We start from the raw sequence: 72,089 nt of genomic DNA on the forward strand, positions 1-72,089 counted from the left end.
TTCCCATTCTGAAGGTTGCTTTAGTTGTTGTGCCCCTAGCTGTGAAGAAGCTTTCTTAGCTTGATCAAAACCCCATTCATTTATTTTGACAGAAATATTTAAAAGAGGAATTCAATAATATGTGGTAAAGGTGAAAGGATGTATAACTGTGAGTGAAGTTACTCTGTTTCTTTGTATATATTATGTTGTAGGGCATTACAACCTTGTATGCTGTACGTATTATGCTGTAGGATATTCCAGTATTATGGATTTAACAAAGATTTTCTTAGTTAATGGTGAAAGGTGTGGGTCCACTTTCAGTCTTCTATAGGTTGCCAGCCAGTTCACCCAGCACCATTTGTTAAATAGGGAATCTTTTCCCTACTGAATGTTCTTATTGGCTTGTCAAAGATCAAATAATGGTAAGTAGCTGGATTCACCTCTTGGTTCTCTATTCTGTTCCAGACATCTACTTCTCTGTTTTTGAGTCAGTACCACGCTGTTTTAATCACTATTGATTTATATTATAGTTTGAGGTCTGGTAGTGTGATTCCTTCTGCTTTTGTTTTTTTTTTTTGTAGAGACAGAGTCTCACCTTATTGCCCTCGGTAGAGTGCCATGGCGTCACACAGCTCACAGCAACCTCCAAATCCTTGGGCTTAGGCGATTCTCTTGCCTCAGCCTCCCGAGTAGCTGGGACTACAGGCGCCCGCCACAACGCCCGGCTATTTTTTTGTTGCAGTTTGGCCGGGGCTGGGTTTGAACCCGCCACCCTCGGCATATGGGGCCGGCGCCCTACCCGTTGAGCCACAGGCGCCGCCCTGCTTTTGTTTTTATTTCTGAATAATGTCTTGGCTATTAGAGGTTTTTTTCTGATTACATATAAAACGAAGTATTATTTTTTCAAGATCTTTAAAGTATGACAGTGGAGCTTTAATAGAGATTGCATTAAAATTGTATATTGAAAGATGTTTGGAGAACACTTAGAGATCTAAAAATAGATCTGCATTCAATCCTATATTTCCTCTACTAGGTATATACCCAGAAGACCAAAAATCACATTATAACAAAGATATTTGTACCAGAATGTTTATTGCACCCCAATTCATAACTGCTAAGTCATGGAAAAAGTCCAAGTGCCCATCGATCACAAATGGATTAATAAATTGTGGTATATTAATACCATGGAATATTATGCAGCCTTAAAGAAAGATGGAGACTTTGCCTCTTTCATGTTTACATGGATGGAGCTGGAACATATTTTTCTTAGTAAAGTACCTCAAGAATGGAAGAAAAAGTATCCAATGTACTCAGCCCTACTATGAAAGTAATTTATGGCTTTCACAGGAAAGCTATAACTCAGTTATAACCTAAGAATAGGGGGATGGGGGAAAGGGATGGGAGGGAGGGGGGAGGATGGGCAGAGGGAGGCTGATTGGTGGGATTACCCCTGTGGTGCATCTTACAAGGGTACATGTGAAACTTAGTAAATGTAGAATATAAATGTCTTAATACAATAATTAAGAAAATACCAGGAAGGCTATGTTAACCAGTGTGATGAAAATGTGTCAAATGGTCTATAAAACCAGTGTATGGTGCCCCATGATTGCATTAATGTACACAGCTATGATTTAATAATAATAATTATTATAATAAAAGATTTTCTGCTTGAGCAAACTTTAGAACAAATAGAGCAAAGTCACATAACACCATCATTATATTGTTACATGAAAACTGGGAATGGTTATAATTACAATTCTCTGAACTGCTTTTTAGGTCATGTTGTACCTTGAATAAGAAGCCCAGGGGGATCCCCTAATGAACTACGTCTTCCATCCTTCCTCCATCATTGACCTCTGGAGAGTCATGACTGTCCCTAGGATATTTAGAAGAAGAAATCATAGGCTTTAAAATGTCCCTTATATAGTGGAAGAGCCGTGGCCTACTAGATAGTAAGAAAGCTTATATATTGCATAGCAGGAAAGAAACAGAGGAGGAAAGCCTGGGGGACAGGGAACTCATTCTCAGACTTTTAGTTTCCAGCTGGTAAAAAGAGGAGAGAGAGCAACCCAGACAGAGAGACAGACATAGTGTTTTATGAGGCACATGATGGACAAGCATTTCTAGGTAAGTTCTGTTTTAAATAATGAAAACAATTATCCTTGCCCCTCTTCTTTCAGATTGTTTTCCCTAAGTTCTTTTTAAGGGGAGTCCCAACCGATTGTATTTGATTGGTATTGATGTATTTTGTAGACACTCAAGCAACCTCTACCACAGAAACCTGAAAACTTTTTTCTCCTTTCTGAAAGTTGAACAACTTTTCAGAGAACTTAAGGAATTGAAGGAGTAAAAAAAACAAAAATTCATGGCTTTAAAATAATGCAAAGACATTATGAGATATGACAAGTGGAGGTAGTGGCTCCTAATGTATAAACACTAGTTAATGAGAGGAATCACTTAAAAGAAAGAAACTTAGCAGAAGTACCAGGCACAGATATGGGAAAATCCATGATATGAGCGAGAGAGGATATGTGAAAATAAGACTGAGCTTAATACAAGTTTTTCGAAAAACAAAAATAAAGGGGGGGAGGGAGAAGGAAAGAAGGGAAGAAGGAACCATTCCAGGCAAAATGTGCTGTTAGGCAGGGATTCACATCTGACCCTGTCTCCAGGCCTCTGTGACTTGACAGCAAGGTCACACTGAAATTCTCACTATTTCCTCAATATATTTAAATTTTCTGATATTCTGTCATTTCATTTGTTGTTTTCTGTAGCCACAATGCTCTACCCTCATCTCCATTTGACTAATTCTCATCCCATTGTTTCTGGTTATGGCAAATTGTACTTCCTCAATATTTTCCTTGTCCCCTGAACAAGGAAGAGTCTCTTCATGCTCCCTTCAAATTATTTTAGTTCTCAGTCACAATGTGGCTGTCTGTTCATTTGCAAATGTATCTACGGGACAAAGCATAATGAAGACTGAGTAAGAGGACAAGAAAAAGAAGAAAACAGTTTTGTGCCCCTTGCACGCACACTTCCTGACTCAGCTCTTGGACTGCTCATTGTCAGTATGGCTGCAGTGGGAAATATTCCCATGAGCTGTGAAATAGGTTTCTAGGCTCTGATTCCATACATTCTGATTGAATCACTGGAGCCTATGCATCAGGAGTTTTTATATTTCTCAAATGTTTCTAATATGTAACCAGTATTATACTATAAGCTTAAGAAGCAATGATATTTCACAGACCCATATAATAACAGAAAGAAGTCTCCTGAAGGTTTGTGAGGAACTGGAAAAGCATGGACAAGCACCCTGAGGCAGGGACAAACTTAACACGCTCAAAAAGCAAAAGGGCCAAGAGTAAACTCAGCAAGGCAGGAGAGTGGTAGAAGGTGAAGTTTAAAGTAATACCTTGCCTGTCATGAGTGACATGAGTTTTCATGAGCAGAGAACACCCCGGTGCCTTGAATATCCTGGGACATTTTATTTTTCATATAATAAGGGACATTGAGGGTTGTGATAGCATGCTATTTATATTTTTAAATATTTTCCACATACTATGGCTGCAGTACATGCAATAGGCAGGAGGCAAGAGAAAAGCAGAAAGGTTAAGAAGTTAGAGCAAATATCAGATCACATGGGTTGGACTGGTGATGATACAAATGAGTAGTGGGAAGTCTAACTAGGGAAAGGAACATGGATGAGGCAAGAGAAAGGTCATCATGACAGGAAAAAATTTTGAAGGAGGAAAAGGAGCTGTGATTCAGTTCAGAAGCAGACAAGTAAGCTTTAAATCAGACTGCAGTAGGGGAGCCACTGTAATAGGAAAACAGTACCAATGGAAGGAGTGCTAATTCTGTTGCTGGAGAAATGAGAGGATTCTGCTTTGGTTTTTTCTTATTTTCTCATCAAAAAGAAAGAAGGATTTTGAGGTAGAAAGTGGAAGTGTTGGGAGATTGAGGATAGTAAAATTTCTCAGGGACTGGAGGTATGAATAGAGATATGTTGATGGTCTGGTGTGCTGACAACTCATGTGAGGACTGTGGTTAAACTAGAATCAATGCACACTGACGTGTGTTTCCTGTGAGTCACGGCCAGCTGCTCAGGGATACATGCAAAGTAGGTAGTTGAATTGAACAAGGATTTCACTTTTACTATGTTAGTTAATCAAGGGAGAGAAGAACAAGGAATATAAACACAAAGAAGCGATTTTAGCAATGGAATATGTTTTTTAACCTAGTGAAGAGGTAAGATAGCAACAGAGAGAAAAAGGTAGTAGCGTTCATGAATTAGAAATCCTTGTGATGTCAGACAATTGTTGAAGTAAAAGGTTCTGGAAAGAGTGACCTAGAGAAACATGAGCTTAATGTGAGACCCTTCAAAACAAGATGTTAAAGGAGGTGCAGTTATGCTAGTGTATTATTTATGATACTGTGAGTGACTGAAATGAGGTGAAGAAAAACCACTGGGAGTGAGGAGGTCAAGAAATCAAACACCAAGTTCCGTTTTTTTATGGATGACAGAAATTAACTAAAGGCCACAATTATGACAGAAGTAATGACAGAAGGAAAAGGATCAAAAACCTACTTTGATACGCAAGACAGATACCAAAGCCTAACTTGATAAGGAAAGGCGACTGGAGGATAATAGACAACTGCAAAGAAAGTGGGAAGGGGCGTGATCTGACAGTGTAGGTGTCAAAGGGACCTGGGTTTTTTAAAGTGGAAAAAGAAGCAAAGATCTGGGAAGCTTAGTGGGGAGCAAGAAAATATAAAACATACCCCACTTCAGGATCAGCCAGTGAGGCTTAATAAAGAAATTTCCAATTCATGTGACTACAGAAGTGATATGCTCATAGCATAACCTGTTTTCTGTTAGAGGAAGAAGGTAAAGTGAATTTTTTTAAAAAAAGTAATTTTTGACAATAACCTGTGATTTCTTTTGTTTTATTATTGTTTCAGGTTTGTTGAGGGTACAGAGAATTAGGTTACACTCATTGCATTTATTAGGTAAAGTTCCTCTTATTTGTGTCCAGCCCCCAAGAGGTTGCCATACACCATAAGCCCCAACCCCCTTTCTCCTCCCCTCTGGCTGCTTCCTCCTTTTCCTGCCCCCCACCTTGACTTGATCTGAATTTTCCTCTTATGTGGGTGTATATTAGATCATCAACTTGCTTCAGGTTAGAATTAAGTATATTGTATTCTTGCTTCTCCATTCTGGTGATTCTTTACTAAGAATAATGTGTTCCAACTCTATCCAGGTTAATATACAGGATGTAAAGTTTGTTTTTTAATGGCTGAGTAGTATTCCACAGTATACATACATGATAGTTTGTTAATCCATTCCTGCATTGTTGGGCATGTAGATTTTTTCCACATTTTGATGATTATAAATTGAGCTGCGATAAACAGTCTAGTGCAAATGTCCTTATGATAAAGTGATTTTTTTTTTCTTCTAGGTAGATGCCCAGTAATGGGATTGCAGGATCAAATGGGAGCTCTAATTTGAGTTCCTTGAGGATTCTCCACACTTCTTTCCAAAAAGGTTGCATTAGTTTGCAGTCCCACCACCAGTATAAAAGTGTTCTTTTCTCTCCATATCCACACCAGCATCTGCAACCTTGAGACTTTGTGATGTGAGCTATTCTCACTAGGGTTAGCTGATATCTCAGGGTGGTTCTGACTTGCATTTCTCTGATGAGCAGGGATAATGAACGTTTTTTAAAATGTTTGTTAGCCATTCATCTGACTTCATCAGAGAAGGCTTTGTTCATATCTCTTGCCCAGAATTAGATGGGATTGTTTGCTCATTTTCTGTTGATAAACTTGAGTTCCCTATAGATTCTAGTTATCAACCCTCTGTTAGATTCATACTCTACAAATATCTTTTCCCTATCTGCAGGTAGTCTTTTTGCTTTGCTTTTTGTGCCCTTAGCTGTGCAGAAGCTTTTCAACTTCATTAAGTCCCATTTGTTGATTTTTTTATTGTTACAATGGCCTCTGAAGTCTTCGTCAGAAAAATCTTTCCCCATCCAACATCATCAAGAGTTTTTCCCCACACTTTCTTCTAAGATTTTTATCATTTTGTGTCTTAGATTTAAATCTTTTCTCCATCTTGTGTCAATTTTTGCCAGTGGTAAAAGATGTGGGTCCAGTTTCAGTCTTTCACATGTGGTTATCCAGTTCCCTCAGCACCATTGGCTGAATAGGTATTCTTTTTCCCACTGTATGTTTTTCAAAGATCAGATGGCAAGTAGAGGCTGGTTTCATCTCTTGGTTTTCTATTCAGCTCCATTTGTCTATGTCTGTATTTGTGCCAGTATCATGCTATTTTGATTACTGTAGACTTATATTATAGCCTGAAGTCTGGTAGGGTGATGCCTCAGGCTTTGTTTTAAGGAATAGCCTTGGCTATATGCATTCTTTCCTGGTTTTATACAAAATGAAGTACTAATGTTTTCCAGTTCTTCAAAATATGATGTTGCTATTTTAATGAGGATTGCATTAAATAAGCATTTGGGAAGTATAGACATTTTGAGTATGTTGATTCTTCCCTGTCAAGAGCATGGTATGTTCTTCCATTTGTTAATGTCTGCACTATTTCTTTTCTTAGGATTTCATAATTCTCTTTGTAAAGATCCTTCACCTCTTTTTCAGGTATATTCCTAAGTATTTCATTTTCTTTGAAGCTACTATGTGGAGAATTGTGTCCTTGATTCACTTCTCAACTTGGATGTTATTGGAGCATACAAAGGCTACTGATTTAATGATTTCTAAGGAGTACAGTACAAAGATTTTAGCAGTGATGGGTAGGTAGGAAATTGAATAATCCATATAATTAGGAGATTCCAAAACTATTCAATGAAAAAGAAATACAAAGCATGACTACGAAGACTGAGATTCCTTCAAGTGGCAACACTAAATAAGGATGTAAGACCTGGTGAGATTTATTCTGAAGGCATCTGAGAAAGGGATGTGTCTTCAGATCTAACCAATTTTTTTCCTTTTAGATCTGAATACTATTTTTCTGAGCTATGGCTCACAGATAGATGGTGGTGGCAAAGAGACCAGAGGGTGTTGTGTGTTGATGACGGAGGATGGGTAGTTTGGGGATTGAGTATTGGTTTTCCAAAAGCATAAAAATACCTGCAGTCCTCTAACTCCTTTCATGAACTGTATTTGGCTTGAGGGAACTATCATTCTTATTAGGAACACACCTCCTCTAAATGCTACAGAGGCTGGTGTCAAGGTGATGGAATAAAGGCAATCTTCCCAGGAGATATTATATTTTCTACTTATTTTTTAGCCAACAATTCAACTTCTGATGTATTTTTCAAAAGCTGAAATGCTGTATCCTCTGTGGCAAATGGAAAATGTTAGCTGAGAGCACCAATAAATGAATGGTGAGGCAACAGCTATTGGCCTTTCTGAAAGTAATGCCTTTTGAAATAAATTGTACACAAAAAGCAACTATTGACAATTGAGGGCCTGGCTCAGAATTAAACTCTACAAATTAATGAGGGATCTATTAGAACTGTGTAACATTTTGTTTATATTGCAATAATTAGTGCACTGAGAGGGGACAAGAGTCATGAGGATAAAAGGAAAGAGATCTTGATGCCAGAAAAAAAGATCAGTTTAGTGAGAAAAAGAGTTAGAAAATTGGAAGGATATAAATGTGGCAAGGATGGTGATAGATACTGAAATTTCAATCAGTGTAACTACATAAATATTTACTATACCAGGAAATCAGGCAGGAGTGAAGATTGAGCAGAAGAATATGACCTACGGTCCCTAAATGGTACCCCCCACATTGCTCTCTATCCATAATGTCATTCCCATTCTGTCTTATGTCTTGTTAGCTTCAGAATTAATTAAAAAAGCCTAGTTAATGTACCATCAATTATTTTCTTCTTTGACTGTTTAGACTAAACCTAGTCAAGATGTTCTATCAAAGTAGACTGGTTTTTTTGTTTGTTTGTTTTTAACAGAGACTCACTGTGTCACCCTAGGTAGAGTGCTATAGCATCACAGCTCACAGCAACCTGCAACTCTTGGGCTTAAGCGATTCTCTTGCCTCAGACTCCCAAGTTGCTGGGACTTTAGGCACCCAACACAACGCCTGGCTATTTTTCTGTTGCAGTTATCATTGTTGCTTAGCTTCCCCAGACTGTGTGCGAACCCATCAGCCTCAGTGTGTGTGGCTGGCACTGTAACCACTGTGCTATGGGCACCGAATGCAAAGGAGACCAGTTTAAGGATGTGGAAGAATCTGGTAGCTTAAACTCTGTGTAATTTATTGTAGCAATTTTAAACTACGCATTGATTTTTATGAGTCCCATATTTTAACTGATTTAAGCAATGCTAAGAAAGTAACCTATAAGGAGTGCTATACACCAAGCAGTGAAGATCAGCTATCTCTAAGGAAAGCAAAGAGGATCGTTGACTGGGGTCTGCATAAAAACAAGCATGATAATTAACAATGATTCTAGAGTGTATCTGGAATGAGGTGAGAATAATTTTTTAAAGATCGAAGAATATGCAAAATATACTTAGTACAGGCAAATCATATTTACATTTCTACAACATGAAAAAAAATCCCAAGGATCTTGGTATGTTGTACAGTTGGTTTAAATGCAAAATTTCATAGTACTACAGATAATCTGAAATGAATATTTTGGAGTCATTAAGTTCTATAGGAATAACTCAAATATTCAAAATTTTCCCTGATTTTATTATGGAAATTATATCCTGTGAAAGTGTTAATGAATTTAATCATAGACGAAATCATGTCACACAATCATGAAAATGTCATGTGTGTTCTACAGTGGGCTTCTAATATAAGTAAGGAGATCTTAGCCATACAACTGGATAAATATCTCTGTCTCATCTTAAGCTTGTTTTCTTGTGTTGCACAGGATCTACAGATTTCAGCAAACTCCATCTAGCATGTCACTAGCTTCTATCGGAACTAACACTTGTTCTCAGTGTCTGCTCAGGCAAATACAGAGTGCAAAGTGCCTTTCAACTCTATCCTGTATTACTATTTTCCAAGGATGATTGTTTCCTTTCAAGATGTTCTTCAGAACGCTAATGACAGTGTTATTTTATTTATTTGGGTACAGATTTTTCTCTGTGCATTTTTGGTCCTTTCTGCCATACCAGGCACTCTATTATAGATTAGTTTTCTATTAGAAGTCCATGTTCAAAACTGTTTCCTCATTATGCAGATATATGTACACCAGCTTTCTGTAAGAAACATCTATCATCTCCACGCCTACAAAATCTCAGAGGATTTCTAAGTACCATCTCATATCACAATGTTTGTTAAATTTGTTCTCTAACACATGAAACTATGAACAAAACATCTATGACCTAAAAAAATATATAGATGGAATGAACAGTGTATGACAAAGGGAAGACAGCAGGTGCCACAGAGGTGGAAAGAGGTCTTGATTTAATTACTGCCTAGACTGTCTGTAGATCCTGGAAGGAGAGACAAATTAAATTCTGTTCAATTCATGATAAGAACTGAAAATCAATGAGTACTCTTCCATAGCTTAGTGGACTAATTTGAGGTAAATACCTTATAATTAAAGGTAATAAAATTTACAGCTGAAGGCCAGCTGTAGTGTGTGAGAGAGCAATGTATGAACCAAGTCAAAAGCCTCCAAGGACTGTTTAGCAAGTGCAAATGTGCGTACCCTGGGAGAAAGTGGAAAGCAGTCAACTTATACACTGTATAATGTGACTATAGAATTATATAAGCTACATATATATTATTTCAGTGCAAATAATCCTTATTTGGACATTATACCTTTTCTATTTTGTCCAAAAATAAAAATCCAAAAAGCCCCAGGAGGAGAAAAGGAATCACTACCCAAGACTGGACCTTTCCCAGAGCATAAAGAATAAAATTAAAGGAATTCAAAGATTTCCTCTAACAGGTCTGCACACTTGGAATGAGGGGTAAGAAAGTATATTTTCTCTCCTTATATATATTTTGGAAGCTCCTCAATGAGAAGGATATGGCTCTGCTGTCACGCTCTTCCATTCTTTCTGAGATAAAGACAGTTTCTCCTGCTTCAGTTACTCACACTTCACAAAAATTTATTGAAGTACAGAATTGTTGAACTGGGAAGGGTGAGAGTACAGGTTCGCTACAACTTCCCTTATATAGAAAAGAAGAAAAAGATTCACAAAGCAATAATTGTGGAAACAAAGTAGTTACTTAGAGGTAGACTTTAAACCAGATTGTGGATTTGATAATCCTACGGAGTCATTCTGCCATCTTTCTCTAGGCCAGTGATTCTCAATCTTCCTAATGCCATGAACCTTTAATACAGTCCAAAGGGGTCACGACCTACAGGTTAAGAACTACTGCTCTAGGCCCTGACTCAGCAAGTCATTATAACTCAAACATGTTAAAAGAACCCACTACCCATGTCTTATTGGCAGGTGCCTAAGCAATCACCACGTTTCTACCATGCTAATCTTCAACCATTCCAGCTCCATGACCTTCACGCTGATGGGCATACCTGGCTTAGAGTCACAGCACTTATGGCTATCCATTACTTTCTCTTCCATGTTTTTGGCTATCCTCATTGGCAATGGTGCCATCCTCTTCCTGGTGGCCATAGAGCCCACACTTCGCACTCCCATGTACCTCCTCCTGGCTCTGCTATTGGTGGCTGACCTCATATCCACCCTGGCTTTGGTGCCCAAGCTCCTCTTCCTCTTCTGGTTCAATGATCGGGACATAACTGTCAATGCCTGTTTCACCCAGATGTTTTTCATCCATGGAGCATCCGTGGTGCGATCAGCCCTACTTGTTGCAATGGCCTTTGACCGCTTTGTGGCCGTGTGTTTGCCATTACGCTACAACACAATTTTGAGCTATTCCCTAGTTGGACGCCTGGGACTGCTGGCTCTAGCTAAGGGTGTGATTCTAGTCTTCCCTGTGCCTTTTCTCGTTCAAAGATTGACCTTCTGCCATACAGTTATTCCTCATACCTACTGTGATCACATGGCTGTGGTGAAAATGGCCTGTAACCACACCAAACCTAATCGTATATATGGGCTCTTTGTGATCCTGCTTGTGGTGGGACTTGATCTGCTGCTCATTGGCTTCTCTTATGCCCTCATCCTGCAGGCTGTAGTGCGTCTCAACTCTCGAGATGCCATCTTCAAGGCCCTCAACACCTGCTCAGCCCATCTCTTTGTCATCCTTATCTCTTATGGCCCTGGACTCTTTTCTGGTATCATTCATCGCTTCAGTGGCAATATCCCACCTCATGCCCATATTCTCCTTGCCAATCTCTACCTTCTCATACCCTCACTGTTTAACCCCATCATCTATGGTATAAAGATGAAGGAAATACGGGAAAAGGTGAGCAAATGCCTGCGCAGAGGAACTTCATAAGCTGTGAATCTCAGGAATAAACTTATTAGCAAATGAGTAATAAGGACAACTGATGCCTTTGCCCAAGCATCTAAGTCCCAGATGCATATCCAAATGACCTATGGGAAGAACAGACCATGGAGTGTTTTTCTTTTGGCTTATATGAAGGACCAATGTCTTTGTACACAATTCATTGAGTATGAACATTAAAAGGGAAAGCCTAAGATATCTCTTTCTATGTCTATTTAACAGAGGCAGCATAATGGCACATACCTTCAGATGTCACTCACGTCTATGTTCATGTTCATCAACTACCCCAACAAAATTGCTCTGTAAAGGCTCCAAGGTCATATTTACTTGTCTCAATGGACACCCTATATTTTCCTCAGTCTTCTTTCTATTTTCTATTTCTCAACAATCCTACGTGTTTCTTTCTTTCTAAACTATCGGCTTACTGAAACGAATGTGGAATATCTGTTATCTTTGTGTGCCACCTTAACATTTATTAACTCTTCAGGCAATTGGCCTTGTCATCAACAATTTTCTTAATACAATGGCAATGGGACATGTTTCCAATACTAATAGAGTGATTATGATGATCTGAGTGCATATGACAGAAATGATGGAATCTGAGAACGAGATGTGTAGACAGGATTCGGGGACTGCTGAAATACACAGTACAAAAGGTTTTATTGCAAAGAGAAACTATATTAGATATCTAATTCAAAAGACCTCTATGATAAGGAACTTTATCATAAAAAAGCATATGTGAGTAGGTAGCTATTTGTTCCTGAAGTGATATTCTAAGGTGAATCAGTTTATATACAAAATTTACTGATATTGGTGTGATGAAGCATTGCTTTGCTGATATGATTTAAATCAGTGTAAGTAGTGAAATGTGTTTAATTATGTATATTATTTGTAAACATATAATTATCAATAAATTGATTACACAATGTAATAAAACATACAAAATTAGCTAGTTAGATGAAAGTTAAAGAAAATAAAGAAAAGTTAAAAAATAAAAAAGGTGGGCAACAATATACAATGGAGAAAAGAAGCCCTATTTAACAAATGGTGCTGGGAATATGAGGTAGCCATATGCAGAGTAATACAGCAGGATCCATCTCTCTCACCACTAACAAAAAATTAATTCAAGGGCTCTCCCCGCGGCCTCGCCCCGGCGGCCATCTTGTTCAGCCCGCTAGGTGAGGCAGGCGAAGCTGGGAGTTGGGGGAGAAAAGAGGCTCCGTCCACAGGCACAAGAACTTAAAGAGCAAGAGGAAGTGAAAGGAAAATTAGGGCAAGGAAACAGATAAAAGAAATCACTCATGAGGAAGAATCAGCAGAAAACTCCAGGCAACATGAAGAACCAGTCCAGAACAACCCCGCCAAGGGACCATGAGGTAGCTACTGCAGAGGATTCCACCTATACAGAAATGTTAGGAATGACAGAAAGGGAATTTAGAATACACATGTTGAAAACAATGAAAGAAATGATGGAAACAATGAAGGAAACTGCTAATAAAGTGGAAAATAACCAAAAGGAAATCCAAAAACAGAATCAAATCAGAGATGAACGATATGAAGAATATAAAAAGGATATAGCAGAGCTGAAGGAAATGAAACAGTCAATCAGGGAACTTAAAGATGCAATGGAAAGTATCAGCAACAGGTTAGACCATGCAGAAGAAAGAATTTCAGAGGTAGAAGACAAAGTTTTTGAGATAACTCAGATAGTAAAAGAGGCAGAAAAGAAGAGAGAGAAAGCAGAACGTTCACTGTCAGAATTATGGGACTTTATGAAACGTTCCAACATACGAGTTATAGGAATTCCAGAAGGGGAAGAAGAATGCCCCAGAGGAATGGAAGCCATACTAGAGAATATTATAAAAGAAAATTTCCCAAACATCACCAAAGATTCTGACACACTGCTTTCAGAGGGCTATCGGACCCCAGGTCGCCTCAACTCTAACCGAGCTTCTCCAAGACACATTGTAATGAACCTGTCCAAAGTCAAGACAAAAGAAAAGATTCTGCAAGCTGCCAGGAGTAAGCGCCAGTTGACCTACAGGGGCAAATCCATCAGAGTGACCTCAGACTTCTCTAATGAAACTTTCCAAGCAAGAAGACAATGGTCATCTACCTTTAATCTACTTAAACAGAACAATTTTCAGCCCAGAATTCTGTACCCTGCTAAGCTAAGCTTCAAAATTGATGGAGAAATCAAATCATTTACGGATATACAAACATTGAGGAAATTCACCACAACAAGACCAGCTCTACAGGGAATACTTCAACCTGTTCTGCACACTGACCACCACAATGGATCAGCAGCAAAGTAAGAACTCAGAAATCAAAGGACAGAACCTAACCTCCACACTGATGCAAAAGATAAAACTAAGCGATGGACTCTCACCAAATAAGACGAATAGAATACTACCACACTTATCAATTATCTCCATAAATGTTAATGGCTTGAATTCCCCACTGAAGAGACATAGATTGGCTGACTGGATTAAAAAACACAAGCCATCCATTTGCTGTCTGCAAGAAACACACCTGGCTTCAAAAGACAAATTAAAGCTCCGAGTCAAGGGTTGGAAGACAATATTTCAGGCAAATGGAATTCAGAAGAAAAGAGGAGTTGCAATCTTATTTTCAGATACATGTGGATTTAAAGCAACTAAAGTCAAAAAAGACAAAGATGGTCACTTTATATTGGTCAAGGGAAAACTACAACAAGAAGACATTTCAATTCTAAATATCTATGCACCAAATTTAAATGCTCCCAGATTCTTGAAACAGACCTTACTCAGTCTGAGCAATATGATATCTGATAATACCATCATAACAGGGGACTTTAACACACCTCTTACAGAGCTGGACAGATCCTCTAATCAGAAATTAAACAAAGATATAAGAGATTTAAATGAGACCCTAGAACAATTATGCTTGATAGACGCATATAGAACACTCCACCCCAAAGATAAAGAATATACATTCTTCTCATCACCCCATGGAACATTCTCCAAAATTGATCATATCCTGGGACACAAAACAAATATCAACAGAATCAAAAGAATTGAAATTTTACCTTGTATCTTTTCAGACCATAAGGCACTAAAGGTGGAACTCAACTCTAACAAAAATGCTCGACCCCATCCAAAGGCATGGAAATTAAACAATCTTCTGTTGAATAACAGATGGGTGAAGGAAGAAATCAAACAGGAAATCACTAACTTCCTTAAGCATAACAACAATGAAGACACAAGCTACCAAAACCTGTGGGATACTGCAAAAGCAGTTTTGAGAGGAAAATTCATCGCTTTAGATGCCTACATTCGAAAAACAGACAGAGAGCACATCAACAATCTCACAAGAGACCTTATGGAATTGGAAAAAGAAGAACAATCTAAGCCTAAACTCAGTAGAAGAAAAGAAATCTCCAAAATCAAATCAGAGATCAATGAAATTGAAAACAAAAGAATCATTCAGAAAATTAATGAAACAAGGAGTTGGTTTTTTGAAAAAATAAATAAAATAGATAAACCATTGGCCAGACTAACTAGAAATAGAAAAGTAAAATCTCTAGTAACCTCAATCAGAAATGATAAAGGGGAAATAACAACTGATCCCACAGAGATACAAGAGATCATCTCTGAATACTACCAGAAACTGTATGCCCAGAAATTTGACAATGTGAAGGAAATGGATCAATATTTGGAATCACACCCTCTCCCTAGACTTGGCCAGGAAGAAATAGACCTCCTGAACAGACCAATTTCAAGCACTGAGATCAAAGAAACAATAAAAAAGCTTCCAACTAAAAAATGCCCTGGTCCAGATGGCTTCACTCCAGAATTCTATCAAACCTTCAAGGAAGAGCTTATTCCTGTACTGCAGAAATTATTCCAAAAAATTGAGGAAGAAGGAATCTTCCCCAACACATTCTATGAAGCAAACATCACCCTGATACCAAAACCAGGAAAAGACCCAAACAAAAAGGAGAATTTCAGACCAATCTCACTCATGAATATAGATGGAAAAATTCTCAACAAAATCCTAGCCAATAGATTACAGCTTATCATCAAAAAAGTCATTCATCATGATCAAGCAGGCTTCATCCCAGGGATGCAAGGCTGGTTCAACATACGCAAGTCCATAAACGTTATCCACCATATTAACAGAGGCAAAAATAAAGATCACATGATCCTCTCAATAGATGCAGAAAAAGCATTTGATAAAATCCAGCATCCTTTTCTAATTAGAACACTGAAGAGTATAGGCATAGGTGGCACATTTCTAAAACTGATTGAAGCTATCTATGACAAACCCACAGCCAATATTTTACTGAATGGAGTAAAACTGAAAGCTTTTCCTCTTAGAACTGGAACCAGACAAGGTTGTCCTCTGTCACCTTTACTATTCAACATAGTGCTGGAAGTTCTAGCCAATACAATTAGGCAAGACAAGGAAATAAAGGGAATCCAAATGGGAGCAGAGGAGGTCAAACTCTCCCTCTTTGCTGACGACATGATCTTATACTTAGAGAACCACAAAGACTCAACCACAAGACTCCTAGAAGTCATCAAAAAATACAGTAATGTTTCAGGATATAAAATCAATGTCCACAAGTCAGTAGCCTTTGTATACACCAATAACAGTCAAGAGGAGAAGCTAATTAAGGACACAACTCCCTTCACCATAGTTTCAAAGAAAATGAAATACCTAGGAATATACCTAACGAAGGAGGTGAAGGACCTCTATAAAGAAAACTATGAACTCCTCAGAAAGGAAATAGCAGAGGATATTAACAAATGGAAGAACATACCATGCTCATGGATGGGAAGAATCAACATTGTTAAAATGTCTATACTTCCCAAAGCAATCTACCTATTCAATGCCATTCCTATCAAAGTACCTACATTGTACTTTCAAGATTTGGAAAAAATGATTCTGCGTTTTGTATGGAACCGGAAAAAACCCCGTATAGCTAAGGCAGTTCTTAGTAACAAAAATAAAGCTGGGGGCATCAGCATACCAGATTTTAGTCTGTACTACAAAGCCATAGTGCTCAAGACAGCTTGGTACTGGCACAAAAACAGAGACATAGACACTTGGAATCGAATTGAACACCAAGAAATGAAACTAACATCTTACAACCACCTAATCTTCGATAAACCAAACAAGAACTTACCTTGGGGGAAAGACTCCCTATTCAATAAATGGTGTTGGGAGAATTGGATGTCTGCGTGTAAAAGACTGAAACTGGACCCACACCTTTCCCCACTCACAAAAATTGATTCAAGATGGATAAAGGACTTAAACTTAAGGCACGAAACAATAAAAATCCTCAAAGAAAGCATAGGAAAAACACTGGAAGATATTGGCCTGGGGGAAGACTTCATGAAGAAGACTGCCATGGCAATTGCAACAACAACAAAAATAAACAAATGGGACTTCATTAAACTGAAAAGCTTCTGTACAGCTAAGGTGACGATAACCAAAGCAAAGAGACAACCCACACAATGGGAAAGGATATTTGCATATTTTCAATCAGACAAAAGCTTGATAACCAGGATCTATAGAGAACTCAAATTAATCCACATGAAAAAAGCCAACAATCCCTTATATCAATGGGCAAGAGACATGAATAGAACTTTCTCTAAAGACGACAGACGAATGGCTAACAAACACATGAAAAAATGTTCATCATCTCTATATATTAGAGAAATGCAAATCAAAACATCCCTGAGATATCATCTAACCCCAGAGAGAATGGCCCACATCACAAAATCTCAAAACTGCAGATGCTGGCGTGGATGTGGAGAGAAGGGAACACTTTTACACTGCTGGTGGGACTGCAAACTAGTACAACCTTTCTGGAAGGAAGTATGGAGAAACCTCAAAGCACTCAACCTAGACCTCCCATTCGATCCTGCAATCCCATTGCTGGGCATCTACCCAGAAGGAAAAAAATCCTTTTATCATAAGGACACTTGTACTAGACTGTTTATTGCAGCTCAATTTACAATCGCCAAAATGTAGAAACAGCCTAAATGCCCACCAACCCAGGAATGGATTAACAAGCTGTGGTATATGTATACCATGGAATACTATTCAGCCATTAAAAAAAATGGAGACTTTACATCCTTCGTATTAACCTGGATGGAAGTGGAAGACATTATTCTTAGTAAAGCATCACAAGAATGGAGAAGCATGAATCCTATGTACTCAATCTTGATATGAGGACAATTAATGACAATTAAGGTTATGGGGGGGGAAGCAGAAAGAGAGAGGGAGGGAGTGGGGTGGGGCCTTAGTGTGTGTCACACTTTATGGGGGCAGGACATGATTGCAAGAGGGACTTTACCTAGCAATTGCAATCAGTGTAACTGGCTTATTGTACCCTCAATGAATCCCCAACAATAAAAAAAAAAAGAAAAGAAAAAAAAAAAATTAATTCAAGACTTAAAAGACTTAAATGTAAGGCATGAAACTATAAGAATCCTAGAAGAAGATGTAGGAAAATCCTAGAAGAAGACATAAGATGTAAAGAGACCTAGTTTTTGGTCTAGGCAAAGAATTTATGATAAATACCCTAATGGCGATCACATCAGCAACAAAAACAAATAAATTGGGCTTGATTAAATTAAAAGGATTTTTTTTTCACACTTAAGGAAATAATCAACACCCCAAATAGACAATCTACAGAATGAGAAAAATATTCACAAATTATACATCTGGTAAAGTGCTAATGAACAGAATTGACAAAGAACTCAAGAAAATCAGCAAGGAAAAAACAAACAAGTCCATTAAAAAAGTGGGCTCTAGGACATGCCCAGTAGCAAGCCCTCTCTGCTATCATTCACTTTTTAAATTGAAATAGAGCAAATGCATTTTACAAATCAATGACTACATACTATGTCCAAATGTCTTTATATGCATTGTTCTAGTTGTGATGCCACATCTGGCACTCTACTTGCAATCAGAGCTGCTTTTTAAGTCGAACATAACCTATACTCATTCTTCAGAGTTCATCTAGTTTTTGCAAAAATATCACAGGAGTACACATGTTTTTGTTTACATGGTTCACTAGTTCAAAGCTAGTGAAAAAAGAGGAGTCTAAGGTTTAATGGGTGATAAACCTTACATCCTACAGAGGAAGAAAGCATTTTTCCATTGTTGCTACTTAAGAATGTGGCAGAAATGTAGGCTGAGCTAGCCCAATTCTTTGTCTTTCCTTCTTTTCTTTCTTTCTTTCTTTTTCTTTCTTTCTTTCTTTCTTTCTTTCTTTCTTTCTTTCTTTCTTTCTTTCTTTCTTTCTTTCTTTCTTTCTTTCTTTCTTTCTTTCTTTCTTTCTTTTTCTTTCTTTCTTTCTTTCTTTCTCTCTCTCTCTCTCTCTCTTTCCCTCCCTCCCTCCCTCCCTTCCTTCCTCCCTTTCTTCCTTCTCTCCTTTCTTCCTCCCTTCTCTTTATCCTTCCCTCCCTTCTCTCTATCCCTCCTTTCCCTCCCTTCCTTCCTTCCTTCCTTCGTTTCTCCTCTCCTCTCCTCTCTTCTTTCTTCCTTCTTTCTTTCTTTCTTTCTTTCTTTCTTTCTTTCTTTCTTTCTTTCTTTTTGTAAATTTAGTATTACGATATTTCTGGAAGGGTGACATTTAGAAGAAGCCACTGTTGGGACTGGCTACCATTGCAGTCTCTAATGCCAGGCACCTGGCTATTCTCTTCTGTGGCTTTATCCAGGTACTGATTACTACTGTTCACATGCTGCAGGTTAATTTAATTGGGTCATAATCCTCAGATACATGACTTTGATTTTGTTGGGCTCAAACTTAGGTGGCATGGTGGAGGCGTCATGGTGGAGGCAGCTGGTGTCGTCTGAATCCAGATTCAGGATGACTGAAGAAAGTTGCACCTCAGCCTCCTCTGAGCCAAAAGCTGACAAGCACACATCTGGATCTTAATGGCTTTTCCCTAGTTGTCAAGACCTGCCTACCAGAAGCACTTTAGTTGAATGTTCACATGTTTACTAGAGCCGTGATTCTCATAAGGACGGCTTCAGCCTGCCACCCAGTTGTGTCTGCCCTTCCCCTATAGGTGATGCCATTACACATATTCCCACCGCTCAGGTGTTCTGGTCCTCACAATTAGTTACTCAATGTCTGTTAATGTCTCTGAGTCTATTATCCTTTTACATAGAATCAAGCAAGATCTCATAACTGATAAACTTCACTATTTTTGTAGGCACTTTTTCCTTCATACTCTTCAAATGCCTGTATCATTACACTTACCACAACATTTACTTTCTCTGATAAAAGTAGTTAACAATCGACCCACAACTTCTTTTCAGGTACTGTCCTTCCCCCACATGCCAATCAGAAGAACATACTCTGCCTGCCATGTAGGAAGTCCCAGGTCCTTATCTTACCATCTGCAGCACTCCCAGGATCATTTGTATTAGTTGGGTGTTCTATACATAAGATGTCAAGATGGGATTTAACATATAAGGATTTTATTCAGGGAAATACCCTGTGAAAAACCAAGGAAGAGAATCATCAGAGGTTGAGACAGCAGTCAGATCCCAAAACAAGTCCAATCCCAAGTTAAGGAGAAAAAGAAAAAGGGAGAGTCAAAATACCTAGATTTCAATGCAAAGTCCAAGTTAGCTGAACAAGGAACCCTCCAAGATGTCCCATATCTCCCAGCAACCAGTCTCCTTTGGCATCCTTGCCACACTCACTGATTGGAGGGGAGTAGTCAGTGGAACACATCACTTCAGTGCAAATTTAATGAGAGTTTCAAACTGCAGAAGTTAGACACTTCAGTCAATTAAGTTTCCTGTTGTAGGAGACCTATGTACCACATTCACACAGCCATCATTGGACACTGAGGAGAATTTGAAGGACAAGAAAAAAGGAGAATATGAGTAATTGTTCCTCATTCTGTCATACTCTTTCTCTCTGACCCTGTACTTTTTTAAGGCTAGGGTTGGCAAAAGTTTTTCTATGAAGTTTCAGATAATAAACATTTTTGGTTTTGTAGGGGTCTTTATGACAACTAATCAATACTACCACCATCATTCAAAAGCAGCTGTGCGATGATAGCTTTGATGGTCATTCTAAAATAAAGAGTTCCAAAATTGCTTTGAAGCATGGATTAGGCACTGGTGGCAATCCATAGCTTCCCAAGGGGAATACTTTGTAGGTGACTGTAGTTATAATCATCACAAAGGATATGTAGCACATTTTCTAGAATGAGTTCACAAACTTAATGTCAGACCTGATATCATGTGTAAATATGATTTTATTTTATAGGAATAATACTTGTAGAAGTTTGATTACATAAGAAATAGGTATGAGCACACATGAGCCATCTCAAAAGTTGTTTATGTTGATTTTCTAGAAGGAGATATGGAATGTCATGCTAGATTTAAAACTCCTGAGGATGCCCAAGCAGTAATAAGTGCACATATGAACATTAAAAGGAAACACTGCTGGAAAATTGAGATCCTTTCTGGTGATCACAACAAAGGAACTGGCAGAAGATTTATGCTGATAGGCCAAACTTAATCAGCCTCGGGAAAAGAAAAGAGGCACTGAAAAGTTAATCACCAAAGCAGAAAAGATTTGACTGGCAAAGACTAAACAAGCAAGTAAACACATAAGATTTTTTGAATATGATTAAAAAAAAAATTCAGTTCACCTCTCAATATTTCACTGAATACTTGAGCTGTTCTTAAGTTCATTTGTATTGTGATAGTACTGCATAATGAATGTTTTTTAAAATTCTATGTTTAATTAAAAGAAATACCTTTGTAACAAAAAACATTGTATCCCCTAAAGCTATTGAAATAAATAAAAAGTAATTAAAAAAGTCTTATCTGTTACCATTGTGGGTATTTATATTTTACACTTATATTTTAGTGTTCATGTTTCATGTTGTATATTTGGATGACCAGGCAAAAAGTGCTATAATAAGTAAAATATGCACATACCCTTTGCTCTAATAATCTCATTTCTACCTATTTATTCTTCAGTAATACTTTGTGCAAAAGAAAAAAGAAACAATCACTATAACAAAATGCTCATATAATTTTTCTAACAAGCATCCATCCAGATGTCAATGGCCTCTGACCCTTTTTTAGAATTTTTAGTTGTTTAATAGAAAGTCTGAATGTGTTAGAGTGGGCAAGTGTCATGATACTCTGTGTTATTAAAATACAATAAATAATCTTTTAAAAACATCTAAAAAACAAAATTGAATGGTTTTTATTATTAATGGTTTATTTAAGTAAATGGCAGACAATTCAAATAAAATGAGATGGAAGGAGATCTGATACAAATTGAAATCTTTTTCATTTATCATTTCCCAACAATTGCCTAAACTTTCTACAATTGAATTTTAGGTAAACTGCAGTAATCCAAAGTGGAAATTCTCTGAAATTATTCTGTTTTTGACATAATTTTGCTACATTACAACAGATAAGTACAGGGCACAGTTTATATCAAAATCCCCTGTACTCCCATGAAGTTTTCTCTCCTACAGTGAGTAGTGTTTTATATGACCTGCTTGACTATACTGTCCACTTTTCTGATAAAATATTCAAATTCAGTCCTCTGTCCTGTTTATGTTTACAAAGAATCAAATTTGTAGTTTTTTTCCATGGAACTACAAAATATAGCTAAGTGAAACATTGTGTATATTATTGCATTTGATTGTTTTACCACATATACATATTTAACGATGAAAAAATGGACAGCAAAATGACAATGATAACAAAATTTTTCTTTAGTTCTGTCTGAAAAATAAGTCTTAGAACATAGTAAGGGTTGAAGAGAACTCTGCACATCTGTAGAAGCTCTCTTCTAGAACAATTTTAATATTTTTTAAAGACTACCTTGTAAGGTTACCTGAATTAGCTGTAAATGTTTGTGAAAATTGAATTCTTTAAATAAAGAAATATTATTTTGATGATTTTGGTACTACTAGTTAGCAAATTAAAAAATAAATAATTCGATGGAACGGTCTCCAATGAAAATCTAGAATGTACTGTAAGGCTTCAGTCACACAGATTTTTATATTACCTTATATTTCAAAACATTGCCTAGAATAAACAATAGCCCATAAACTCATTGGATTAACTTGGCATGACATCTGAGCTCCACATGTTACCCCAAGTACTTGTTCATGGCTTCTTCTAAGACTCCACATAAATGGCCTTGTAGAGATCTATAACCAAGATTTACAACATAAAATTGAGTTTTAAAACATCATCTTTGATAGAATATTCTTTTAAGTCTTTGAAAGTGATTTCTCACATATGCTAGATTTAGTTGAGACAAGCAGAAGAGTTGACTGTAGGAGTTTTCACAAATGTGAAATTAGTTAAAGTGCATTTCAACTTTATAAGCCTAGGAGTTTCGCATTTTTCCCTTTTCTTTGAAGTTTCTCTAGGGATTGGAGATTCCTGTACATGTTTCATAGGCCAGCAAGGAAACAAGTCCTATTGCCCAAATGTCAGGCTTCTGTAATGAGGATAATAACATAGTGATTCTGAATTAAACTTGGAACTTTCACTGTCCCTTCTCAGTCCCCACAAAAGTCTTCGGGCCCTACCCTCCTCTTGAATACACAAATACATATACATACACACGCCTATATCTACACACATCTTAGCCTTGTCTTGTTAAACTAAATAGTATTCTGAATCTCATAGATGTTGGGCAAGTTATTGTTTGCTCTTATGTTCTTTTCATATGGAAACATTCCTCCTCAGCTTACGTGCATTCCAGGTGTGTTGTTCAAAGTGCTTTACATACATTATCATATAACATTTGCATAACCACTCTGTGAGGTATGGCGAGCAGATGTCATCATTGCTATTTCACAGGGAATAATTTTTTTGCTTTAGTTACTGAGATCAAGAAGGTTTCCTGTGTCTTAGATTCTCTGAGCAAGGATAAATATCTTAGCAGCTAATCTACCAACATGGCATATTTCTACCACTAGCCAATTCTCCAAGGAGCTACATCCACTTAACATTTCTTCTTCATATGCACAACTGTTGGATTATCAGACAAGTTTCTGACCACGGGTGATGGTTATGGGCTCTTTCCTCCAGCAACCATGTTTAGTCACTTTGTCCCGAAACTCCTTGGTTTTCACTCCATAAATCATAGGATTGAGCATTGGAGGCACAAGGAAGTAGAGATTGCCAAGAATAGTGTGGACATGTGCCGGAATGCCTTGACCAAAGCGGTGAGTGAGGAAAGAGAAGAGTGAGGGAGTATAGGAGATAAGCATGACACAGATGTGTGTGGTGCAGGTGTTGACTGCTTTGTGGTGGGCTTCCTTAGAAGAGAGACGCATTATGGCCCGGATGATCAGCACATAAGATGAAGCAATAGCTGAGAGGTCCAGCCCAACAACCAGCAAGGCCACTACCAGACCATATATCCGGTTGACTGTGGTGTCCACACAAACCATTTTCACCACAGCCATGTGCTCACAGTAGGTAGTAGGGATGATGCGATTGGCATGATAGGGCATATGCTGGAGGAGGATCGGCATGGGGAGAATAAAGAGAATGGCTCTCGCCAAACTCACTACGCCAATGAGCCCAACACGACGATTGGAAAGGATGGTGGCATAATGTAGGGGCTCACAGATGGCCACATAGCGGTCAAAGGCCATGGTCATCAGGACAGCTGACTGCATGGCAGAGATAGAGTGGATGAAGAACAGCTGGACCAGGCAGCCCTGATAGCTGATCTCACTCTGGGAAAACCAGAAAATGCATAGCACCTTGGGGATGGTAGTTGTGGACATGCCCAGGTCTGTGAGAGCCAACATACAAAGCAACAGAAACATGGGCTTGTGCAGGGAGCGTTCTGTGCAGATAGTGAAGAGAATTATGCAGTTCCCAAGTACAGTGATGAAGTACATGGAGAAGAAGGGGATAGACATCCATCTGTGTTTGTCCTCCATCCCAGGAATGCCTTGAAGCATGAAGAAAGAAGGATGGCCCTGTGTGGCATTGCAAGTAGTCATGGTGGCACCCTGATGAAGTACCTGAGGGAAGCAATAAAGACACTGCTCAGCTTCAATTAAGAAAAAATTTTCAAAATGGAAAACAAAGACTGGAATGTTAAGATGTACAAAAGTTATTCTGAAATCATGATAGTGTATGTTATAAAGCATAGCAGTGTACTGTTAAGATTACAGTAGTGGTAATAAAAATTTCTGCCTCTTGATATATCAAGTCCTGTGCAATCCCTTCTGGTGCATAAGGGCTGGAGATAGCAGTTAGCTTTTACTAATATTAGACAACTGATTTTGGGTGGTGCCCATAGCTCAATGGGTAGGGCGCCAGCCACATACACTGGGGCTGGTGGGTTCGAACCCTGGCCTGCTAAAACAACAACAACTGCAATAACAACAACAAGAAAATGGCCTGTTATTGTGGCAGACCCCTGTAGTCCCAGCTACTTGGGAAGCTGAGGCAAGAGAATCACTTAAGCCCAAGAGTCTGAGGTTGCTGTGCACTGTGATGCCACAACACTCTATCTAGGGTGCAGCTTAAGACTCTGTCTCAAAAAAAGAAAACAAGACAACTGATGTTTAACTCCTTGACTAGGTCATAAAAGGCAGTGTGGTATCTTGACTCACTCACTCTTTCTCTCTCTCCCTCTCTCTGTTTTCATTACTTGCTCTGGGGCTGAGTAGCTGTATGAAAAGTCTCACATGTTGAGGAACCGAGACCTCTGACAAAAAGCCACATGAATGTCTATAGAATGCGATCACTTAGCTCAAATCACATCTTCAATTCATTACAGCCAACACCCTTACATCTGCAACCTCTAGAACAGTGGTTCTCAACCTTCCTAATGCTGCAGCCCTTTAATACAGTTCCTGTGGGTCGCGACCCACAGGTTGAGAACCTCTGCTCTAGAAGACCCTAAGCAGTATGATCATAGAGGACATACATTACGTTAAACGTGTTTATTCAGGAAAAATGGGCTCATTATTTATTAACAAAATATCTTATTAAATATATATGCATTAAGAAATAAATTTCTGTTCATTGAATTAACATAACTTGAAGTATGAAATTGGGACAGAAATACAAAGAGAAACTGACAAAATATATACCCCTCTCAGAAGCCAAAAGATGAAATCTATCATCAAATGTTTTATTTTTAAAAAATTTAAGATAACTTAAAAGCTTACATTAGAATCCTGTATCCAAAAATTAAGGAATAAACATTTCCAGCAGATATGGGATCAGAAGGAATAGGAAACTTTTTGATGAGAACTGTGCAATGATGATGAAAAGTAAAGTAGGGCCTGGGGTGTCACCCAGCTGATGCTCAGAGAGAACAGTGGAATGTGAACACACATAAAGGCAGCCCTCACCTAGAACCACTTACCTGAAAGTGGGGCAATGAGAGAGTGGGCAGCTAGTCCCAGACACCTTCTGTAAATGTATGTGTGTGAGCACATGCATCTGCATGCAGGCATATTTTAGCAAATATCCATATGGCTCGTGAAGAGTACACCCACGGCCCATCATCTCTCCACTCCTCACTTTTGGGCACCCAGAATCCACAGTGTGGTCCTTTAAGTAACTTAAGCAAAGGTCCCCAAGGTGCCTAGAATTAGCTTTTTGCTACCCACCTCCCCCACCCACAGATACACATAAACACAAGTCACCACTACCGATATGTGTAAAGATGACCCTGGAGGTTACCTGAGCTCCCAGGAGATGAGGTTAATTACTCTTAGACATTCTGGGAATATTCTGGTCTTTGCCAGTCTTGAAGAAGTTCAACAAAAGAGGGTGAATTAAAGCTGGATCAAAAACAAATGTAAAGAAATTGGGGTATATGCATGCAATTAAATATTATTCAGTCTTCAAATAGGAGGATAGCCTTCAATTTGCCATGGCATGAATGAAATTCTAGGACATTATGCAAAGTTAAATAAACCAGACACAGAGAGACAAACACTACATGATCTAACTTACAAGTGGAATAAAAAAAAAAAACTGTTAACTATATAGAGAATAAAACAGTGCTTACTAGGGTTGGGGCTAGAGTGCAGGAAACAGAGAAATACTATGTATAGACCAATGGGTACAAAGCAGCATATGTGTAGGATGAACGTGTCAAAAGATCTAACTTACTTGTGGGCTACAGTTAATAATATTGTGTTGTGCTCAGGAATTTTGTTAAATGGGTATAGCTACTCTTGCTACAGGGGGGAAATGGATAACTATGTGAAATGATGGCTAGCTATTTGTTCCACTATCATAACCATTGTACTACATCTACGTGCATCTTATAACATCATTTTGTATAGCTTAAATATACACAATAAAATTTATTTATTTAAAAAAGTTAAATCTGGCTCTAGATTAGGTACAAGCAGTTTGGACATTCCAACAGCCCTCGTTCCCAAGCATGGCTAGGTATGGGAGCCAGAGAGACACTTACTCCGAGTAATCACATCCCTGGAAGCATCAGAGGTACAACTGCTAGTGGATATCATGGCAAAATAGTGGTAGCACCCTCCAAAACTGTCTGGCTCTGGTCTTTTTCTCTGTGTTATTCTCTAAACTTTGTCCAAGGCTGATGACTTTGTCCTAGACACTCCCTAGCACATCTTCGGCAGTTCTTTCCTTTCCCTTCCCATCCTTACAGCCTCTTTGGCCCCAGCATACCCACATTTGTTCAGATGCAGACAAATTTCATTGCTAATTAGTTCAGAGAAAGTAAGTTACTAACATTTGTCAAGAAGATTTGTTAACCGGTTTGATGAAAATATTTCAAATTGTATAAAACCTGTGCATGGTGTCCCATGATTGCATTAATGTACACAGCTATGATTTAATAAAAAATTTTTAAAAAATTTAAAAATATATTTTTGCCAAGACCTTTGAAAAATGTACAAAACAAAAACCAGTTACAAAATCATGATAAACAACACAGAAAAGGGACTCAGAGAGCCAGATTCTAAATCCTGATGTAGTGCAAGTACTGCTTATAGACTGGTTCTTTAGAGAGACTTTGTCCAGGCAGGCGTCAGTAAGAAGGAAGCAAAGGCAGAGAAAAGTGGACCACAAATCAAGTGGCCTGGAACAGTCAATACATCGATGGAAAGGTCTATAAATAGACAAATGCAGATGCTCTTGGTTATAGGAGCATATCCAGAGCTTTTCCTTACTCAAAGCCCTGACTCTAATAGCATCCAGAAATCCTATCCTCCATCATCATTGCTCTCTCAGCCCCAGGGTGGCAGTGGTGGGCAAGAACAGAATCCTTTTCTCCATGTTCTGTCACTTTTACATCCATGGTTTTATTAAATCCCTAAATATAGCTTCTTAAAAAAAACTTCTCTTACAGAATATCCCCCCCCATTGACCTATCACATGCCCTCTGCTACCACCCAGAAAGCTCTTAGCACTCCAGTCAAAATTTTTAACCTTGTCATTTGGATGATCACACCAATCTTGGATAATAGCATAGGTCTAATTTCCGCCCAAATCCTGTATCTCTAGAATTAGCATCATGTTTCTCACATATAGTAAGTATCAAATAAGTCAATAAATGAATGAATAAATATATAAACTCGTTAAAAAACATCTAAAAATGTATCTCAGTTCATGAGCTCTTACTTGTTTTCTTTTATATATATATAAAAAAAAATACACAAGTGTGGAGGCTATTCCTTCTCCTTAAATGAACTTGTAAATTGACAAGTCCAAATAAATGTCAATAAATCATTTGTCTTGGAGTCCTGAAAAAGTAATTGTGTTCAAATGTAAGAATAAACATCTGAAGATAATGGTATAACATAGGGGTGCTTATCCTATTAGCAATGCAAATTTATTATAAAACTTTTGTACATTAAATAATGAGGCTAATACAGCAATAGACAGATTATTTGAACAGAATAGCATTAATACAAATACCCAAGTATATGTGCAATATATAATATAATAAAGATAATACCAGAAAATTGCAGAAAAAGATTATAGAAATATATTTAGAAATACATTCATGTGCTGCATAATGATGATTTGGTCAATGCTAGACCAAGTATATGGCTATGGTCTCATTGAGATTATAATGTTATATTTGTACTGTACTTTTTCCATATTTAGATACACAAATATTTACCATGTATTACAGTTGCCTGCAGCATTTAGTATAGTAGAATGCTATACAGGTTTGTAGTCCAGGAGCAATAGGTTATACCATGTGGCCTAGGTGTATAGCAGGCTTTGCCGTCTGGGTTTGTATGAGTACACTGTATGATGTCATACAATAACGAGGTCACTTAACAAAACATTTCTCTAAAGACATCCTTGTCTCTAAGCAATGCATGACTATAATTAAGTAAAGCTAAATTTTTCATATCATTCATATTTTCATGTCCACCAATGTCAAATCAGGTTGCTTCGATTTTAACATATTTTGTACACACAAAAGCAATAAGGAATAATATAGTTTAAATCCAGGAATACATGATGTAGATTAAGAAACAAAATGTTACAAAAGCAGTAAGAGCCTCCTGTCTAGCTCCCATCCATGCAGCGCTTATTTTGTTGTTTTTAATTCTTTAGAAATGAATTGTATCATTACCATTTCCATAACATTTTATACTTATTTATATGTTTACTACCATATACCGATGGTGCAAAAAAATGTATACACATTTTAAGAAAGAATAAAACTGTATTTAAATTGTAATATTCAATATATACCAATAACAAAATATAAATATAAGTCATGTTGAGCTCCTCTTGAAAATTGCAGAAGTCAAATGTGACCTGAGTAATACAAATTTCATACATATTTTCCCTTTCTTAAAATATATATACATTTTGGCACCCTCTCTACATGAATTCCAAAATAACGTGCAATATTATAGAGAATCATTTCAAGCTTTGTATAAATGATGTTATATCCTGTCATTTTTCTGCATCTTGAGTTTTACTCAAAATATTTGTGAGACACATTCATGTTGATCCATGAGGGGTTGCTTAGGTATTTATTACTACTATAAAGTGCAATTATTACTACTACATAGGAGATGCTATGGTATTACATAGTGACGATACTATGTTTAATTAATTTATTTATTTAAATGAGGACACTGGCCTAATGCTTGGCTCATACTTGTAAACCCAGAAATTTGGGAAGCCAAAGGGGAAGAATTGCTTGAGGCCAGAAGTTCAGTACAAGCCTGGATGAGATTTAGAAACTCTATCTCCTCAAAAATTAAAAAGTTAGCTGGGCTTGGTGGCACACACCTGTAGTCCTAGTACTTGAGAGGGAGGATCCTCTGAGCCCAGGAGTTGCAGATCCCAACGAGCTATGATCAGGACATTGCACTTCAGCCTGGGTGACAGATGAGACCCTGTCTCTAAAAAAGAAAGAAGGAAAAAGTGATGACACCACACCACATTGAATTCATTCTTTGATGTGTGCCTAGGTTTACAATTAATTGTAATTATATTATTATTAATATTCTTACCTAAGACTAAATTGTTTACTTGTAAAATATATTTCTAAGGCATATATTTGGGAGTGAAATGTCTGGGTCTGTATATATAGAGCAAAGATATATTTATATAAGCTACATTGCTAATATATATATATTTATATCTATTATATACATGGATATACATATATCTTTGCTAAATATTAATAGGTGTTGTGGCAGGCACCTGTAGTCACAGCTACTTGGGAGACTGAGGCAAGAGAATTGCTTAAGCTCAACAGTTTGAGGGTGCTGTGAGCTATGATGCCACAGCACCCTACCCAGGGCGACAGCTTGAGACTCTTGTCTCTAAAATAAAATAAAATAAAATAATAAAATAGAACAAAATAGAATAAAAATCATCAAGCACAAGCTCACCTTGTATAGGAATCCATCCCCCCAACTCTCTAAGTTATCCAGTAGTTCTTCTGGAATGCTTTCTTTGCTTGCTACATCAATATTAATAAGCCCAACTTTTTTTTTTTTTTTTTTTTAGAGACAGAGTCTCACTTTGTTGCCCTCGGTGGAGTGCTGTGACATCACAGCTCACAGTAACCTCCAACTCCTGGGTTTAGGCAGTTCTCTTGCCTCAGCTTCCCTAGTAGCTGGGACCACAGGCGGCACCGGGCACAATGACTGGCAATTTTTTGTTGCAGTTTGGCTGGGGCCAGGTTTGAACCCATCACTCTCAGTAGATGGGGCCAGTGTCCTACTCACTGAGCCAATAAGCCTAACTTTTTGAGTATAAATATATTCCTTGTGCTTTTAAGTTAGTGAGTTTTAATAATTTCCAACAGAGGAGATAATCTTCACAGTTGTTTAATTTTCCTTCTTCTAACGTATAGGAAGCACATTTTCACAATTAAGGTTTGTTAGGATTTTCCCATAGAAATGGCTTATTCAACATGAAAATCATGAGAAGATCAAAAATATTCTTTCAAGTTATATACAGGTTGCACGTTTTTGCCTCTACCCAATGGAAAGAGGTCCGATAATCAAGGTGGTTCATCAAAAGCTATAACTATGTCAGTGTACAAAAAAGATAGAATTATCTTAATATGTGCATACTTTCTTCTTTGTTCCTATACTATCTTTCATATTGTGTCATTGCAGTGTCAAATTTTGTTGTAATTTCATCATTTTCTCTCTTCTTAGATTGTGAATTTCCTAAAGTCTTACATTGTGCTTTATTTACTAGTGAAATTATATTATACCTGGTACATAGCTGATCCTCAATAAATATCTTTAAATGGATGTTCAACTGTAAGAATAATAAATGATGGCTCGGCGCTTGTAGCTCAAGTGGCTAAGGCACCAGCCACATACGCTGGAGCTGGCGGGTTCAAATCCAGCCCAGGCCCGCCAAACAACAATGACAATTACAACCAAAAAATAGTCAGGCGTTGTGGTGGGTGCGTGTAGTCCCGGCTATATGGGAGGCTGAGGCAAGAGAATCACTTAGGCCCAAGAGCTGGAGGTTGTTGTCAGCTGTGATGCCACGGCATTCTACCCAGGGTGATAACTTGAGACTCTGTCTCAAAAAAAAAAAAAAAAAAAGAAGAAGAAGAAGAAGAAGAATAAATGAACAATGTTTTCTAAAGTTCTTGCAAGAATTTTGCTGTCTTCAGAAAGTATTAACAGATTTTAAAATACATTTTTAGGCCTGAATAGATGAAGTAATGGGGAGTTATTGCTTAATGATCATAGAGTTTCTGTTCAAGGTAATACAGTTTTGGAAATAGTGGTAGTGGTTGCACAATATTGTACATTATTGTAGTAATTAATGCTACTGAATTACTACATTATTGTAGTAATTAATGCTACTAAATTGTATGCTTAAAATGGTTAAAATGATAATATTTGTGTTATATATATTTTATAGTAAAGTAAAAAAAAAACCCTGTAGTCACTTTTTATATGGTCCTTATTCAACAAACATCACATTACAAACTAAGTCAACAAGGGGTAGGCTAAATCTCAGACCCTCAGAGAAGAAAAAGATAAGGATACTGAAGCAGTAAAATAACAAGAGTTTCTAGTAATAAACAATATATGAAGAAAAATTGAGTCTGGAGAACATTATTATATCATGAAAAGTGAATAGACTGGCTAATTGTATTCATTTTTTTTAAAGGAGTGAAAAACCAAAAAAAAAACAAAAACAGCAATTACTATGGAAGGTAAGTCTGTGCTAAAAAGCATGAAGGTTAACAGTTTGGGGTAGGATTCTTAACACCCTATCAGCCTAAATAGCAACTCTGCATTCTGAGAATTCTTGTATACCCAACAGCTGTTTGCTAATTGAGGTAAGTACAAAGTCAGGTCACATTCACAGGAATCCTCCACAGAATTTGCATGTTAAACCCATCGCTCTTAGAATATCAGGAAAAAGGCGGCGCCTGTGGCTCAGTGAGTAGGGCGCCGGCCCCATATGCCGAGGGTGGCGGGTTCAGGCCCAGCCCCGGCCAAACTGTAACAAAAAAATAGCCGGGCGTTGTGGCGGGCGCCTGTAGTCCCAGCTGCTCAGGAGGCTGAGGCAAGAGAATCGCGTAAGCCCAGGAGTTGGAGGTTGCTGTGAGCCGTGTGACGCCACGGCACTCTACCGAGGGCGGTACAGTGAGACTCTGTCTCTACAAAAAAAAAAAAAAAAAAAAGAATATCAGGAAAAATGCAAAAGTCATCAGTCATGAGTATACTCACTACAAAGTGATATCTTTTCAAGTAATTCTTAAAAAAAACTTGTGGTATAGATTTCCTGTGGAATTGTGTGCTTTTAAACTTCTCATAATAAATCACCCAGAAGTCATCTATTTTAAATCTAATCTCAGATCCAGAGGATCTGGGGTTCTCACAACTGGCACGGTTATTGAAGACTTTCCTGGCTTAAGAAAGTGCTGACCCTAACTAATTAATTAGTGAATACATGTGCATTCTGAATTCTTGACTCTACCTCTAGCACATGGAAAGAATAACTCCCAGGCTCTTATTTTTCAGGGTACTACATTGCCTCTTCACCTTTCCCTAGAACTATTCAAGACCCACAGGCCTGTCAATAGGCTACATGATAATTTTACAGGAAAACATTATTCTATGGTATTCCATAGATACAGCAGGTATAAACATATTGTTCTAAATACTTCAAAAGCTCTGAGATAATACATGATCCTGGTATGCTAGGATTAGCAGAAGCAGCAACTTCTAATCCAAATAAAAGAGGGACTGAAGAAAGAAAATGATCAATTATAACTTCTATTAGACCTTGGGGTATATAGCAAGTATGGTTACTCCCTTCCCATAAAAAAGCCAAATATTCTCAGGCGAATCTGTTTAGTATTAATGCCATACACCAGGGGGTTGAGAACAGGAGGCACAAGGAGATAGAGATTTGCAAGTACAATGTGGATCTTAGGCGGTACTTGGTGGCCAAAGCGATGTGTAAAAAAGGAAAAAAAGGCAGGTATATAGAAGACAAGAATCACACAGATATGGGCTCCACAAGTGCTGAATGCTCGGAACTGGGCGTCCTTGGATGGTAGGCGCAGCACGGCCCGTAGGATCAGGACATAGGAGGTGGCAATGAGGATCACATCCATGCCAGTGATTGACAGTGCCACAGTGAGACCATAAATGGTGTTAGGCTTGATGCTGGTACAGGCCAGCTTGGCTATGCCCATGTGCTCACAGTAGGTATGAGGGATGATGTGATGTCCACAGAAGGTTAAGCGTTCAATGAGGATGACAAAGGGGAAAACAAAGAAAAGGCCACGAACCACACATGCCAGACCAATCCTCCCAATCATGGTGGCATTGAGGATGGCTGTATAATGAAGCGGACGGCAGATAGCCACATAGCGGTCAAAAGCCATGGCCAGAAGCACAGCTGACTCTGTAGCAAAGACTGCATGAACAAAGAACATCTGGGTGAGGCATCCATGGTAGGAAATTGTGTGATACCTAAGCCAGAAGATTAATAGCATTTTGGGCAATGTAGTTGAACAGAGTACCAGGTCCGTGATGGAAAGTAGACACAGGAAAAGGTACATTGGCTCATACAGAGCTCTGTCTGTCATGATGATGTAAAGAATGGTGCCATTGCCCAACAGAGCAAGGACGTACATGGAGCAGAAGGGGATGGCAACCCAAATATGCTGGTCTTGCATCCCAGGGATTCCAAGCAGAATAAATGTAGAAGGGTGAGGGGCAGTGTCATTGGGCACAGATATAGAGAGCATAATGATGCAGAGAATGGAAGGCTTTGTTTTCCTAAAAGTGGCTAAAAACATGAAACGATGTCACCTTAAATGACATTTACTCCTCATTCAATTTCTTGCCTTTCTTCATTCCAGTCAATTCTACTGAAATTTGTGCCTTCCTCTCTTCTTGTCAGTGCTATGGAAATAGCTTTGTTACTAATTTGTCCACCTTCCAGTGAAGCTTCCAAATTGCTGCTATAATAAACTAACATGTGAATATAATCAATTGTAAAGTAAATATAACCTTTCTAAATGTATGCTATACAGAATACCTTGCATTAACCTCAACCTTTCTACCCTCCACAACTTTCTGTCATGTTCTGAGGCCTGACCTCTATGGACTACATTGAGACTTGCTGGTCTTCTCACTTCTGCTTGAATTTGGCAATAGGAAATACCAGAAGGAGATGGAGGGCAGGGTAAGAGTTAGGGTCAGTGTTCATTCCTTCAGCCCTCTTCCAGGAGGGTTTTTGCAAGCTTGCTGCACCCTTGTCTACACAGTATTCTCTGGCCCTGATTTCCTCAGGTAACTATATCTTCTTCTTGTCCCCAGAGTCCAATGACTATAACAATATTTACTGTTACTTACCCCAGGAGCTTCACCTGCACCTGTGATTTTCCTACGCACCCTAACACTTTTGTAAATGATTTCTACATTACATTCTCCTCAGGTTACCTAAATTGAATGTGCAATCTCTCTTTCCGGGATCCTGATACAATGGCATGCAAAGTTCTCCTTTATCTTGCTCTTGCCTACCTGTCGAGCATTATTTACCACTGTATTCCACCACATACTTTATGTTCCTATCATACGTAAGTGTTGCGAAATGTCTAAGAGCATGCTTTCTCACACGAGCATGCATTGTTATTTGGTGCTTTTTCAGTACAGAATGTTTCCATTGGTCATCTGGAAAATGCCTTGTAGTCACTCAAAAATCAGCTGAGTATATCCTCCTCCATAAAGTTCTTCTATCATGCCTTCTCCTATGGAGAGAAAACCATACATTTTCAACATGCCTCCCTTTGAGAATATAAAATTGTTTAGTAATTATGTATATGACTCTCTCCCATTACACTGTGAAACTTCTGAGTCCTTTTATTTTCTTTGTATCTACCATCTATACCTTATACACATTGAGACAACCAGTAAAAGTTTAATGATTAAGAAAATATAAAACACAGTAATTAAATATTTTTTAACAGACTTGGGTAAGGCTGTTAGATGGAAAAATGCTATTTCCTCTTGAGAGCCATGTTTACAAATCAGATAAAAATCTTCTTTTGCTAGATCTATAATTCCCAATGTGTCCTTTTTACACTGTATGTTCCAGGAGGTGGTTCTTACCACTTCTTCTTTAATAACTTTATAATTTAATCTAAAATAGCTTAAGTAATAAATTTGTCTGCTTTCTTGATTAATCATATGCATAAATTGCATTATAAAACATAACTGCCTTAGTGTGCTTTTCCAGAAGTAGAATGTAACATTTTAGAGTAGTGATACTTTGGGGCCAGTTAGTCTAGAATCTACACAGGTGTGTGCTCTAGGAAATACCAAGGAGATAAAGCATAGAATGGGAAGACAAGAAGGAAGGGAGAAATCTGGAGACTATAGGTAAATTATATCAGTCAATATTTCTCAGAGCACCTGATCCATGGTTTGAGGTTATGCCAACAGCAAAGGAAAAAGGGAAAAAATTTTGGAGCCATCCAGCCTTAGGAGACTACTATAGATTTCATTCTTACCCTTATGAAGCTAAGTCTTTGGGAGTCAAAAATTCTTGTCTTCAGAGGGAACATTAAGTTTATCCAGTCATTCTCACCTAAAATGAATTTTAGAAAGTGGAAGAACTTAACGTAGGATTAAAAAATTCTATAATAATTATGAAGAATATTTTTCCTTTAGTCCCTTGCTCACCTGATATTTCATAACCAAAGGCCAACTAATAGTCCGTTATGAACTTCGATTATTTTAGGAATTATAATATGTATTTCTCATATGCAACTCCTAGTTTATACTAACTTTATACTAATAGTCACTGTAAATTATGTGAGTAATAATGCTCTGGCAGCTTTTAATAACTAATAAAATTATTTTGTTTATATTTTAAAATAAGAAAAATTGCTTAATAACAATTTTACTATAATTTTATACATCCTTAAGAATTTAGTTATAACTTTCAAAAAGGTGATTGTAAAAATGTTGGTGTCTATCTTAGAAAAAATATATTTTTTGCCTCTATCCTGGTAATACCTAAGACTTTTAAATAATAGATAAATGAATGGAGTATAATCTTGTCATCTAGTTGGGAAATAAATTACAAAGCATGTATAAAGCTTGACTTTCAGATGTAACATACTAATAACTGATCACATGCCACTTGCTTGTACATATCTAGTAACAGGGGATTTTTGCTTTCTTGAGGCAGACATTCTCAACTTCAGAGCTTCTAAATGTTTGAGAATGTTTATGTTTTCATTGAGTCAACATCTATAACCACAACCCACATTAAAAAGTATGATTTCTTTTTAATATCTTAGGCTTCCAATTTCTTAGGCTTTCCAATTTTTAGGCTCTTTTATTTCATTCTTTTGTGAAAATTTTTATTGTCAGACTATTATCTACCAGTTATTCTTTCAGGTATTTGAAATGCATTGAAGAGTGAGAATATGCATGGGTAGTGATATAATAAGCTTATTGTATAATAAGACTAATCAAATCATCTCCAATCTATGCATAAAATGCTTCATTGATGCATTCTATAAAAAAACAAAAGTTACGTGAGCCAGTTCCTAGTCAGGTAAAACTTCCCTGAAAAAATGAAATTTAGTCTCCAAAAAATGAGTCTTCCTCACATGCTTCAAGCATCTCTTGTATGACTCATATGACTCAACTTCTGGTGTTGTTACCCTCCTGACGCTCTCTATCTTTTGTCTACACTGAAAAATAAGAGATCAGGACCTAGATTCAGACTTCCTGGGCTCAGGAAGTAACTGCAGTTACTTGCTAATTGTATTACCTGAGAATTTTTCTTATTCCCCTCGGTCCTTTTTCTTTATATAAAATTCAGGTAATAATACTTCGTGAGATGTGTAAAAACATGTGACACATCCAATCCAGTCTCTATAACAGTTGCTTCTTGTGATTTAAAAATCTCTGAGTCAACTGCTCTGTATACTAACTTCTCAAAAAAGGAAACTTTATTTAGCTCCTCAAATTGAAAAACATATTGACTTTCTTGAGTCTGTAATACAAGGATGGGAGCACTGTTTTCACCTTCTTCTAAATCAAAGACTCTTTTCAAAGATTCAAAACTGATCCTCAGTTAGCTTGGTTTGGTGACTTCTCACAAGATATGAAATGGGATGGCTCCCCAGTATTTCCAGTCCCATAAATATGTTACAGCATTGAAATCCCTTCATTGACTTCTTATGAGGTCAAGAAACTACAGACTGTCTCTCAGTTACAAACATCCAACTTACACACAACTTACACTTATGAACAGAGGATATTATCTGTAATGGGTAAAGGTACTTGTTCCAGCTTACATATCAATTCAATTTAAGAACAAACCTACGGAACCTCCTACCTTTTTCAGAACCTAGGAACTGCTTGTATTGTGACGTTTGAGATCCTTATATCCAAAAGGAGCACGTGTTCTAAGCTGCCATTAAGAGCCAAGTAAGGAAGAAGGAATGTTTATCTCATTTCTGTTAAGGAAAGAACCTCTACAAGGGTGTTTAGAGGCAGTCACCTGACTTTGCCCTGGATAAAACCAGACCTGAGATGCCATTGCAGGATTTCTAGCTTAGTATGTAGCTAAGGTTTCTGTACACAAAATTCTAGGATTATTTACATGAAGGAAATTAGACCCTGAGGGTACTAGCTGTACTGGTATAACAAGGAGTCAGGAAATCAGATGGGATTAAAGACTCATTAGACTTTCTGAGGACACTGTGATGGTTCTAGTTACTCAGGAACAAAGTTGTTCACTAAATGTATAGCTTCACCCCTACCTGGTTAGCATGACTGATATAGGTTAGATCAAGACACACCTGCTGTGCTCCGCTGTAGTAACCATTTCATTATCTATATGTATCTCATAACATTGTGTTATGTACCTTAAATATATACAATAAAATGTGTTTTAAAAAATAGATTCTGCCCTCATTGTTTTAAGAAAGGTTTCTCTTAGAGGTCCATCTGACTGGCTTGACTTAAGCCCACAAGGCAAGCATTAGGATACAAATAATACCTAACTGCAAATGGAAGAATTCACGTGCAAAGCAAAGAGAGCTATTCTTGGCCATATTTTCTATCTATCTCATCCATTTAATACTCACCCCAGCCTCAGTAATCAGCAGTAGTGAATAAGATTTTTACTAGCACAATTAGCAAATTTCCTGGATTTGAGGTTTGGTCTTATTTATTCCTACCCAGTGAAAGCTTTTTGGCCCACAGAGGCTAAAGCATGGCTCAGAGCACCAATGATCTCAGCTGCTAAAAGTAGCAAAAAAAATGTAATATAATCTCTAGGGAGACAAACCATAAGCAATATCATTATCTTCTTTGAAAATCTAAACATACTTTAAGGCAGGATAAGTGGTCATCCTGACCTAACGGATTAATAGCTGCTCATCTTTAGATAAAATTGTGCTAGATTTTTGGGATGAGCAATTCAGGGACAAGGGAAAAAAATAGGAAATGAGGATAGAATGGAAAGCGATGCATCTTGACTTATAACTTGTATAGCTTCTTTTGTGACCTAATCCAGTACACATATTACCTATTTTCTTTTGTAGGATATAAAAATTTATTATACATAAAGAATATTACCACTAATGAATGCAGACAGAGTAGGACACCATGGTTTTGAATGGAGGATGGCTAGTTCTTTGGAAAGTGAACAGGTTTAGGTGGCATGGGGCCATACTGATTGATCACTCAGAAAACACTACAGGGCACCAGGGCATCAAGTGACTGCTCCGTGTGCCCACGCTGCCTTCCCTGCCTGGTTTGGAGCTTTGAAGAATGGCACCCAGAAGCAAGCAACTGAGCTGAAAGGGGTCCCTAGCTGGCTCAGGCTTGACTCTGGAGTCACAGTAACACCATTTTAAGCAACATGTTTAAATGGATGATTTCCACAAATGATATGTGAATTCAGTCTGGGTGAGTATTTTATGAGGAGGACCCCCCAGGCAATTGAAGCAGCTTCAAAAATACATTACTGGGACCTGATCAAATTAAAAAGCTTCTGCACAGCCAAGAACACAGTAAGTAAAGCACGCAAACAGCCCTCAGAATGAGAGAAGATATTTGCAGTTTATGTCTCCGACAAAGGTTTAATAACCAGAATCCACAGAAAACTCAAACGTATAAGCAAGCAAAGAACTGCCCCGGCCTGCGAGGCTAATTCAACAGGGACCTAGGGTAGGGGGCAAGGGAGTGAAAAGGACAAGAGACACAAGGAACGAGAGCAAGACAGGATTCTGATCAAGCTCTGAAAACTTTATTTTTTAACAGCTATTTAAGCACAAGCAAAGGAGGAAGTCTGCTCGGGGGGTGTGAGATATGAGTGGGTGGGGAATTCCCAGTAGCAGGTGTGGTAATCTTATTTCCTGGAGCCAACGGTCAGAACGTTCTTATCACCTGCAAATGTTTTCGGGCTGTAACTTGCATTGTACCTAACTTGATTGCAGTAATTTTTCATAGGGGGTTCATTAAATTTTTGGCTCCTGGCAAAGAACAAGTGATCTCATTGCAGGCTGGGCAATGGACTTGAAGAGAAACTTCTCTGAAGAAGACAGGCGCAGAGCCTACAGACATATGAAAAAATGCTCATCATCTTTAATCGTCAGAGAAATGCAAATTAAAACTACTTTGAGATATCATCTAACTCCAGTAAGATTATCCCATATCACAAAATCCCAAGACCAGAGATGTTGGCATGGATGTGGAGAAAAGGGAACACTTCTACACTGCTGTTGGGAATGCAAATTAATACATTCCTTTTGGAAAGAGATATGGAGAACACTTAGAGATCTAAAAATAGATCTGCCATTCAATCCTATAATTCCTGTACTAGGTATATACCCAGAAGACCAAAAATCACATCCTAACAAAGATATTTCTACCAGAATGTTTATTGCAGCCCAATTCATAATTGCTAAGTCATGGAAAATGCCCAAGTGCCCATCAATCCATGAATAGATTAATAAATTGTGGTATATGTACACCATGGAATATTATGCAGCCTTAAAGAAAGATGGAAACTTTGCCTCTTTCATGTTTACATGGATGGAGCTGGAACATATTCTTCTTAGTAAAGTATCTCAAGGAATGGAAGAAAAAGTATCCAATATACTCAGCCCTACTATGAAACTAATTTATGGCTTTCACATGAAAACTATAACCCAGTTATAACCTAAGAATAAGGGGAAGAGGAGAGGGAGGGGAGGGAGGGGGGAGGATAGGCGGAGGAAGAGTGATTGGTGGGATTACACCTGCGCTGCATCTTACAAGGGTACATGTCAAACTTACTAAATGTAGAATATAAATGTCTTAACACAATAACTAAGAAAATGCCAGGAAGGCTATGTTAATCAGTGTAATGAAAATGTGTCAAATGGTCTATAAAACCAGTGTATGGTGCCCAGTGATCACATTAATGTACACAGCTATGATTTTATAATTAAAAAAAAAAAGAAAAATGGGATCTCACTATGTTGCCCAACCTGCTTTAGCACTCCTGAAATCAAACAATTCTCCAATAATTCTGCCAGCTCAGCCTCCCAAGTAGCTGGAATCACAGGCAAATTTTCCTGTAAGAATCTTTTATTTTTGAGACAGAGTCTCACTTTGTTGCCCCTTTGTAAAGTGCTGTGGCATCATAGTTCACAGCAACCTCAAACTCTTGGGTCCAAGCATTTCTCTTGCCTCAGCCTCGTGGCTGGCACTCCAGGTGCCTGCCACAATGCCCGGCTATTTTTAGAGATGAGGTCTCGTTCTGGCTCAGGCTGGTCTGGAACTTGTGAGCTCAGGCTATCCACCCACCTCAGCCTCCAAAGTGCTAAGACTACAGGCATGAGCCACTGTGCCCAGCCCGTCCTGGAGAATTCTTTAAAAAGGTAATAATTTAGTTTTACTATGACTGTTACCTGGAAAGTGTCCCACAAAGGTACAGGTAGTTCCCAGTTTATAAATAAGATAGGTTCTGTAGGTTGCTCTTAAACTGAATTTGTATGTAAGTTAAAACAGGTATATTTATCTACTACCTATAATCACCTCTGTTTATAACTGCAAGTTGGATGTCAGTTGGATGTTTGTTACCCAGGGATTTATCAAATAGTCTCCATTCATAAGTGCAAGTTGTATATAACTAATATGTCTATAATTTGGGTACAGTCTGTACCCCAAATTGTGAGGACTTTACTCATCTCTTTTAATCTTCTTCTAAGAATCGTCTGCTTATGTTACTTATGATCAGCATGTTATCCTATATATCTTTGAACTCTTATCTCAAAATGATATATAAATACCCCATCTGGTCTTTCTTTTCATACAAACTTGTCTTCTTCAACTTTTATTCAATTATCTTGACTGCTCATCTTGTTTTGCTGATTGCTACAACAGGATAGATTGTTAGGATATTATAAAATTTAAGCCAAAATTATTAGAATTCCAGCTTAAAAAATAAAAGTTGATAAGCTCTCAACTAATGGGCACAATGTGAAAATATACAGCATACCCCCTAATTAAGGGCTCAACTACAACTTAAACTTTACCTAACAAACACAAACAATGTAACATAATCATTTATACCCTTATATTAATTTGAAATTTAAAAAAAATTAAAATTAAAATATGATCTAAAAAAAGAAAAGTCCATGGTTCTATAATAATAAGTTTGTTGGAAAAAAAAAAAGTGCTTCAAAATCAATAAGATTACCTGTTCTTTTCCCCATGCTTTCAGCTTCATGTCACTGGTTACCTTTAGGGAGGAAAATGAGGATGAATTTGTTCCTAATCTTCTTGGTTGTCACCCCATAGATGATCAGATGAAGTGCAGGAGGGATGGCTACATAGATGTCAGCAAACAGTATGTGGAAGGACTGAGGAATGTTGTGACCAAAATGGTGGGTGATGACAGAGAATATGGCTGGTGTATAGAATACAAGTATGACACAAATATGGGAACCACATGTGCTGACAGCTTTCTGCCGGGCATTCCAGGATGGAAGGTTAAAGATAGCACGAAGAATGAGAGTGTAGGAGATGCCAGTGAGAATCAGGTCTGACATGACAGTCATTAGAGGCACATGTGTGAGGAATAATGTGTGTTTGGCAAAAAGGCAATCGCTTTAATAGAAACATATATGGGAAGATAATACAAAAGCTCCTGATAATGATTCCCATCACAATCTTAGAAATAATTTGATGGGTGAGAATAATGTTGTACTTTAGGGGGAAGCAAATTGCAACATAGCGATCAAATGCCATGGCCAGCAGGATGGCAGAATCCATGACACAACTGTAGTGATGAAAAAACATCTGAGTAAGGCATCCAGGAAAGGTAATTTCCTGAGGACCCATCCAGAAGATGCTGAATGTTTTGGGTAAACATGTATTAGACAGGATGAGATCTGTAGCAGCCAGCATGAAGAGGAAAAAGAACAGGGGCTCATGCAGGCTGCACTCCATGGAAATGAGGTAGAGAAGGACACTATTGCCTACAAGGGCAACAAGGTAGCTAATAAAGAAAGGAATCCCAATCCAGATGTGAAACCGCTGCAGACCTGGGATTCCCAGCAGGATGAATGGGCCTGGAGCTGCTCAAGTTGAATGTGGCCATGATAGTCATGGATTAGATGTGTCTCATGAACTGAAAATAAAAATTTCGTCACTCATGATTGCAATAAACTACAAGCATCTGCCTCTGAACCATCTCCAATATCATCCTCTCTCTTTCAACTCTAGGAAATAATAAATTATCCCAGTTCCCTTCTTTTTACTTAAAAATCTGCCAAAATTATAGACACAATTTTCAGTTATAATAGAAGTGCTTCTGAAGTAATATTCTCCCAAAATACAAGTCATGTAACTCCCTACCTGTCAGCAACCCAAGAAGTTTTCTAAGAAAATGTATGCATAAAATAATACTAAGTGAAATGCTTAATTACCAATCAGGGGTTTCAAGTAAAATTTAGTATGAAATCCCAGCCCTAGGGAACTGGAATACCAACTGTACAGAATGACTAACAGAATCACTGTGAGAATCACAGACTTAACAAAGGCAAGAGTAACGTCTAAAACCTAAGCAGACCACACAGTCTCTTTTCTTCCTTGATTGTCCCACACACTAAAACAGCTGTCTTTGTTCTCATTACTATTACAGAAAAGTCCACCAACATATATAGGAGGCAAAGACCATTCCTACATGAAATTTAAGATTTAGGCGATCTAATCTGACCCTTCAGACATTCTTAAGTTGGAGATATTTCCAAGCAAATACAATTCTCAATAAGTAACTCTGTCAGATTTGTCTTATGAAAGGAATATAGAACCCTCCTCCCAATTCTCAAAAAAGGCAAACCATAAGAGAGGAAGCTCAGTCTCCTGCAAATTATGCAAGGACATCCTTACTGCTGTCTATCCATTTAATGACTCATTCTTATGCAGCATCACTGAAATAGCTGAACACTTCTTCACAAACTCTTCTATTTCATGACATGATAGACAATTCTTTTTATCCAACCTCTGTAGTTGGTTATTTTTTTCCTATCTACTTCTTGAATGTCAGAATTCTGTAACATGCACACATGCTCGAGGCTTTTTTGGCAGAGAAAGAACTCATTTGTGTGATCTCCACCAATGCCATGGCTTTAACTGTGATGCCAATATCGAAGATTCTGAACTTTATGATTTGAAAGATATTCTTCTCTCCTCAGATTTAGAATTAGTTATCTAATTAATAGTTAGATAAAAACTATCCAATTATTAGTTTTTCACTTATAAATCCCACAGGTGCATCAAATTTGGCATGTTCCAAAGAAACCCATTATCTTTCTACTGCCCTGAACCTGTAACAGCATTGTCTCAAAGAAGAAATTTATACTCTGTCTATCCCAATATAGACTGGGTGAATGGGTCAAAGAAATGAGACCCAAAGATTTCCTGACTATAAGAAATTTACTTCACTTATAAAAACAAACATAAATTGAAAATACAAGAATGGAGAAAGGTATTTTTTTCTAAAAAAAAAAAAAAAACAAAATCAAGTAAGGGTAGATAGATCAGAAAAAAAGGGGCTGGGCATGGTGGCTCATGCCTGTAATCCTAGCACTCTGGGAGGCTGAGGTGGGTGGATTGAGTGACCTCATGGGTTCAAAACCAGCCTAAGCAAGGGTGAGAGCCACTCCCCTTCTCTAAACAAACAAACAAAAAATAGCCGGGCACTGCAATGGGCACCTGTAGTCCCAGCTACTGGAAGGCTGAGGCAAAAGAATCGCTGGAGCCCAGGAGTTTGAGGTTGCTGTGAGCTATGATAAAGCCACAGCACTGTAATAAGGGCTACAAAGTGAGACTCTGTCTCAAAAAATAAATAAATAAATATAAGTAAATTTTTTAAAAAGAAAAATTGACTTCATGTCAAAATATAAAAATAAAGGAGGTCATTATACAATAATGAAGGTATTAATTCATTGAGAGGATATAACAATAATATATATGCACACACCACCAGAGCACCCAGATATATAAAACAGATATTGCTAGAGCTAAAGAGAAATTTTGACTTCAGTACAATAGTTAATGATGTCAAGACCCCGCTTTCAGCACTGAACAGATCATCTAGATTCAAAACAAAGAATGAAACATCTGATTTAAACTGACCTAACAGATATTTACAGAACATTTCAAACAACAGCTATAAAATAGATAATCTCATCTTTTAGAGCATGGAACATTCTTCAGGATATACATTATATTAGGTCACAAATCAGGTCTCAACAAATGAAAAGAATCAAAATCATTCTCAGAAATAAATGGAATAAAACTAGTTATCAGTAGTAAGAGTAATCTTCGTAACTCTAAAAATACATTAGAATCAAACAATTACCCCTGAACAACCATGGATAAATGAAATTAAGAAAGAAATATAAACATTTCTTGAAACAAAATTAATATATAACATACCAAACCCAAAGGATACCAAAAAAGTAGCAATAAGAGGGAATTTTATAGCAATAAGCACCTACATCCAAAAAAAAGAACAAGAAAAGAAGAGAGGGGGAAAAAAGCAAGAAAGAGTTCAAATAAATAACTCCAAAATGCATCTTAAGGAAGTAGAAACACAGGAACAAACATAACCTGAAATTAGTATGGAAAAAAAAGACATAATAAAGATCAAAACAGACTTAAAGAAATAGAGATAAAAAAATACAAAAGACCAACAAAATGAAAATTGTTTTGAAAAGATAAAGAAAATTGATAAACCTTTAATAGACTAAGAAAAAAATAGAAGACTCAAATAAAATCAGAAACAAAAAAGGAGACATTACAACTAATCCCACAGAAATGTAAAGTAATTTGAGATTACTATGAATTACGATAGGCCAAACAAAATGGAGAACCTAAGGAAAAGGGATAAATCCCTAGACACATATAAACTACCATGATTGAACCAGCAAGAAATAGAAAATCTGCACCACAGGTGCATCTTACAGGGGTATCTGCGAAACTTGGTAAATGTAGAATGTAAATGTTTTGGCACAGTAACTGAGATAATGCCAGGAAGGCTATGTTAACCATTGTGATGAAAATGTGTCAAATGGTCTATGAAGCGAATGTATGATGCCCCATGATCATATCAATGTATACAGTTATGATTTAATAAAAAAAATAAATAAATAAAATAAAAAATTCAAAAAAAAAAGAAATAGAAAATCTGAACAGTAATAACACGTACCAAGATTTAAAAAGTAATAAAAAGTCTCCTAACAAGGAAAAGTCTAGATGAGGATGGTTTCATTGGTAAAGTCTACCAAACTTTTAATGAAGAACTAATACCAATTCTTCTCAAATTACTACAAAAACTTGAAGAAAGAAATTCTTCCTAAGTCCTTCTACAAGGTATCATCACCCCATATCAAAACCAGACAAAGACACAGCAGCACTGGCAAAAAGAGAGCTACAGGCCAATATTTCTATGAACACTCAACAAAATATTAGCAAACCCAACCCAACAGTATATCAAAAGAATAATATAACACGATGAAGTGGGATTTATCTCAGGGACAGAAGGATGGTTAAACATAGGCAAATCAATAGATGTGATAAATCACATTAAGAGAATGATGGACAAAGGCCATATTACCATCTCAACAATCCCAGAAAAGCATTTGACACAATTCCAGGATTACTTGACTTTCAAAATCTCTCAACAAATTAGGTCTACAAGACACATACCTCAACAAGATAAAAGGCATGTATAACAAACTCATAGCTAACATCATACTGTAAAACCAAAAGTATTTTCTCTAAGAACAGGATTAAGAAAAGGGTGCCTAAATTCTATGCTCTTATTCAGCATAGTACTAGAAATCCCACCCAGAAAAATTAGGCAAGAGAAAAAAATAAAGGGCATCTAAATTGGAAAAGAGAAAGTCAAATGCTCCTTCTTTGCAGATGATATGATCTTCTGTAGAGAAAATCCAAATGCCCCACCAAAATATTCTTACAACTGATAAACAAATTCAGTAAAATTGCACGATACAAAATCAATATACAAATGTCAGTATCATTCATATACACCAATAACAAACTAGCTGCAAAAGAAATCAATTTACAATAACTATAAAAGAATAGGAACAAATTTCAATAAGAAAGTGAAAAATCTCTATGTTGAAAACCACAAAACATTGATAAAGGAAATTGTAACAAGACACACAACAAATGAAAACACAACTCATACTCATGGATTGGAAGAATTAATATTGTAAAACTGAACATACTATCCAAAGTAATTACAGATTCAGTGTGCTCCTTATCAAAATACTAATGACATTCTTCACAGAAATAGAAAACACCATCCTAAAATTAGTATTGAACTACTAAAGAGAATAAATAACCAAAGAAATTCTGAGAGCAAAAAGACCAAATATGAAGGCATCACACCACGTGACTTCAAAATATTCTACAAAGCTATAGTAACCAAATCAGCATAGTACTGGTATACAAACAGGTATGTGGACCAATGGAACTGAATGGAACTCAGAAGTAAGTGCACACATTTACAGCTGACTTTCAGTAACGGTACCAAGAACACATATTGGGGAAAGGATACCCTCTTCAATAAATGGTGTTGGGAAAACTGGATATCATGTGTCGAAGGATGAAACTAGATATGTATTGCTCACTATAAATGAAAATCAACTCAAAATAAACTTAATATTTAAATGTAACATCTGAAACTATAAAAATACTGGAAGAAAACATAGGGGAATTGCTTCAGAACACTGTTCTAAGGCAAAGATATTATGAGTTTGATTACAAAAGCACAGACAACACAAACAAAAATAGGCAAATGAGACTGTATCAAAGTAGAAAACTACTGCCCATCAAAGAAAATAATGGCATGAAGATTCAACCTGTAAAATGGGATAAAATATTTGCAAACTATTCATTTGACAAGGGACGGAATGCAAGGAACACAAAAAAAATTTAAGTCTTATTTAAAAACAGAAAAGAATTTGAACAGACATTTCTCAAAAGAAAACATGAATAGACAAAAAGTATTTGGAAAAAATACTCAACATCACTATCAGGGAAATGGAAATCAAAAGCATCATAAGATCTTATTTCACACCAGTTAAAATACCTATTTGCAAATAGGCAAAAAATAACAAACACTGGTGAGGATGTGGAGGGAAGAGACTCTTATATACTCCTGGGGGGGACGCAAATAAGTACAGCTATTATGGAAAACAGTGTGGAGATTTCACAAAAAAATCAAAAATAGAGCTACTGTATGATCCAACAATCATACTACTGGGCATTTATCCAAAGGAAAGGAAATCAGTATATTGAAGTGATATCTGCAACCCCATGTTTATTGCAGGAATAGTCAACCTAAATGTTCATTCATCAACAGACAAACAGGTAAAATGTGATTTGTGTCCACAATGGAATATTATCCAGCCATTAAAAAGAATGAAATTCTTTCATTTGTGGCAACATGAGTGGACCTGGAGGACATTATTTATGTTAAGTAAAATAAATCAGGTATTAAAAGAGAAATATCGCATATTCTCACTCCAATGTGGCAACTGAAAAAAAGGAGAGAGCACACAGAATTAAAGAAGAGAATTATGGTTATTAGAGACTGAGAATGGTAGAAGGAGAGGAGGATAGGGAAGGTTGATTAATGGGCACTAAGTTACAGCTAAGTGACAGGAATAAATTCTAGTATTCTATATCTCTGTAGGGTGAATATAGTTCTCCACAGAGTATTTTATTTTAATGTTCAAAAAGCTAGAAGAGAGGATTTTTTTTTTTTTTTTTTTTTGCAGTTTTTGGCCGGGGCCGGTTTGAACCCACCACCTTCAGTATATGGAGCCTGTGCCCTACTCCTTTGAGCCACAGGTGCCTCCCATAACAGAGAGGATTTTTAACATTTTCAACACAAAGAAATGCTAAATATTTAAGGCAATGACTATCCTATTTATCCTGATTAAATCATTACACATTGTATACATGTGTCAAAATACCACTCTATATCCCATAAATATATACAAGTATTTAATTAAATATGCACAACTAAAAATAAAAGAACAAACCACCATGATATACATCTTAAATATATATAATAAGAATGTTACTACTGTGTACCAAGTGAATGAAACAGTAGTTTATAATAGTAGATTTAATAAGGAGAATAAAAAATTCATGTTAAAATTCAGGAAAAAACTCTGGAAGATTATTAAAATTTTTAATTGCCATGGGCGGCAGTTGTGGCTTAGTTGGTAGGGCACTGGCCCCATATACCAAGAATGGCAGGTTTGAACCTGGCCCCGGCCAAACTGCAACAAAAAATAGCTGGGTGTCGTGGTGGGCGCCTGTAGTCCCAGCTACTCGGGAGGCTGAGGCAAGAGAATCCTCTAAGCCCAGGAGTTGGAGTTTGCTGTGAGCTGTGATGCCCCAGCACTGTACTGAGGGCAATAAAGTGACACTCTGTCTCTAAAAATACATAGATATAGATATAGATATAGATAATAATTGCCAGACATCATCAGTAAAGAAACGAAAGCCACATATTAATTGAAGAGGGCTAAATGTGGGGAGAAAAATAAATATTCCCAAAGAGCAAAATGTATAGCTAAAAAATCAGCTGTAATTTTGTAATACAAAATATACAATTGAAGAAATCAAAATCACTGAAAAAATATTGGATTATTCTACAAATAGCTTGGAAGTAATTTGTAATTTATTATAGAAAATGTAGCTAGGATCTACAATTCATACTAAGTAAAATTAAATTAGGAAATCTCAGGAATCTGAGATAAATGTAAATTAACTTAGAAGAAAATCTTCCAATTGTATTATAAAGATTATCTGTCTGAAATTTACATGAGGGTTAAGTTTTTAAGAAATACATTTAGGTAGACAACCAACTAAGTTAGGCAGAAAAACAAAACTGCAAATATAGACTAGAAAATAGTACGGGGGAATTGAACTAAGTGGCAAAACTTCATAAAGTAATGGAAGCTCCTTAAGAAGCAATAATTTTCACTTTAATCATACTGTTGATTAAATAAGAATTAATTAATATAAATGTACTAAATATCAAAAAAATGGAAATCAGGTGGCACCCGTAGCTCAGTGGGAAGGGTGCCAGCCATATACACCGAGGCTGAGGGGTTCAAACCCTGCTCAGGCCTGCTAAACAACAATGACAACAGTAACAACAACAAAAAATAGCCGAGTGTTGTGGCAGGCGCCTGTAGTCCCAGCTGCTTGGGAGGCTGAGGCAAGAGAAATACTTAAGCCCAAGAGTTTGAGGTTGCGGTGAGCTGTGTTGCCAGTGCACTAGAGCCAGGGTGACAACTTGAGACTCTGTCTCAAAGAAAAAAAAAAAATGGAAATCAGTTATTTTAAAAAGAAAAAATCATGGCCAGTGTAAACATAAGAATTGCATTTCTAAAGTAATTAGTAAATTATATAATTATATAATTCACTTCTATAATAAGTGAATTTAAGATAAAAGGACAAAAATAAAATTCCTAATAATAAATAAAATATATAACATTTTATAAATTAGTTTGGAGGTGAGAATACAAAAAAGAAAAATAAAAATATTTTATAAATCAATCCTAAGGTAACAATTGCAATGAAATTATGTATATTATCAATAAATAAAAATTAATAAATATGATTCATGACTAATTCAGGAAAACTAAATAGATTGATTTAAATAAAATGAAGAGCTTTTTAGAGACTACTTTCCTCCAAATGATGCCTACACAAGACAGTTTAATTGATTACTGTCTATAATTTTATTTTTAAAGAGCAGATAATTCATGTAGGATACAATTAATGTCTGGGCATAAAGGAATCTTTTTTTTTTTTTTTTGTAGAGACAGAGTTTCACTGTACCGCCCTCGGTAGAGTGCCGTGGCGTCACACGGCTCACAGCAACCTCTAACTCTTGGGCTTACGCAATTCTCTTGCCTCAGCCTCCCGAGCAGCTGGGACTACAGGCGCCCGCCACAACCCCGGCTATTTTTTTTTTTTTTGGTTGCAGTTTGGCCGGGGCTGGGTTTGAACCCGCCACCCTCGGCATATGGGGCCGGTGCCTTACTCACTGAGCCACAGGCGCCACCCGGAATCCTAAAATTCTTAAAGGGTTTTAACTTTAAGGCTACTATCACTATTTTGTAAAAATTAAATGCATGCATTTATTCATTCAAACAAGAAATTTGGGGGCGGCACCTGTGGCTCAAGGAGTAGGGCACTGGTCCCATATGCCGGAGGTGGCGGGTTCAAACACAGGCCCGGCCAAAAAAAAAACACACACACAAAAAAAATAAAATAAATTAAAAAAAAAAAAAGTAATTTTTTAAGTTCTAACATGTGCCCCGATGGAATATACAATCGAGTATAATTGCTGTAGTGAGGTAGAAAATGGCAGCCTAAAATCATGTGACAGAAGATATTAAGTTGATTTCTGAGATATAACAGACACAATTTGTAGGACTTGTCAATTTATGGAAGCACTCTGAAAAGAGTAGTCAAAGGTGGAGAAAGATCAGCAAACTTTTCCATCTCTGTAAAATTTAAAGCATTTTGTTGTGTTTGTTTCTTTTGTTTGTTTTTTTCTGAGCTTCCACTTTGTCTCGTGATTTTAAACAATAATTCGAAGGGTTATTCAAAATATGCTTATTTGTTTACTAACTGCCACAGAAAGCAAATGTACATTAACTTGAAAGCACATTACCTGACTGTGTGAATAGTGTTCAGATCCTTAAATCTGTTGCTGGCATCATAACTGGAAAACATACCTCAGCAACTGAAGAGTATGCATACTCATCATGAATCTGTACTTAGACCTGTAGCTTTATTCACACTACTGAAGGCATGGCATTCCTAGGTGACACTTTAAAGACCTGCGATAATTTTGTTTGTCCAGTCTTAAACAAATATTATAATCGCTAACACTAGATCTCATATAAGAACATCAAAGTGGAAGAGATCACCCTGCCCTCTCTCATGTCAAAAGTGAGATAAGTTTAGTCCACAACTCTGTCACCACCAATTTAACTTTTAACTCTTGTTTTATTATTATTTTTTTTTAGAGACAGAGTCTCATTTTGTTGCTCTTCATAGAGGACTGTGGCGTCACAGCTCACAGCTAACTCTAGGTCTTGGGCTTAGGCGATTCTCTTGCCTAAGCCTCCAGAGTAGCTGGGATTATAGGCACCCACCACAAGACCTGGCTATTTTTTTGTTGCAATTTGGCCAGGGCTGGATTCGAACCCACCACCCCCTGTACATGGGGCCGGTGCCCCACCCACTGAGCCACAGGCACCACCCATTAAGTTTTAATTCTTAAGAGTATTATTGTCTGAGGAGGCGGAGCAAGATGGAGGCCGAGTAACAGCTTCCGCACATCTGGATACCGTGAGTCTGGGGAGATAGGACCCCAGGCATCTCTGGCTGGTGGGATCTGCCTATCATCACCCCAGTGAAGATACAGGGAGTCAGCGAGAGACTTCTGGACCCCAAGAGGAGGACTACAACAGTGGAAAAACGGCAAGTGATCGCATGTGTTCAATCCATCTAAACCCTCCTGCAACTGTAAGTTCAGTAGCAGTGAGACTGCAAACCAGAAAGGCCTTACCTGTGAACTGTTTTGGTGTCTTTGGACTTGGCACTCAAGTGAACTGCCTTGGGAAGAACCTGAGCGGGAGTGCGGAGAACTTTGGCCATTGTCTAGGGCCCCAGTCTGATCTGCTGAGCCAGACGGAGCTAATAGTGTTTGGCTGTGGGTCATAGGGAGCCATTGTGAGCGATCTGCCCCGGCAAGCTCTGAACTCAGGGTCACAGAGCTAGAATCGGGTGGGAGCTGCTAACCCAGCAACCAAGTAGCCTAAGGGTGGGGTCTGAGCCACCTTGCAGTCCTAACCCTCAGGGGCAGAGTGAGACCGGTTTTGGCACACTGGGTAAGTGGATAGCCGCTTCAGCAGTGATTCCAGCAACAAGCAGTTTCCTGGGAAAGCTTCTGCTCAGCAAGTTTACAAGTTCAAAGTCCCTTTTAAGTAGTCAGAAGAGACACCCTTTTAGGGTGTCTACCTGCTGTGGTTTGAGAAATCAGTAGCCTCCAAATCAGTAGCCTCCAGTCGTATCACAACTGTGATTAACATCTCATACCTCAGAAGACCACGTGTTGCCCAGAAAATATTCAATAACATATACATACTGCTTTGTTTTTGGTTGTGGTTTTTTTTTGTTTGTTTTTTTTTTGGTTTGGTTGTTTTTTTGGTTTATTTTGATGTTATTGATATTGTTTTGTTTCTTAATTTCAACCTTTTCCATACAGATCCTTTTTCTTTCTCAATTTTTCTAGTTTAATTATAATTTCCCATTGCTGCCTTTTTTAATAACTAGAACTTCCTTTTTGATAGTGTTTCTACCGCTATTATTTGGTTTTTCACCCAATTTTATCCCATAAAGTTTTCTGTTTTCTTCTTTTTGTTTGATTTATAGCATTTTTGTCTTTCCTCTCTACTTGGTGGAGGTGGGGTACTGTGTCTGATCACGTTAGCCAAGACCTGCTGACCTCAAGGGAACCACCCAACTGGGCACCCCCAGAAGGTGGGGTTTTTTTTAAGGTTGTGTCAAAGTACCCTACTATACACCTATATTGCTCTGCCTCCCTCTTTCTGTGCCTCTCTTCTTTTTGTCAATATTCCTTTTACCCACCCACTCTCCTATCTCTATTTTTCTTTTTTTTTCTTATCACCCGGTCCTCCTTTCTTTCATTCCTTTTTTGCTCTTCATCCTTGTCACACTTCTGGTCCTGTAACCCTTAGTCCACAGGAATGAAAACTTAAAGAGCAAGAGGAAGTGAAAGGAAAACTAGGGCAAGGAAACAGATAAAAGAAATCACTCATGAGGAAGAATCAGCAGAAAACTCCAGGCAACATGAAGAACCACTCCAGAACAACCCCGCCAAGGGACCATGAGCTAGCTACTGCAGATGACTCCACCTATAAAGAAATGTTAGGAATAACAGAAAGGCAATTTAGAATACACATGTTGAAAACAATGAAAGAAATGGTGGAAACAATGAAGGAAACTGCTAATAAAGTGGAAAATAACCAAAAGAAAATCCAAAAACAGAATCAAATAAGAGATGAATGATATGAAGAATATAAAAAGGTTATAGCAGAGCTGAAGAAACTGTAACAGTCAATTAGGGAACTTAAAGTTGCAATGGAAAGTATCAGCAAAAGGATAGACCACGCAGAAGAAAGAATTTCAGAGATAGAAGACAAAGTTCTTGAGATAACTCAGATAGTAAAAGAGGCAGAAAAGAAGAGAGAGAAAGCAGAACGTTCACTGTCAGAATTATGGGACTTTATGAAGCGTTCCAATGTATGAGTTATAGGAATTCCAGAAGGGGAAGAAGAATACCCAGAGGAACGGAAGCCATACTAGAGAATATTATAAAAGAAAATTTCCCAAATATCACCAAAGATTCTGACACACTGCTTTCAGAGGTCTATCGGACCCCAGGTCGCCTCAACTCTAACCGAGCTTCTCCAAGACACATTGTGATGAACCTGTCCAAAGTCAAGACAAAAGAAAAGATTCTGCAAGCTGCCAGGAGTAAGCGCCAGTTGACCTACAGGGGCAAATCCATCAGAGTGACCGCAGACTTCTCTAATGAAACATTCCAAGCAGAAGACAATGGTCATCTACCTTTAATCTACTTAAACAGAACAATTTCCAGCCCAGAATTCTGTACCCTGATAAGCTAAGCTTCAAAATTGACGGAGAAATAAAATCATTTACGGATATACAAACATTGAGGAAATTCGCCACAACAAGACCAGCTCTACAGGAAATACTTCAACCTGTTCTGCACCCTGACCACCACAATGGATCAGCAGCAAAGTAAGAACTCAGAAATTAAAGGACAGAACCTAACCTCCACACTGATGCAAAAGATAAAACTAAACAATGGACTCTCACAAAATAAGACGAATAGAATACTACCACACTTATCAATTATCTCAATAAATGTTAATGGCTTGAATTCCCCACTGAAGAGACGTAGACTGGCTGGCTGGATTAAAAAACATAAGCCATCCATTTGCTGTCTGCAAGAAACACACCTGGCTTCAAAAGACAAATTCAAGCTCTGAGTCAAGGGTTGGAAGACAATTTTTCAGGCAAATGGAATTCAGAAGAAAAGAGGAGTTGCAATCTTATTTTCAGATACATGTGGATTTAAAGCAACTAAAGTCAAAAAAGACAAAGATGGTCACTTTATATTGGTCAAGGGAAAAATACAACAAGAAGACATTTCAATTCTAAATATCTATGCACCCAATTTAAATGCTCCCAGATTCTTGAAACAGACCTTACTCAGTCTGAGCAATATGATATCTGATAATACCATAAGAACAGGGGACCTTAACACTCCTCTTACAGAGCTGGACAGATCCTCTAAACAGAAATTAAACAAGGATATAAGAGATTTAAATGAGACCCTAGAACAACTGTGCTTGATAGACGCATATAGAACACTCCACCCCAAAGATAAAGAATATACATTCTTCTCATCACCCCATGGAACATTCTCCAAAATTGATCATATCCTGGAACACAAAACAAATATCAACAGAACCAAAGGAATTGAAATTTTACCTTGTATCTTCTCAGACCATAAGGCACTAAGGTGGAACTCAACTCTAGCAAAAACGCTCGACCGCACCCAAAGGCATGGAAATTAAACAATCTTCTGTTGAATAACAGATGGGTGCAGGAAGAAATAAAACAGGAAATCATTAACTTCCTTGAGCATAACAACAATGAAGACACAAGCTACCAAAACCTGTGGGATACTGCAAAAGCAGTTTTCAGAGGAAAATTTATCACTTTAGATGACTACATTCAAAAAACAGAAAGAGAGCGCATCAACCATCTAACAAGAGATCTTACGGAATTGGAAAAAGAAGAACAATCTAAGCCTAAACTCAGTAGAAGAAAAGAAATATCCAAAATCAAATCAGAGATCAATGTAATTGAAAACAAAAGAATCATTCAGAAATAATGAAACAAGGAGTTGGTTTTTTGAAAAAATAAATAAAACACATAAACCATTGGCCAGACTAACGAGGAATAGAAAAGTAAAATCTCTAGTAACCTCAATCAGAAATGATGAAGGGGAAATAACAACTGATCCCACAGAGCTACAAGAGATCATCTCTGAATACTACCAGAAACTCTATGCCCAGAAATTTGACCATGTGAAGGAAATGGATCAATATTTGGAATCACACCCTCTCCCTAGACTCAGCGGGAAGAAATAGAGCTCCTGAACGGACCAATTTCAAGCACTGAGATCAAAGAAACAATAAAAAATCTTCCAACCAAAAAATGCCCTGGTCCAGATTGCTTCACTCCAGAATTCTATCAAACCTTCTAGGAAGAGCTTATTCCTGTACGGCAGAAATTATTCCAAAAAATTGAGGAAGAAGGAATCTTCCCCAACACATTCTATGAAGCAAACATCACCCTGATACCAAAACCAGGAAAAGACCCAAACAAAAAGAATTTCAGACCAATCTCACTCATGAATATAGATGCAAAAATTCTCAACAAAATCCTAGCCAATAGATTACAACTTATCATCAAAAAAGTCATCCATGATGATCAAGTAGGCTTCATCCTAGGGATACAAGGCTGCTTTAACATACGCAAGTCCATAAACATTATCCACCATATTAACAGAGGCAAAAATAAAGATCACATGATCCTCTCAATAGATGCAGAAAAAGCATTTGATAAAATCCAGCATCCTTTTCTAATTAGAACACTGAAGAGTATAGGCATAGGTGGCACATTTTTAAACTGATTGAAGCTATCTATGACAAACCCACAGCCAATATTTTACTGAATGGAGTAAAACTGAAAGCTTTTCCTCTTAGAACTGGAACCAGACAAGGTTGTCCTCTGTCACCTTTACTATTCAACGTAGTGCTGGAAGTTCTAGCCAATACTATTAGGCAAGAAAAGGAAATAAAGGGAATCCAAATGGGAGCAGAGGAGGTCAAACTCTCCCTCTTTGCTGACGACATGATCTTATACTTAGAGAACCCCAAAGACTCAACCACAAGACTCCTAGAAGTCATCAAAAAATACAGTAATGTTTCAGGATATAAAATCAATGTCCACAAGTCAGTAGCCTTTGTGTACACCAATAACAGTCAAGATGAGAAGCTAATTAAGGACACAACTCCCTTCACCATAGTTTCACAGAAAATGAAATACCTAGGAATATACCTAACGAAAGAGGTGAAGGACCTCTATAAAGAAAACTATGAAATCCTCAGAAAGGAAATAGCAGAGGATATTAACAAATGGAAGAACATACCATGCTCATGGATGGGAAGAATCAACATTGTTAAAACGTCTATACTTCCCAAAGCAATCTACCTATTCAATGCCATTCCTATCAAAATACCAACATCGTACTTTCAAGAATTGGAAAAAATGATTCTGCATTTTGTATGGAACCGGAAAAAACCCTGTATAGCTAAGGCACTTCTTAGTAATAAAAATAAAGCTGGGGGCAGCAGCATACCAGATCTTAGTCTGTACTACAAAGCCATAGTGGTCAAGACAGCATGGTACTGGCACAAAAACAAAGACAGACACTTGGAATCAAATTGAAAACCAAGAAATGAAACTAACATCTTACAACCACCTAATCTTCAATAAACCAAACAAGAACATATGTTAGGGGAAAAAGTCCCTATTCAATAAATGGTGTTGGGAGAACTGGATGTCTACATGTAAAAGACTGAAACTGCACCCACACCTTTCCCCACTCACAAAAATTGACTCAAGATGGATAAAGGACTTAAATTTAAGGCATGAAACAATAAAAATCCTCCAAGAAAGCATAGGAAAAACACTGGAAGATATTGGCCTGGGGAAAGACTTCATGAAGAAGACTGCCATGCAATTGCAACAACAAGAAAAATAAACAAATGGGACTTCATTAAACTGAAAAGCTTCTGTACAGCTAAGGAGACAACAACCAAAGCAAAGAGACAACCTACACAATGGGAAAGGATATTTGCATATTTTCAATCAGACAAAAGCTTGATAACTATGATCTATAGAGAACTCAAATTAATCCACATGAAAAAAGCCAACAATCCCATATATCAATGGGCAAGAGACATGAATAGAACCTCCTCTAAAGATGGCAGACGAATGGCTAACAAACACATGAAAAAATGTTCATCATCTCTATATATTAGAGAAATGCAAATCAAAACAACCCTGAGATATCATCTAACCCCAGTGAGAATGGCCCATATCACAAAATCTCAAAACTGCAGATGCTGGCATGGATGTGGAGAGAAAGGAACACTTTTACTCTGTTGGTGGGACTGCAAACTAGTACAACCTTTTTGGAAGGAAGTATGGAGAAACCTCAAAGCACTCAAGCTAGACCTTCCATTTGATCCCGCAATCCCATTACTGGGCATCTACCCAGAAGGAAAAAAATCCTTTTATCATAAGGACACTTGTACTAGACTGTTTATTGCAGCTCAATTTACAATTGCCAAAATGTGGAAACAGCCTGAATGCCCACCAACCCAGGAATGGATTAACAAGCCGTGGTATATGTATACCATGGAATACTATTCAGCCATTAAAAAAAATGGAGACTTTACATCCTTCGTATTAACCTGGATGGAAGTGGAAGACATTATTCTTAGTAAAGCATCACAAGAATGGAGAAGCATGAATCCTATGTACTCAATCTTGATATGAGGACAATTAATGACAATTAAGGTTATGGGGGAAGCAGAAAAAGGGATGGAGGGAGGGGGGTGGGGCCTTGGTGTGTGTCACACTTTATGGGGGCAAGACATGATTGCAAGAGGGACTTTACCTAACAATTGCAATCAGTGTTACCTGGCTTATTGTACCCTCAATGAATCCCCAACAATAAAAAAAAAGAGTATTATTGTCTGAAATTTTCCTCCACCTTTATTTGATCCTGAATATTTTTTAGTTTAGTCCATTTTCTTTCTTCCCCTAACTCCCTCATCTACTATCCCCAGCAAGCTTTCCTGACCAATATCCAAATTAATATTATGTTCCTGGGTACTGTGCTCATGTGGCACTCTACATTATTGATTCATGGGGCTTACCACAGTATTTTAACTTTGTTTTCCTTAACCTTGTTATTTAATAACATGTAAACTTTAAAGAGAACAGACATTATTGTGGCAGCCTACCACAATAGCATGAAACAGTTTCCTATACTTCAACTCTGACAAATAGAAGATCTGGAAGAGCATGAAAACTCACTTCTCACATTTAAATATTCCTGAACTAGTGAAGGCCCCCACCAAAAGAATCCATAGCCACTAAACCCCACTGAAAGATGGTTGGAAGAAAAGTCAAAGTTAGATGTGGGAAATTGATGACCCCTGTTCCTACCCAACTTCAATGTTCTAAATACAATAAAAAGTTCTGTGGCTTTACATGTCCATTCTTTATTGAGTCTTCCCAGATATCATGAAGTATATATTCTTTTTAATCTATTAGTAGCATCTCAGTTTTTGATCACTGTTCCTTTGACCACAAAATCCTGAACAGGATTCTGTCTTTAGAAGACACTTTATTTCTATCTTATTTATTAAGCATATTTTTCCTTTCCTCTTAAGGCTCGGAATAGTATAATGACTCATATCTCTATATGTTCAATATCTCCCATCACTAAGCTAAACATAGGACAGGGCTTTTAGTAATATCTTAATCATGATACATAATTACTTATGGTTTGTCCTTTTTTATGTTCAGTGTGTCCATGTGAAGATGCTTCCTCTGCCCTTTTAAAATTATGAGTGTCCATGGTTGGCCCATGAGTAGCAGAAAACTTTAGTGAGACCCCTTCAAAAAAGCAAATATTTTACTCTGTTATGTATGTGTGCCCCTCAATCGTGTATAGGAGAGGTAGATAACTTAATGCTTGCCTTCAGCATACCACAAAAACAAGAGGATACTCTCCTTCAAATGTACCCACAAATACATACCTGTGCCTGTGCATATAAGATAACCTAAAAGTCTCTGTGGTAGTCTATCAGACTTCAACCTCTAAAGGACTGCCTACAGTCTGAGGTGGCCAGTCCTAATTCATCATGACGACTTATTGTCTTTAATTTTTCTTACGTTCTTATAGTCCTTGCTTTTGACAGAAGAACCTAGTAGTATTCTGGGGAGAGCAGAGGAAGGGATTCAGAAGTAAGCTTCTAATATACATGCCTCTTTTATGCTACTCTCTTACCATGAATGTAAGCCCTGGAACTGTAATCAAAGTGCTAATCTTGGACTTTCCTAGCTCCTGGAGTCTACCTTTTCACCAGATCTATTTCTCATAAAACCCGCTCCCTACCCAAGTTTTACTCCCTAACAATTCTTCACTGCTTCTATTAGTTTATACCTTGAGGTCTTGGTCCTGGAACTGTTTTTGCAAAAGCAGGGTAAGGACCAGAGAGTTTAGAAACACAATGTACACACCAAAGAATAGGAGAAGCATTCTCAAGGCCAGGAAGGAAAGACACAGGGAAAAAGAGATAGGTGTAAAGTCATGCTCATGATATGGAAGAACAAACATAGTGCCTGGAGAAGCAGAGTGCAAATGTACCTCCCTTGTGTTCTCCAGAGAATTAGAGGCAAGTTAGATCAGAGGGCCCCTGAGCCAGGGAGACCTATAGGACCTATGGGTCTCAGATCTCAAGGCTCTAAGTTCACCTAGCATGTGAGCAAGAATTAAACAAATTAACACTTTCCCATTTTAGGAACCTATACTCTGTTCATATGGATGGTGGCTTGGGGACCTTAGAATTAGGAACGTGGTATAAGGGTGAAAAAGTGTAATACACTTCTCTCTTTCATTCCAAGGACCATGATGAACATCCGTATAATAAAAGACAGATTAAAAAAAGAAAACCCTAACACATTTATTTAATTGAAGTTTTACATAACACAGGAGACTTCACAAATGAAGACCCAAAAACCTAGGGAAAACTGTCACTTTATGCTCAGGTTCAATGCATAATGGACAGCTGTGTAGAATTGTGATTGGACAAAAAGGGTCTGACCTAATGGGAATAGACTGAGGGAATTTAGCAAGACCTGTTTGTTCAGGTTCTTCCTGGTCTGTCCGTGCAGCACAGTACAATCCCCATCTGGTTATGAGGGAGAACCATTTTGGGACAAAATGGGATCTATGGCCTATTTTCAGGAAGATAAGATAGTGAACTTTCCAGGTTGTATTCCTTGACTTGAGGGAGAGAAGTTCTAGTTTCTATGACCTGCTTTTTGGAGGAAAAATGGGAGAAGCAGAGAAGAGGGTGGAAAAAGATATGAGAGAAATTCTTGTTTCCCAGGACCTTCCAACTTCTTTCAGTTTAAAATACTCAGCATGCCAAGACTCCGGACTTTGGGTTCTCATGTTCAGAGCCCCAGTGGTAGCATAATCTCAACAAGGTCTTTATCCTTTATTTAACAACTTGATAAAGAAACTCTGTAAGAGTTAGACATATTATGCTCACAGACTCAGTCTAGAACTCCTAAAACTTCATGCAAAGGTGCTAATTTATCTTCTGAATCCTTAGCCAAGATTACTACATGGTGAATAATCAATAAATGCCTATTGAATTGAAATGAATCCCCCTCTAAACTTAGATAACAAAACCTTTGACACATTTCTTATTGTGGCTGCCATCTCCTCAGGTATGAAGTGGCCTGCCTTTTCCAATGCTTTCCTCAATGGCTGTTCTTGCTTAGCAATTCTTCTTCTTCTTTTTTTTTTTTCTGAGACAGGGTCTCACTATGTCACCCTCGGTAAAGTCTCACTATGTCACCCTGGCATGACAGCTCACAGCAACCTCATTCTCTTGGGCTTAAGCGATTCTCTTACCTCAGCCTCCCAAGTAGCTGGGACTACAGGTGCCCGCCACAACGCCCGGCTATTTTTTGGTTATAATTGTCACCTGGGGCAGGTTTGAATCCACCAGCTCCAGTGTACGTGGCTGGCACCCTAGCCACTTAGCTACAAGGGCTGAGCCCTTGTTTGACAATTCTTTCTCTAATGGTGAATCATCATTAACTTTATTTTGATTCTATTATTTATAGCAGAGTCTGACAACAATCTGTGTAGGATAAATCTCTAATACAAATTTCACGTAGTCTTGAAAATCATAAATATCCAACTGTGGTAACAGTTAAAACAGGAAGTCTTCTTTCAAATCTAGTGGCCAAAAATATGAAATTTACTCTTGGTTCACCTTATCCCTTTTTTGTGCTGTAACAAAATAGTTAACTGTTCTGCAAATTAATTTCCACATCTGTGAAAAAATACTAATTACTTGGAAATGCTCAAAGGCAAGGTCCAAGGAGTAAGTTGTTTGGTAACACTTTTTACCTTACTATGGAGAACATTCTTTTTCTGTGATGCTTCAGAATTTTCTTTCTGATTAGGTTGAGTTACAAATCCAGGCGTATGTGCACCATGCAAGATAGTGATTTTATTTGTTAATTAAAATTAATTTATTTCAACCCACTATTCGGCAAATATTTATTGAGAGCCTATTACATGCTAGAAACTCTACAAATGAGGAGAATACAATGACAAACCAACATGATCCTCAAAGACATAACGGAGGGATTAAATATTAAAAAATTAAGTACAGAACTATCATCTTATTGAAGTTGTGGTAAGTCCTAAAACAAAAGCTACATTATGCCATGAGAATGTACACAAGAAATACTAATCTAGTGTTCGGGATTAAAGACAGAATATATGAGGAAGGAATTTTAATTGAAACCCAAACAGAAGTTGACAAGGAAAGAATAGTAAAGAGAAGGAGAAAGTTGGGGTATTTGAGAAGCTGAAACAAGGCAAGTATAGTAGGCATACTGTCTCATTCGTTAACAGTAGTATGCCATTTTTGACAGCCTCTCCAAGATACAGAGCTATCTTCATCAAGATTCCAGGAATATTATTTCAGTTTGAGCACATAGAACAGACAGATGAGTTTAGGAAATGAACAAAACAATGACTGAAATAACATACTGTGGGAATCTAAGCTGGTTAGAGACAGAAGAAAGGAAAAGTTAAGGATAATGGTTTGGAGAAAGAGATTTCTGATGAAGTTTGAATATGCATGAAACATTTTTTTAAAAACACATGGTTTGTCAAGTATTTTCATTTAATAGCATGTAAGAAGATGCTTAGGCAGTAGTAAGGCAGAGCAAGTGCAGAAGGCTCAGCCAGCTGTGTGTATCCTGGGAACCAGACTGGACCTAGCAGCCAGGCTTCATGGTATTGGATTCTGCCAGGAATGTAGCAATACGCTGTATCCCACGGAGGACAAAAGAACTGCATTCTGTTCTACGTGGGCTGGAATTGTGATTACCAGCAGGAAGCCGACAACAGCTGCATTTACATCAACAAAATCACACACCAAGTGGACGAACTGACCCAGACCCTGACGTGTCCCAGGACCCCATGTTGCCACATATGGAGGATCACATGCCAGAAGTGTGGTGTTCTTCCAATTACACAGTGCCCAGGCTGCAGATGCCAAGCACTTGTACTATATATGCACAGCCCCAAACCGAGGTCACCGCTGCACTGAGTGAGATCCCTCTCCCCCATATTAACAAGCTGTGTGGGAAAAAAAAAATTAGAAGAAGAAGATGCTCAGAACTAAGTTTCAGCCTTCAAGGAGCTCATTATGTATGTGTAGATACATAAGCAAATAAATATGGCATTTTTAATAGTGGCATAAATAAATTAGTCTCTGTACATGTCTCTTCTGAACCCCCTGAAGAATATTACAGAGCAAAGAAAATGTCAAAGCAAACTGACATTTGCATACACACAGAGGGTCTTATCTCAGAAGGCCAATTTTACCCTTTATTTTTTACAAGTAATTTTTTTTTTTTTTTTTTTGTAGAGACAGAGTCTCATTTTATGGCCCTCGGTAGAGTGCCGTGGCCTCACACAGCTCACAGCAACCTCCAACTCCTGGGCTTAAGCGATTCTCTTGCCTCAGCCTCCCGAGTAGCTGGGACTACAGGCACCCGCCACAACGCCCGGCTATTTTTTGGTTGCAGTTTGGCCGGGGCCGGGTTTGAACCCGCCACCCTCGGTATATGGGGCCGGCGCCTTACCGACTGAGCCACAGGCACTGCCCGTTTTACAAGTAATTTAATACAAGGTCTGATAATTAAGTTCTTGAACTCATCCTAGAAAAAGTACTACATTATTGCTTAGTTGTTTGCCTGGTGTTGCCAACATAAGTTCATGGTTGCAAATTAGTAAACTTAATTGTCAGATGTCCTATGTTCATCCTGAATAAATGAATGACTTCTTTTGCAGTGGAGATTTTAGAAAATAGGTAATGTTATTCTTAGACAGTTTCTTTTTTTTTTTTTTTCTTGTAGAGACAGAGTCTCACTGTACCGCCCTCGGTAGAGTGCCGTGGCATCACACAGCTCACAGCAACCTCTAACTCTTGGGCTTACGCGATTCTCTTGCCTCAGCCTCCCAAGCAGCCGGGACTACAGGCGCCCGCCATAACGCCCGGCTATTTTTTTGTTGCCGTTTGGCCGGGGCTGGGTCTGAACCCGCCACCCTCAGCATATGGGGCCAGCGCCCTACTCACTGAGCCACAGGTGCCGCCCCTCTTAGACAGTTTCTTAACAGGAACATGGATGTCTCCCACTCCAAGTTTTATTTTATGTAAAAATCAATGAGGCTTAGCTCAGCGCCTGTAACTCAAGTGGCTAAAGTGCCAGACACATATACCAGAGCTGGTGGTTTCGAATCCAGCCTGGGTCTGCCAAATAACAATGACAACTAAAACCAAAAAATAGCTGGGCATTAAGGCAGGTGCCTATCGTCTCAGCTACTTGGAAGGCTGAGACAAGAGAATCACTTAAGCCCAAGAGTGGGAGGTTGCTGTGAGCTGTGATGCTACAGCACTCTATCCAGGGTAACAGCTTGAGGCTCTGTCTCAAAAAAAAAAAAAAGAGGTTCTGAGTATGATAACATAAAAGGAAAACATTACTACTGGAATTACTGGCTTAAAGAGTGAAGTGCAAATGAAGTGTAAATAAACATGAAAGTAGTGGGAAAAAATGTAGGTAAAGTACAAGGGGTTTTTTGTTTGTTGTTTTTTTTTTTTTTTTGTGATAGAGTGTCACTCTGCTGCCCAGGGAGGACCATGGCATCATGGCTCACAACAACCTCAAACTGTTGGGCTCAAGAGTTTGCCTCATTCTCCCAACTAGCTGGGGCTATGGGCTCTCACCACAATACCAAGCTAGGGTCTTGCTCTTGCTCAGCATGGTCTGGAACTCCTGAGCTTAGGTGATCGACCCACCTCAGCCTCTCAGATCACTGGACTTACCCTATAAGTGCAAGGCTCTTAATTTTACAAGAAAGGTTGCTCTTTCCATTTGACTCTCCCATTTCCTGCAATGATCCTAAGAGAAGACAACACCTATGCTTCATCCTGAGGACAATGGAACCATGAAAGAGTTTCAAGGTATAAAGTGACACAATCATATGTGAATCGTAAAATGCTCACTCTGTCTTTTATAGGCAGCCTGGATTGGGTGGTGCAAGGTTAAAACTTCTTCAAATAGGAGACTTTGAGATTGCCTGCTTTTCATCCTGAGATGATTTATTTTAAGTCAATATTAATTTGCAACCAGAGGATAAACAACTACCAGTCCACAGGACAGAAAAACACAATTAAATGCAAGAAGGGGAAAGAGGGTAAGGATGTTAGCTAATTGCCCCTCCCCCAGAAAAGCCTCTCCTACTTTCTACAGACCAAGATTAACTATGGCCTGCCCCTAATGCCTCTTCTGGTCAGGACAGTAACTCCTTATTGGCTATTCTACCCTCCCATCACCATCCTAAGACTTCCCCTAATGGAACCTATATAGCTTTCTCTCGCACATGTGCTCTCCCTCTCCCCTCCTCTCTTTCCTCTCTCTCTCTCTTGGTCTCTCCTCTCTCTCTCCCCCATCACTGCCCCCCTTTCCTCTCTCTCTTTTCTCCCCCCTCTCTCTCTCCTTTTCTCTCCTCCTTGATGCTGCTCTGCAGCATCCCTCCCTCGCCAATAAAAACCTTTCGTACAAGCCTGGGTGGTCTGTGAGATCTTTGGCGGTAGAGTGCCCCCCTTTCCTCTGGTGTCAGAAGCGGGATGAAATTGGGGAATGCTCCCAAGGGTAGCTAATGCCCCTTGCATGGGGTTTTGGCTCCTGGGGGCTCCCTATCTTTTCTTGCACTCCCGGTGCTCACCACCGCATTGGCTTGTGTCCATCCACCAAAGCGCTCCAGCAATCACCCAACACTGGCCCCATCCAGACTTAGTGAGTACCCCTATGGGAGTAAATTTTCCCTAATCACGGGCTGGGTTCCTTACATTCCTGGTGATTCAACCGTTTCTGGAGGCTTGAGTTCCCTATTCCTCTTGACCTTCAGTGGCTTAGCACAGAGTTTCCACGCCTTCGCACAAAAATTCCTGGTGCCAGATCTCAAGCTCTCCATGGCCTCAAGGGCCTGACACTACTCTAGTGTACAGCAACGACGGGACTAGACTGTGTTCTTGTTTTCTCGCCAGCAACAAAGTAACAAAGACGTTCATTCTTTGTCCTGGTCCTCATGTGATTCTACTCACACTTTATTCCTGTGAAGAATCGCCATGAGTGCAAGCCATTCTAGCCCACCTAACTCCCCTTCTTACACCACATAGTAGAATTAAGAAACTCTCTACGCAGGTTTAACCACTTTACTTAATTTTTCTTTAATTCAAAACTTATGTAACTATTATAAGCGCCTTGGCAAATGGAGCAAGGTCCTCTACATTCAGAACTTCTTATAACTTAAAACCAAGCCTAATTTATATTTGGATAATTCCAAAATTCTCATAACAAAGGGCTCTCCTACTCTCTATCTCCCTAAACCAAACCTATTTGACCCGGCAAATAAACCTCCACCATGCAGACAAGTGGCCACCAGTTCCTAACAGGAGTAATTTTTGTTCCAGCCCGCCATATTGGACTCCTCCCTCAACCACACAGTTACCTCCACCCTCTGTCCCTCCTACTTCCCCATCAACTAATCTGAGCTCATCTCCTAACTCCTCCCCTCCAACTAGCACTCAGTTCTTCCATAAGGTCTCTCAGTCCACTTCTGGCTGCTCCAACAAACTCTTCTGGACCTCTTTACTCCTTTCTCCCTCCAGCTCCTCCATATAATAATCTTTCAGTATCACCATATAGCAATGTATTACTATATACTATCAACTTACCTAGCATAATGTTTTTATTATTTTAATCAATACCCTAACCTCTAACGAGTGCAAATGAGTGTGGGAGAGGATGAAAGAGGAAGCAAATCAATTTCATATATCAAACAATAAGCATCCTACAGGTGACACTGCAGTCCCTAACTCCTAGCTAAATTGGAATTATAATAATAATACTAAGAAAAAATAAAAACATTTTTATTACCTACATTCTTTGCAGACTTAGAGCTTCCACCAAAAAGGCTATCAATTATAATAAATTACAGGAAATCATACAAGATAAATCAAAAAATCCTTCAGCTTTCTTCCAACACCTTACCGAGGCTTTTATTAAATATATTAACTTAAATCCTGAAACAATAGATGGGAAAAATGTTCTCATAACTTATTCCTTTAACCAAAATTACCCCGACATCAAACTTAAGCTAAAGCGCTTGGAGCACGGACCCCTGACATCCCAGGCTATAATTTTAAACACAGCCTTTAAAGTTTACATGGGACGAGATAATATTTTCTGAAGGGAAAATAAAAATCTCAAACCCCAAATTATCAAATATTAGCTCAAAACATTACAGTATCTCTAACCTACCTAAGTAATCAGGGGCAAAAGATGGCTTCATGACTCAACCACCTGAAATACTACAAATGTGATGGAGAAGACCACTGGGTAAAACGTTGCCAAACCTCCGTCGTGGCCATTCCCTCTCTGCAAAAAAAAGGTTCACTGGAAGGCTGACTGCCCCTTGGCTCAGAGAGGACATGGGGCCAGCCAACCTACAGCACCTACAAGCAGACTTACTGGGAGTTGCCTCTTCTGAAGACTAATGGGACCCTGGCTTCTCTCATCTGACGAAGATTACCTCTATGGAGCCAAGAGTAACCCTGATGGTAGCAGGTAGGATCATCACCTTTCTATTAAACACAAAAACTAGCATCTCTGTTCTTAAAGTGTTCAGAGGTCCTACATCCCTGTCACCCACCTCTATTGTCAGAGTAAAGGGGTTTTCCCACCGTCTACATCAAACTCCTTTTTTACACTACATGGTTGGCAATTTCTCATTTATACATTCCTCTTTTTTTTTGTGGTTTTGGGCCGGGGCTGGGTTTGAACCTGCCACCTCCAGCATATGGGACCAGCGCCCTACTCCTTGAGCCACAGGTGCCACCCTATACATTCCTTTTTAATGTTACCTTCCTGTCCAGTTCCTCTTCTCGAACATGACATACTTTCCAAATTAAGTGCCGCCCTAACTTTTGATCTTAAATTGATAAATGCTAATCTATCTCCCTCTGCCTCACTCTATCTCATCCTTTCCCAAGCTATAAAGGGACTTTACCTAACAAATGCAATCTTTGTAACCTGGCTTATTGTACCCTCAATGAATCCCCAATAAAAAAAAAAGACTCGTCGCCTTAGCCCATTCCACCAGAGCAAGTAAATCCTAAAATTTAGAATACTAAAACCCCCTCAATTGCCTCCTACTCTCCAATTCTTATTAAACTAAAAAAACCCTCTATTTTTCCTTCTCACCATCAATATCTACTTCCCAATCTAGTCTCTTGAAACTCCAACCTATTATACAAAATCTCCCACCCCCCAAAAAAAGGTTTTTACAACCTGCCCACTCACCATAAAATACTCTCATACTAGCAGTTAAAAAACCTAATGACATCTAGCACTTAATACAAAATCTAAAACTCATTAACCCTATGCTCATTCCTATACATCCAGTAGTCCCTAATCCATATGCCCTTCTATCAACCATCCCACCTTAAACAACTAATTTCTCTGTACTAGACCACAAAAATGCCTTCTTCTCCGTTCCCTTACACTCTAATTGCCAGAACCTATTTGCCTTCACATGGACTGACCCTACTTCTCAGACTTCTTCCCAACTTACTTAAACTATACTCCCCCAGAGATTTCATAACAGCCCCCACTTATTTGGCCAAACATTAGCACAAGACCTCCAATCCTATAATCCCTCTCCTTCAATCTTAATTCAGTATGTTAGTAACCTCCTACTCTATAATCCCACTTTATATGACTCTAAGCAAAACACCTATTCGCTCCTTAATTTCCTTGCAATAGGAGATATCAGATCTATCTCTCTCAAAATTTCAATTATTCCAACAGAAATTCATGTATCTTAATATCCTTTTATCCCCAAACTTCAAAATTATTACCATAGACAAAAAGCCTTCTTCACAACTTTCCTCTACCTACCACAAAACAAGAACTCCTCTCCTTTTTAGGATTAGTTGGATACCTCAGAGCATGAATTCCCAACTTTTCTCTCCTAACTACTACTTTATATAATACTACTCAAAATAACCCTCATAAGCCTCTCCTAACCTCCATTTCCACTTCTTTTAATCTCTACAGCATGCTTTATTAAAAGCTCCAGCCCTCCACCTTCCTAATCTTTCTCACCACTTCTTATATATTACAAAAAACCATATATTTTTCTCTCAATGTACTTAAACATCAACTAGGCCCCACCTTTACTCCAATTACTTATCTCTCAAAACAGATCACACTGTTCAAAGTTAAACCCCTTTTCTCAAGACATTGGCAGCCACAATTACTCTAATACAAGAATCAAAGAAACTCACTTTTAATTCCCCTACTACTGTCTTATCCCCTCATTCTCTATCTAATCTTTTGACATACAAAAATCTTCAATGCCTACCACCATACCACATTCTTAACCTTCAAACCTCTCTTTAAGACATCTTCCTCCCTTTTAAGACAGATCCACACTAAATCCTACATCCCTCTTACCTACTCCCTCTAACTTGTCACCCACTCATGATTACCTTCAAACACTAGACACTCTTCTCCCTTACCTCTCCAACATACAAGAAATACCTCTTAACTCTCACTTTATTATCAAACTACTAAAAGCTTCTAAATTACCTAAGACTATAAGCTTGTTCATTGCCGTTCACATCAATCTAACCACTCACCTATGTCAAAGGGTAATAACCAAGCTGACCGTGCAGCATGTACAGCTACTCTCCAACAATCATCTCCTAACACCTCCTCTCACCTCCTACTAATTTCTACTCCTATTACTACTACAGTAGAAGAAAATGAATCAACCTCCCACTCATAACCTTCTTATCTATCTCCACAAGTTATTTCACCTCAACTCTCAAACTTTACTACAATTTCTTAAAGCTTTCTTTCCTCTCTCACAAATAGATTCAGAATTTCTAAATCAACTTACATCATCCTATAAAATCTGCCAACACTCCAACCCACAAAGTCTGACCTCCCACACTTTCCAACTCACCAGGCTCAGAGACTTCTTCCTAAAACAAACTAGCAACTTAATTTCACATACATACCTAAAATCAAATACTATAAATACCTCTTAATATTAATAAATACCTTCTCAAATTAAATTAAAACCTTTCCTGCTACAAACAAAAGAACTACCACTGTTGCCTCTCCAAGACATTATTATCATACTCCAAGACATTATTCCCCGCTTTGGAATCCCCTGTTCTTTACAGTCCAACAATGAACCTAAATTCACCTCCACCGTTTCTCAAACCTTAACCAAAGACTTAGGTATCCCCTGACATTTCCATATTCCCTTCAATCCTCAATCTTCAGAGAAGCTTGAAAAGTCTAACAGATCCCTAAAATCTATATTAACCAAACTTTCCCTTGAACTTCACTTAGACTGGATCACTCTTCTACCCCTGGCACTTCTATGCCTACATTCCCTTCCAAAGAAACCCTCCAACCTCTCTCCTTTTGATTAATGTTTGGTAGACCCATTCTTCCTCCAGGACTTACACCATCAGATAGCCCATTATCTCCCTCCATCTTATCCTCTCTTCTTCAGTATATCCGATCCCTTTTATGGAAACAAACAGACACACTTCTTCCTATCCCAACACCTTCATTACCCACCTCCTTTCACCCAAGGGATCAAGTTCTAGTAGTTCCTCCTAATTATCCCAAAAAACCACTTGAGCCAAAATGGCAAGGACCTCATAGAGTAATTTTATCAACACCCACTGCAGTAAAATTAGCCTCATTTCCTGGATAGTTTCACATATCTCATACTAAGCCTTTCCTTAAGCCAACTGTTACTACAGGTCAACAGATGACAGCTAAAAATCTTTCCTCATACTCGGCTCAAGAAACAGGCCCCCTAAAACTTAAACTCCCTTGGATTCCAGAGATCTAGGAAATCAAAATTCATCCTCCACCTGAGGTCCCAACACTCTAAAAGATACGTCTCATAAAATTTCAATCATTACCTCCCTTAATGCTCACCAATAGACATCTTCATAGTAATAATAACTATACTCCTAATATCACTCTTTAAGATTAATCCAATTGCAATTACTCCACCATAATCACAAAAACAAAATACTCTCTATCCCTTTACTCCATATTCATAAAGTATTCTCTTACCTTCCTAAAATACCTCTCATAATTTTCCTATTCCTAATAACCTCTCCTAATACTTATAGGTCTCAATTACAAAACCCTCAACTTCTCTCACTCTCTGGCCACTGAGAAGAAACATGAAAATTACACATTGACTCGTGGTCTAACACCTGGAAATCATATCACACCTCTATTAACAAAACATTAATTAGAAAATTGAATCATGGGGCGGCAACTATGGCTCTAGGAGTAGGGCACTGGTCCCATATGCTGGAGGTGGCGGGTTCAAACCCAGCCCCGGCCAAAAACTACAAAAAAAAAAAAAAAAAAAGAAAATCAAATCACTCTAA

General features: G+C 38.0%; 2 protein-coding genes and 1 pseudogene across 2 annotated transcripts; 1 reads left to right on the plus strand and 2 right to left on the minus strand.

Moving 5' to 3' along the window:
• Window positions 1-10,465: 10,465 nt before the first annotated feature.
• LOC128564437 (olfactory receptor 52P1-like) lies at window positions 10,466-11,401 on the plus strand. The gene has a single exon (XM_053559916.1). It carries the CDS (start codon window positions 10,466-10,468, stop codon window positions 11,399-11,401), a length of 936 nt encoding a protein of 311 aa, XP_053415891.1.
• Window positions 11,402-21,700: 10,299 nt separating this feature from the next.
• Window positions 21,701-26,931, minus strand: LOC128564438 (olfactory receptor 52E4-like; annotated as a pseudogene).
• Window positions 26,932-33,209: 6,278 nt separating this feature from the next.
• On the minus strand, window positions 33,210-34,160 carry LOC128564439 (olfactory receptor 52D1-like). Its single transcript, XM_053559917.1, has one exon. It carries the CDS (start codon window positions 34,158-34,160, stop codon window positions 33,210-33,212), a length of 951 nt encoding a protein of 316 aa, XP_053415892.1.
• Window positions 34,161-72,089: the final 37,929 nt, after the last annotated feature.

The sequence above is a fragment of the Nycticebus coucang genome, chromosome 14 (assembly GCF_027406575.1).
Source record: "Nycticebus coucang isolate mNycCou1 chromosome 14, mNycCou1.pri, whole genome shotgun sequence".
Classification (NCBI taxonomy): Eukaryota; Metazoa; Chordata; class Mammalia; order Primates; family Lorisidae; genus Nycticebus; species Nycticebus coucang.

Excerpts from the sequence above, each read along its gene's own strand:
- LOC128564437 (XM_053559916.1), top strand. The coding sequence starts at position 10,466 with ATGCTAATCTTCAACCATTCCAGCTCCATGACCTTCACGCTGATGGGC.
- LOC128564439 (XM_053559917.1), bottom strand. The coding sequence starts at position 34,160 with ATGCTCTCTATATCTGTGCCCAATGACACTGCCCCTCACCCTTCTACA.